The sequence below is a fragment of the Phalangium opilio genome, unplaced genomic scaffold, assembly GCF_054372755.1.
Source record: "Phalangium opilio isolate 3A_F unplaced genomic scaffold, DU_Popi_V2 ptg000521l_1, whole genome shotgun sequence".
Classification (NCBI taxonomy): domain Eukaryota; kingdom Metazoa; phylum Arthropoda; class Arachnida; order Opiliones; family Phalangiidae; genus Phalangium; species Phalangium opilio.
Genome location: NW_028324240.1, coordinates 981,959 through 1,054,047, shown reverse-complemented (window position 1 = coordinate 1,054,047; position 72,089 = coordinate 981,959). Strand labels below are relative to the sequence as shown.

At 41.3% G+C, this 72,089-nt stretch overlaps 1 protein-coding gene and 3 pseudogenes across 1 annotated transcript; 1 reads left to right on the top strand and 3 right to left on the bottom strand.

Annotated features, from left to right (window-relative positions):
• The first annotated feature begins 24,988 nt into the window (after positions 1–24,988).
• Positions 24,989–25,994, top strand: LOC149589681 (small subunit ribosomal RNA; annotated as a pseudogene).
• A 2,056-nt stretch (positions 25,995–28,050) lies between these two features.
• On the bottom strand, positions 28,051–29,319 carry LOC149589680 (large subunit ribosomal RNA; annotated as a pseudogene).
• A 2,348-nt stretch (positions 29,320–31,667) lies between these two features.
• Positions 31,668–40,937, bottom strand: LOC149589679 (large subunit ribosomal RNA; annotated as a pseudogene).
• Positions 40,938–61,288: 20,351 nt separating this feature from the next.
• Positions 61,289–62,110, bottom strand: LOC149589678 (uncharacterized). Its single transcript, XM_089861840.1, has one exon. The coding sequence runs from the start codon at positions 62,108–62,110 to the stop codon at positions 61,289–61,291; it is 822 nt and encodes a 273-aa protein (XP_089717966.1).
• Between the last annotated feature and the right edge of the window lie 9,979 nt (positions 62,111–72,089).

The following is a 72,089-nucleotide window of genomic DNA, read 5'->3' as shown; positions in this document are numbered from 1 at the left end:
TTATCGTATCGTCAATTTTCGAACTTATAAAATATCCGAAAATTTTCGACCGTTAAATAAAGGCGACGTTTGTTTAGTGTGCGGAACGTATTCGCCGGTAAATTACAGACACAGGACCGAGTGCGAAGAAAAAGGAAAACGATGCGAATTTACGTCCGAAGAAATCGCCAAAAATCGTCCGAAAAATTTCGCTCGATGTTCCGTTTGCCAGTTTTTTCATTTATGAAGCAAAGAATGCACGACGAAACAATTTTGCCGCCAATGTCGAGTTTTGTACGGCGTCAACGAACGTCACGATTGCGACCAAAAAAATAATAAAAGTATACTTATTTACTAAAAAAAGAAAAGTTTTTCGATTAAATATCCAAGGATGGCAGAAAAATATAGCTTATTTCTTGGAAGGTTCATTATAGAAAACGACATCCCGTTTTTCTCCCCTTATCTACAACGACCGAGCTCGGTCTTATTTCTCAATGTATCCGCGTAAAGGTTTTAGTTAATTTGTAATTTAAAAACAACCTCGAGGTTCTTCATTTTTTTTCCAACCTTTACTTCCTTTCGAAGCTGGTTTCGTGTACGATAAAATAGAACGACTTTATTTTTTCCCTTCAATATTCCGACTAGCTGGCGCCTTGATTTTTTTAACGTCCTTCGATTAATAACCAAGGATGGCGGAAAAAATATAACTTATATAAAAATTTAACGTTTTTTTATTTCTTGGAATTTCAATTCTGAGAGAGCGGTCGCTCTCTTAGATAAGACTTCATACTGCTCTTAATGTATATGGAGGGTTTTTTGTTTGGATGTAGTTTTTTTTGTATTGTATTAACTGTTTTGAAATAATTCCACAGAACTACAATTTGGGCCCTTAATATGTGGTTAAAATTACAAAAAGATCCATCCATTAGTTTGTGTTATAAAAAATAAAGTTGCTAAGGGTGGTTTTCATTTCCATAAAATTAATCACACCTTTTGATGAAAAACTGGAATTTTTCCCATAGAAATAACATGGGAAATTTTTCGAAAAAAAAAATTGTGTCTCGTGCCTTAGAAAAACTATACGTTGGTTAGTTTTGGGAACGGTCTTAAATTAAACTTTAAACTATATTCTAGGATTATTTTTCTTGTTATTAAGAAAAATTAATTTTAAGTATGTTTTAATTTAAAATTTTAAAAACTACCCCAATCTGCGATATTTTAGCATTTATACACTGTTTTATTAGTAGATATCAGCGCGACCAATATTGGCCTTTTTTTACGTGTAGTTGCCTCATAATAATCCGATTGTTTATTCTTAAACCTTTTGGTTGAAATGGCCTATCGATAGTGAGATAAGCCTGCTTTAATAACTCCAGGGAGGAGCTCTTTTCCCCTTTTTCACCCCGTTTGTGGCCGCCATTTTTTTAAGGGGAAAATTTTTTGAGAGTGGGTCCTTTTTCGTTGTCATTTTCATATGTTTTGAGGATTTGCTCATGGATGGATTTTGAATATAATATAAAGTAGGTTGCAAGCTTTATTATAAGCCTAATTTCATAATTTTCCACCTTTTTATTGTCCCACAATCTATTTGTAAACTTGGCACTTTTTTTAAGGCGGTGAAATTGCGCTAAGCCTTGGCTTTCCGTTAATTTTTGCCGTTTAAAAAATTGTTTATTTCTCGTTGCCCGTTACTTCGCCTTCTCGTATCGTCGTACTTTTAAAGTTTAGACTTTGAAAGTAGTGCTTTGTTTTCTTAAATATTACTTAATTGTATAAGATTTCAATATTATAATTGCGTAAAACGAGTTCAATGTTGTTTGTTGATGGGACGCGCCTTGCATTTGAATTTCGTTCCCTCGAAACTACCCCCCCCCCCCGAAGAATTTTTATTTATCACCGTCTTTCGGTCGCTTCAGCCCGAAAACAGCTGTAGTGAGAATTTAGAAATGTTATTTATTAAAAATGTATGCGCTCAGTGTGTTGTTGTGTTTGCATTTTAATGCTTCTAATCGTGGTGCGCGTCGAGGTTTACGAATCCAATGTGTGTTGCGAAATGAAAATCAAGGGTGGATACTATATGATCTATGCTTTAAAAGGAATTTGACGGCGCCATGCAGTCAAGCAAAACGGTATTAGGCCTTGCCAAAACTTGACTGAGCCTTGTCTTATTATCACCTATCAATGATATAATAAATTCAACCTCGGATATCCTGTGACGAGGAGATTGTTTTGAAGTTACTAATAACACTCGATTTTGGAGGTAGATACTGTCTTGTGACACTTGAAGTAACGATTTAATCTTATAAACAGACTAACATCTTGAGCCCATATCGTAAATTAACCGATGTTGATATTAAAGCTTAATTGAAATACCGATACCAATTTTTTTTAAATCAATGAATCTTTAATATCAACATTAACAATTATCTACTGAAAGAGATAACTACTTATATTCCATTCAAATTTCTCGCAACACTTCAAATTAACGGATAGAAATGTGCAAATGAAGTTCAAACTGATTAATTGGGAAAATTGCTATATTGTTCACCGTTACTGATCACAGATAGATTTGCGTCCTTCAGTAGTGCTTATTATGCTTGTAAAATGGTAAGTAAAATCTGTGATTAAAGTTTAAAATAGACTTGAGCAAAAAGGGCTTTATAAATATCAACTCGGTTACCGAATATCTAAAATTTGACCAAAATTAAAAAAATATTCTCTTCGTGATTAAAAATCTTGTTTGAAGCAGCAAGCGGCCATCTAATCCTTATTTACCTTATTTTGAATTTAAAAAAAAATAGGTTAATACCTCTTTCAGTAGATGATTGATTGATATTTCAGTTTCATTGAGTTTAAAAAAAATTGGTTCCGCCATTGTTTAATTTTCAATATTGACCAATCGACAATCACAAATTTTAATAACTAAATTACAAAAACCGGTTCAAAACCTTATTAGTTTTGAAACGATTAAATTCTAATTTTAAACATATATACTAGGTAATTCCTCGTAGGTAATTAGTTTATTGTCTTAGTGAAATTAATGCTGAATTTTATATACACAAAATAAATAATAAATTAACTTCTAAAATTTAAATGTAAAATGAATGCATTATTTCCCAATTAATAAAAGATATCCACCTATTTTCATTCTAATTAATTTCCCACTTAATATTAATTAGTCCTAATAAGCTTAAACTATCAAATTAAGAGGTTTCTTAATTTTACAAAATTATTATTATCTAACATGCAAAAATCCGTGGCTTAAAAACATTTTACTTTTATATTAAACGTTGCAAAAGAATTGACCAATAAACACTAACTAAAATTACCTAATGAAAGAGGATAATGAAAGAGGAAGTGACACACATTTGGTTTGGATAAAGGTTTGGCGGGAGATCCAAATGTCGATTTGGATTTGGGTTAGAGAATACGGTTTTAAGCGCCCTGTCCAAATGGAACCGATCCAAACGTTTAGATTTTTAGAGGTTTCTCATATCATCTGTTTCCGAAGTCTGCTTTGTACTATTATTTATGCTATGATTTTATGCTTTATTTATCTTGTAAACATAGGCAACAGTACCGCTAGTTAATCCAGGATCCACTTTTATCATATTATATTAATTATGGTTATTGATAAATGAAGCTTCGTTAGGTGCTAGGCAACTTTACGTAAGTTAACGAACTAACAGTCTTTCAAACTAATTACATTAGATTATTGTGAGAAAATCAAAGTGAGTTAAAAATCCTAGGTCTCTATAAATATTTCTCTTGAAAGAATTGATGGAGCAAGTTTTATTTTAGCGATAGTTTTCTGAATATTGGATCATGGGCTATTTTCTGAATATTGGATCATGGGCTATTTTCTGAATATTGGATCATGGGATATTTGAAGCCTGTCACCCATTAAAACAAACATTTCCTGCCCTGGCTCTTTCAACATTGGTTTTTGGTAACAATTAAATTTAAAATAAATCATTTGCATAATGCACATTTTAGATTTTTAATTACAGTACTAACGCTTCCCACGAAAAGAATGTATAATTGTCAGCCTTTTCCAACAGTATCATTAGGTGTTTATGAAATTAAAAATAAATAAATCTTTTTGGTTTAATTATCGATGGTTATTAAAGAGGCTTGGACTACCTTAATCTGGTCTCTGATGGAGAAAGCTCTGCGTTAGTGTAAACAATAGTTTTTAAACTTTGAATCATGGGATTCTTAAGTTATTATTTAGTGACAATTATTAGGTAACAGTTAAATTTGAAAATTTTTTGCTGTCCATAACTCCGTTTTAAAAATTATAATTTCTAATTTTGTAAAATAATTATCTCTTTACGATAAATACAGTTTATTTCCCTAACTTTCATTTCAACTTAGGCCCTCGACTATGGGAGCATCTAGTTGTGCTACCCCCAGATATTTTCTTATATCACTCTAAGAAAAATTAATTATGTTAGGAACGAAATGATTAACGCAAGTTGATGAAGAAATTCATTATTATTTAATAGATATTTTTCATAACAGTAATTACATTAATCATCCATTTATGTTAGTATAAATGATTTGTGTTAATATACAACATGTGATTTAGTGGAATAATTATAAAAATTGATGAAGCCAGAGCTAAGGAATTAAAATTGAATAGGCATAAAACAGCGATTAGAGCTCGACTTAATCTCGCCATTGTCAACATCACTTTATCTTAATCCGTAATTGAAAGTTATCCACAGATCTTGCGTGTTAAATCGTATTATATCCACAACTTTATTTATAAATAATTGGTTATCCACTGATTTGTGGATAATGGATAGAAAATGTCGAGCTCTAAATGCGATATAGCTAAAATCAATCCCACTGGCTATTTATAATACAATATAATCTTTGTCCTAAGTCTACTGTTTTGAAAAAGTACTGATATGATTTATTGTGTTAAAAAATAAAGAGTTGTAAAATCAGGATTGTTAGGCTCCACAGCTTTGTAAATCATTAAAAACACGTTTTATTTTGGAAGTAATTTTATTTGTTAAATTTAAAACATAAAATAGTAATTCAACTGTTAATAATTTTAAATAATTTTTAATTAGTAAATTTATGTGAAAAAACGTTAGTGAAATAATTATGTTTAAAAATTTTGGATGATTAATGGTTTATATTTTTAATGAATGATGAATGCTTATAATAAATTTAATTTTTGATGATAAATGATGATGGTACCTAAAAACCATAGGATTATATTATAAGTTGGAACACAAGAAAGCAGTTGACCTGTATAATATCAAAAGTTCATAGGAAAACAAAAAGTATCATTCACTGAATCTTGTTAGCATCGTGTAATATGAGAAAACCGCCATAACGCTTACAAAAGTGTGTTTTTGTTTCCCTTAACAACCGTAGCAAGTGTCATAACTTAACAACGTCAATAAAGTGGACGATGTTATAGTTTGGATCGCTAACATTGAGTACTTATAGCTTACATATATTATAAATCTTTGACCTCAAAAAATTTATTTATTGGTTGAGGTGGGTCGTTTGCTTCTCATTTCACATGGTGCTATAGACAAGGGCTGGGAACTATGATAAAAGTATACTTTTGGTTTTCAACTATAAGCCTTTGATAATACCATAAGTTAATAAGATATGCTCCATAAGTATGAGATACTTCGTAATGCTAAAGACAGCTCGAGCTACTTCGAGAACGTCAAACGAGAACTAAGTACACTCGGTCAATTTTGTAGAAATTTCATCGTCCTATTTATTAGCCTGCATTACTAAGCCTTTGAAAGCGCCTCACCAGGAGTCCAGGACTGGGATTTAGAATCTATGATCTAGGTCACTTAATGACAAGCTTTAAGTAACCAGTGACAAACTTATGGAACATACTTTATGAAATTGGGGTAATACCAATAGAGAGCCCTTCATGGTTAAATCAAAATATTCCTTGAGTCTTACTTTAAATTTTGAAATTTCACTGATTCAGAATAATTAATGTTTAAGTTAATTGAAGGTAATTTTACTTTTGCAGTGTCCCAATTCAATACAGGTTATTTTTAATAATACTTACAATTACACTGAAAGGGTGTTCATTTTCTCCACCACAACCTCTTTCAGTTGTTGTTCTTCTTCGCCGCCCTCAGGCGCGTTTCCCTTTTCGCCCTCAGGCGCTTTCTCTTTTTCGCCCTCGGGGGCTTTTTTCTCCGCTTTACGCCCTTTTGTCACAGAATTTAAGTAAGAAAGATCAATATTATTAATTTTCTCTAAAGAATTTAGTTGCTCTATCAGCTTGTAAGTTGCCTATAGCGATTCAAGTTCATCTAATTTGTTATTCAATTTCAAACATTATTCAGATATCCTATTTTATAGCATAGCGCGGCTTCAGTGGATTCCCTTCGAAGTGACTCTCTCCTAAACTGCGAGTATAGGTTAACGAAGGATAGTATGCGAGATTTATAAGTACACTGAGAAATCCCTCCCACAAATCCCTCCTGCTTTTATCAAACCAAAACTGGAGTTTGTAGGGAAAATCACCTTGTAGGGATCCACTTGAGCCGCACTCTGCTTTAAGAAAGTGAAATCTGGTGAAATTTACGATTTTTTAGTCTTGAAAAGCGCACCAGAATGGAAATTGGAAATTTTAATGGCAAATTTATAAATATGACCGTAATTATTCCATTAAATCACATGTTGTATATTAACACAAATCATTTATACTAACATAAATGGGTGATTAATGTAATTACTGTTATGAAAAATATCTATTAAATAATAATGAATTTCTTCATCAACTTGCGTTAATCATTTCGTTCCTAACATAATTAATTTTTCTTAGAGTGATATAAGAAAATATCTGGGGGTAGCACAACTAGATGCTCCCATAGTCGAGGGCCTAAGTTGAAATGAAAGTTAGGGAAATAAACTGTATTTATCGTAAAGAGATAATTATTTTACAAAATTAGAAATTATAATTTTTAAAACGGAGTTATGGACAGCAAAAAATTTTCAAATTTAACTGTTACCTAATAATTGTCACTAAATAATAACTAAAGCATCCCATGATTCAAAGTTTAAAAACTATTGTTTACACTAACGCAGAGCTTTCTCCATCAGAGACCAGATTAAGGTAGTCCAAGCCTCTTTAATAACCATCGATAATTAAACCAAAAAGATTTATTTATTTTTAATTTCATAAACACCTAATGATACTGTTGGAAAAGGCTGACAATTATACATTCTTTTCGTGGGAAGCGTTAGTACTGTAATTAAAAATCTAAAATGTGCATTATGCAAATGATTTATTTTAAATTTAATTGTTACCAAAAACCAATGTTGAAAGAGCCAGGGCAGGAAATGTTTGTTTTAATGGGTGACAGGCTTCAAATATCCCATGATCCAATATTCAGAAAATAGCCCATGATCCAATATTCAGAAAATAGCCCATGATCCAATATTCAGAAAATAGCCCATGATCCAATATTCAGAAAACTATCGCTAAAATAAAACTTGCTCCATCAATTCTTTCAAGAGAAATATTTATAGAGACCTAGGATTTTTAACTCACTTTGATTTTCTCACAATAATCTAATGTAATTAGTTTGAAAGACTGTTAGTTCGTTAACTTACGTAAAGTTGCCTAGCACCTAACGAAGCTTCATTTATCAATAACCATAATTAATATAATATGATAAAAGTGGATCCTGGATTAACTAGCGGTACTGTTGCCTATGTTTACAAGATAAATAAAGCATAAAATCATAGCATAAATAATAGTACAAAGCAGACTTCGGAAACAGATGATATGAGAAACCTCTAAAAATCTAAACGTTTGGATCGGTTCCATTTGGACAGGGCGCTTAAAACCGTATTCTCTAACCCAAATCCAAATCGACATTTGGATCTCCCGCCAAACCTTTATCCAAACCAAATGTGTGTCACTTCCTCTTTCATTATCCTCTTTCATTAGGTAATTTTAGTTAGTGTTTATTGGTCAATTCTTTTGCAACGTTTAATATAAAAGTAAAATGTTTTTAAGCCACGGATTTTTGCATGTTAGATTATAATAATTTTGTAAAATTAAGAAACCTCTTAATTTGATAGTTTAAGCTTATTAGGACTAATTAATATTAAGTGGGAAATTAATTAGAATGAAAAAAGGTGGATATCTTTCATTAATTGGGAAATAATGCATTCATTTTACATTTAAATTTTAGAAGTTAATTTATTATTTATTTTGTGTATATAAAATTCAGCATTAATTTCACTAAGACAATAAACTAATTACCTACGAGGAATTACCTAGTATATATGTTTAAAATTAGAATTTAATCGTTTCAAAACTAATAAGGTTTTGAACCGGTTTTTGTAATTTAGTTATTAAAATTTGTGATTGTCGATTGGTCAATATTGAAAATTAAACAATGACGGAACCAATTTTTTTTAAACTCAATGAAACTGAAATATCAATCAATCATCTACTGAAAGAGGTATTAACCTATTTTTTTTTAAATTCAAAATAAGGTAAATAAGGATTAGATGGCCGCTTGCTGCTTCAAACAAGATTTTTAATCACGAAGAGAATATTTTTTTAATTTTGGTCAAATTTTAGATATTCGGTAACCGAGTTGATATTTATAAAGCCCTTTTTGCTCAAGTCTATTTTAAACTTTAATCACAGATTTTACTTACCATTTTACAAGCATAATAAGCACTACTGAAGGACGCAAATCTATCTGTGATCAGTAACGGTGAACAATATAGCAATTTTCCCAATTAATCAGTTTGAACTTCATTTGCACATTTCTATCCGTTAATTTGAAGTGTTGCGAGAAATTTGAATGGAATATAAGTAGTTATCTCTTTCAGTAGATAATTGTTAATGTTGATATTAAAGATTCATTGATTTAAAAAAAATTGGTATCGGTATTTCAATTAAGCTTTAATATCAACATCGGTTAATTTACGATATGGGCTCATGATGTTAGTCTGTTTATAAGATTAAATCGTTACTTCAAGTGTCACAAGACAGTATCTACCTCCAAAATCGAGTGTTATTAGTAACTTCAAAACAATCTCCTCGTCACAGGATATCCGAGGTTGAATTTATTATATCATTGATAGGTGATAATATGACAAGGCTGAGTCAAGTTTTGGCAAGGCCTTATACCGTTTTTCTTGACTGCATGGCGCCGTCAAATTCCTTTTAAAGCATAGATCATATAGTATCCACCCTTGATTTTCATTTTGCAACACACATTGGATTCGTAAACCTCGACGCGCACCACGATTAGAAGCATTAAAATGCAAACACAACAACACACTGAGCGCATACATTTTTAATAAATAGCATTTCTAAATTCTCACTACAGCTGTTTTCGGGCTGAAGCGACCGAAAGACGGTGATAAATAAAAATTCTTCGGGGGGGGTAGTTTCGAGGGAACGAAATTCAAATGCAAGGCGCGTCCCATCAACAAACAACATTGAATTCGTTTTACGCAATTATAATATTGAAATTTTATACAATTAAGTAATATTTAAGAAAACAAAGCACTACTTTCAAAGTCTAAACTTTAAAAGTACGACGATACGAGAAGGCGAAGTAACGGGCAACGAGAAATAAACATTTTTTTAAACGGCAAAAATTAACGGAAAGCCAAGGCTTAGCGCAATTTCACCGCCTTAAAAAAAGTGCCAAGTTTACAAATAGATTGTGGGACAATAAAAAGGTGGAAAATTATGAAATTAGGCTTATATTAAAGCTTGCAACCTACTTTATATTATATTCAAAATCCATCCATGAGCAAATCCTCAAAACATATGAAAATGACAACGAAAAAGGACCCACTCTCAAAAATTTTTCCCCTTAAAAAAATGGCGGCCACAAACGGGGTGAAAAAGGGGAAAAGAGCTCCTCCCTGGAGTTATTAAAGCAGGCTTATCTCACTATCGATAGGCCATTTCAACCAAAAGGTTTAAGAATAAACAATCGGATTATTATGAGGCAACTATACGTAAAAAAAGGCCAATATTGGTCGCGCTGATATCTACTAATAAAACAGTGTATAAATGCTAAAATATCGCAGATTGGGGTAGTTTTTAAAATTTTAAATTAAAACATACTTAAAATTAATTTTTCTTAATAACAAGAAAAATAATCCTAGAATATAGTTTAAAGTTTAATTTAAGACCGTTCCCAAAACTAACCAACGTATAGTTTTTCTAAGGCACGAGACACAATTTTTTTTTTCGAAAAATTTCCCATGTTATTTCTATGGGAAAAATTCCAGTTTTTCATCAAAAGGTGTGATTAATTTTATGGAAATGAAAACCACCCTTAGCAACTTTATTTTTTATAACACAAACTAATGGATGGATCTTTTTGAAATTTTAACCACATATTAAGGGCCCAAATTGTAGTTCTGTGGAATTATTTCAAAACAGTTAATACAATACAAAAAAACTACATCCAAACAAAAAACCCTCCTTATACATTAAGAGCAGTATGAAGTCTTATCTAAGAGAGCGACCGCTCTCTCAGAATTGAAATTCCAAGAAATAAAAAAACGTTAAACTTTTATATAAGTTATATTTTTTCCGCCATCCTTGGTTATTAATCGAAGGACGTTAAAAAAATCAAGGCGCCAGCTAGTCGGAATATTGAAGGAAAAAATAAAGTCGTTCTATTTTATCGTACACGAAACCAGCTTCGAAAGGATGTAAAGGTAGAAAAAAAATGAAAGACCTCGAGGTTGTTTTTAAATTCAAAATTAATTATAATAGCGGATACATTGAGAGATAAGACCGAGCTCGGTCGTTGTGTAGATAAGGGGATCGAAAAACAGGATGTCGTTTTTTATATTGAAATTCCAAGAAATAAAAAAACGTTAAACTTTTATATAAGTTATATTTTTTCCGCCATCCTTGGTTATTAATCGAAGGACGTTAAAAAAATCAAGGCGCCAGCTAGTCGGAATATTGAAGGGAAAAATAAAGTCGTTCTATTTTATCGTACACGAAACCAGCTTCGAAAGGAAGTAAAGGTTGGAAAAAAAATGAAGAACCTCGAGGTTGTTTTTAAATTACAAATTAACTAAAACCTTTACGCGGATACATTGAGAAATAAGACCGAGCTCGGTCGTTGTAGATAAGGGGAGAAAAACGGGATGTCGTTTTCTATAATGAACCTTCCAAGAAATAAGCTATATTTTTCTGCCATCCTTGGATATTTAATCGAAAAACTTTTCTTTTTTTAGTAAATAAGTATACTTTTATTATTTTTTTGGTCGCAATCGTGACGTTCGTTGACGCCGTACAAAACTCGACATTGGCGGCAAAATTGTTTCGTCGTGCATTCTTTGCTTCATAAATGAAAAAACTGGCAAACGGAACATCGAGCGAAATTTTTCGTACGATTTTTCGCGATTTCTTCGGACGTAAATTCGCATCGTTTTCCTTTTTCTTCGCACTCGGTCCTGTGTCTGTAATTTACCGGCGAATACGTTCCGCACACTAAACAAACGTCGCCTTTATTTAACGGTCGAAAATTTTCGGATATTTTATAAGTTCGAAAATTGACGATACGATAAACGCTATAGTTTCGTAAAGGGCAGTTTTTATTACCGTTGCAATAAAAAACTTGTCCTTCGATATACGAGTAAGAGACGAGTTCGCCCTGACATTCGTAACATTTCGAGGGTAAAAGTTTAGGATCGCTTACTTTCCTAGTAGTCGAAATCATCGCGTTCTATCGCCGATTGTAAAACAAAAATAAAATAAAGATCATACGACTTTCTATTTATACCCGGAAAGTAAGAAAAGTTTTTTTATTTTTGCTAAAAAAAAGTAGTAGCCTTAACCAACGTCGAAAGCGCGGATAATCGGGGATTTTTTTTAAAAAAAATTGAAATTGGTAAAAAAAAACACCAAATCGTTGCGTTTTTATCGTAAGAAACTAGGTTTTAACATGATCTTTCTCGTCTTCGAGCGACGTCGGAAGTCGAATCGACTTTAAAAGCTAAATTTATAAAAAAAGTAAGGGAAAAACAAAAATAAGAATAAGATGTCAGTTTTCAAATTGATAAAAAAAACTTCAAAGTCGACTATTGAGAAATACGAAATGGTTCTAATGGTTGGTCATTAATAGTAGCCATATCTTTATCTTTTTTTGATTAGCGCAACTAAAAAATTAAAAGAAAAAAAAAGTGTCCGAGCCCTCGAAAAAAAAAACATTTTTTTAATTCGACAACTCGTGGAAAAAATTGAAAAGTAAACGAACCCTCGATTTTTTTTAGTATCCGACCCCTCGGAATTGTTTTTAGGTATCCGACCCTTCGGAAAAAAATTCAGGTATCCGACCCCTCGAAAAAATTTTTTCAAGTACCCGACCCATCGGGAATATTTTTTCAAGTTCCCACTTTTCGGAAAAAAATTTTCAAGTACCCGACCCCTCGGGAAAATTTTTTCAAGTTCCCACTTTTCGGAAAAAAATTTCAAGTATCCGACCCCTCGGAAATTTTTTTTCAAGTACCCGACCCCTCGGGAAAATTTTTTCAAGTTCACACATTTCGGAAAAAAAATTTCAAGTATCCGACCCCTCGGAAATTTTTTTTAAGTATCCGACCCCTCGGGAAAATTTTTTCAAGTTCCCACTTTTCGGAAAAAAAATTTCAAGTATCCGACCCCTCGGAAATTTTGTTCAAGTATCCGACCCCTCGGGAAAATCTTTTCAAGTGTCCACTTTTCGGAAAAAAAATTTCAAGTATCCGACCCCTCGGAAAATTTTTGTCAAGTATCCGACCCCTCGGGAAAATTTTTTCAAGTTCCCACTTTTCGGAAAAAAAATTTCAAGTATCCGACCCCTCGGGAAATTTTTTTCAAGTATCCGACCCCTCGGAAAATTTTTTCAAGTTCCCACTTTTCGGAAAAAAATTTCAAGTATCCGACCCCTCGGAAATTTTTTTTCAAGTACCCGACCCCTCGGGAAAATTTTTTCAAGTTCACACATTTCGGAAAAAAATTTCAAGTATCCGACCCCTCGGAAATTTTTTTTAAGTATCCGACCCCTCGGGAAAATTTTTTCAAGTTCCCACTTTTCGGAAAAAAAATTTCAAGTATCCGACCCCTCGGAAATTTTGTTCAAGTATCCGACCCCTCGGGAAAATCTTTTCAAGTGTCCACTTTTCGGAAAAAAAATTTCAAGTATCCGACCCCTCGGAAAATTTTTGTCAAGTATCCGACCCCTCGGGAAAATTTTTTCAAGTTCCCACTTTTCGGGAAAAAAATTCAAGTATCCGACCCCTCGGGAAATTTTTTTCAAGTATCCGACCCCTCGGAAAATTTTTTCAAGTTCCCACTTTTCGGAAAAATTTTTAAGTATCCGACCCCTCGTGAAAAAATTTCAAGTATCCAGCTTCCCGGGAAAATTTTTGCAAGTATCCGACCCCTCGGGGAAAAAAATCTAAAGTATCCGACCCCACGGACTTAAATACAGAAGTATCAGCCACCAAAAAATGCAAGTTCAGAAGCATCCGATACCAAAGATACAAACGTGTAAGTATCCGATACCAAAGATACAAGATCCGAAAAAAAATACGAATTTAAAAACCAAAGCAAAAAAATTTTCAAGTATCCGACCTTACGGTCAAAAAATAAACACCAATCGTTTTGCCGCCCACATCAACTCTTGAGAACGGCAAAAGTAAAAAAAAAGTCCTAACCGGGTCGAAAGAAGTAAAGGTAGAAAAAAAAAATGAAAGACCTCGAGGTTGTTTTTAAATTCAAAATTAATTATAATAGCGGATACATTGAGAGATAAGACCGAGCTCGGTCGTTGTGTAGATAAGGGGATCGAAAAACAGGATGTCGTTTTTTATATTGAAATTCCAAGAAATAAAAAAACGTTAAACTTTTATATAAGTTATATTTTTTCCGCCATCCTTGGTTATTAATCGAAGGACGTTAAAAAAATCAAGGCGCCAGCTAGTCGGAATATTGAAGGGAAAAAATAAAGTCGTTCTATTTTATCGTACACGAAACCAGCTTCGAAAGGAAGTAAAGGTTGGAAAAAAAATGAAGAACCTCGAGGTTGTTTTTAAATTACAAATTAACTAAAACCTTTACGCGGATACATTGAGAAATAAGACCGAGCTCGGTCGTTGTAGATAAGGGGAGAAAAACGGGATGTCGTTTTCTATAATGAACCTTCCAAGAAATAAGCTATATTTTTCTGCCATCCTTGGATATTTAATCGAAGGACGTTAAAAAAATCTAGGCGCCGGCTTGTCGGAATATTGATGAAAAAAATAAAGTCGTTCTCTTTTATCGTACAAGAAACCAGCTTCGAAAGGATGTAAAGGTTGGGCAAAAAAAATGAAGAATTTCGAGGTTGTTTTTAAATTAGAAATAAATTAAAACCTTTACGCGGATACATTGCGAGATAAGACCGAGCTCGGTCGGTGTAGATAAGGGGAGACAGCGGGATGTCGTTTTTATATTGAAATTCCAAGATGTAAGCTATACGTTTCTGTCATCCTTGGTTATTTAATCGAAGGGCGTTCAAAAAAATCTAGGCGCCGGCTAGTCGGAATATTGAGGAAAAAAAATAGTGTCGTTCTATATTATCGTACACTAAAGCAGCTTCGAAAGGGAGTAAAGGTTAGGAAACAAAATGAAGAATTTCGAGGTTGTTTTTAAATTACAAATTGATTAAAGACTTTTTCGCGAATACATTGAGAAATAAGACCGAGCTCGGTCGTTGAAGATAAGGGGAGACGGCGGAATGTAATTTTTTTATATTTTGAAATTCCAAGAAAAGAAATCGTTAAACTTTTATTTAAGCTATACGTTTCTGTCATCCTTGGTTATTTAATCGAAGGACGTTTAAAAACAATCTAGGCGCCGGCTAGTCGGAATATTGAGGAAAAAAATAGTGTCGATCTATTTATCGTACACGAAACCAGCTTCGAAAAGGAGTTAAAGGTTAGCAAAAAAAATGAAGAATTTCGAGGTTGTTTTTAAATTCAAAATTGATTGAAGACTTTTACGCGAATACATTGAGAAATAAGACCGAGCTCGGTCGTTCAAGATAAGGGGAGACGGCGGGATGTAATTTTTTTATATTTTGAAATTCCAAGAAAAGAAATCGTTAAACTTTAATTTAAGCAATACGTTTCTGTCATCTTTGGTTATTTAATCGAAGGACGTGCAAAAAAAACTAGGCGCCGGCTAGTCGGAATATCGAGAAACATAAAGTGAATCTGTCTTATCGTACGAAACCAGCTTCGAAAGGAAGTAAAGAAAGAAGAAAAAAACAAAGAAGCGAAGAACCTTGATGTTGTTTTTAAATTCAAAATGCATTAAAAACCTTTAGGCGGATACATTGAGAGATAAGACCGAGCTGGGTCGTTGTAGATAAGGTGGAAAAAGAAGAGAGAAAACAGGATGTCGTTTTTTTATATTGAAATTCCGTGAAAAGAAATCGTAAAACTTTTATTTAAACCATATACGTTTCTGTCATCGTTGGTTATTTAATCGAAGGGTAAAAAAAAATCTGGGCGCCTGCTAGTCGGAATATCGAGAAACGTAAAGTCAATCTGTCTTATCGTACGAAACCAGCTTCGAAATGAAGTAAAGGAAGAAGAAGAAAAAAAGTGAAGAACCTTGAGGTTGTTTTTAAATTCAAAATTAATTAAAAACTTTTACGCGGATACATTGAGAGATAAGACCGAGCTGGGTCGTTGTAGATAAGGTGGAAAAAAGAAGAGAGAAAACAGGATGTCGTTTTTTATATTGAAATTCCGAGAAATAAAATCGTGAAACTTTTGTTTAAGCTATACGTTTTTGACATCCTCGGTTATAAATCGAAGGACGAAAAACTCTAGGCGCCAGTTAGTCGGAATATCGAGAAAAAAATAAAGTCATTCTGTCTTATCACGCTAAACCAGCTTCGAAAGGAAGTAAAGGTAGGGTGGAAAAAAGTGACGAACCTTGATCTTGTTTTTAAATTCAAAATTAATTAAACACTTTTAGGCGGATATATTGAGAGATAAGACCGAGCTGGGTCGTTGTAGATAAGGGGAGAAAAAAGAAGAGAAAAAAACAGGATGTCGTTTTTTTATATTTAAAACCTACAAGAAACTACTTACCTGAAGACTTCGATCCAGCACCAGTAGAACCTGCAACTAATCACTTACCTGAAGACTCCAGCGGCGATGAAGTATTCTTACGTCTATCCTCTTCGTCCAATGAAGACATCACTCGGGAGATTGATAACCTCCTTGAAGACTCGGGGACAGACAAACTGCGGCGATTCTTCCACGACCACAGCGACGACACCGACGCACAGGCTCGTCTTATATGCCAGGGCATTATAGACGGCACCTTTACGCTGGATAGCGTGCAAAACATGTTTCCCGAAGCCCGTCAGAACGTGCGGGAACAGCCACAGCCTCCACGTCGGTTCACCGTCAATCGTCGGAAGGAAAAACGTCGGCGTTACAAATATCTACAGCGCCTCTATAAAACTAACCGCAAGCGCCTTGCTGCTGAAGTCCTCCACAATCTCGATGACGTTGCCGTTAAACCAACTCTTGAAGATATTAACGATACGTACGGTACTCTCTTCTCTCAACCATCGAAAGAAGACTCCGACCCAATCGTCCATCGACCGCGCAAGGCGGAAGTTTACTACCCCATTACGCTCGAGGAAGTCACTGATGGCCTACGCAAATGCGGGTCGCCTACTCCGGGCCCTGATGGTCTTACCCTACAGTGGCTCAAACGGGCCAGCGCTAAGATGCTGGTCTGCATCTTCAATGTATTTCTGTTGACGAAGGACTTACCTGAATATCTGAAGACCTCTCGTACGGTTTTACTTCCCAAGAAGGGGGATCTCTCCCGAGCCAGCAACTGGAGACTTATCACGATATCGTCTCTCTTGATTCGATTCTTTCACGCTATTCTTGCCAGGCGCCTTACCACAGCCATCGACCTTCATCCATCACAGCAAGCATTTCTTCCCGTCGATGGTATTAGTGCCAATACCCTACTGGTCGACCATCTCATAAGCAGAGCCAGGAAACGTCGTACGGAACTCAATATGGTCTCCATCGATATATCTAAAGCCTTCGATAGCGTGTCACACCACTCGATTGCTCGTGCCTTGAATGCCGCGGGCCTCGAATCCGAGTTCGTCTCCTACATCGTTAATTCTTACCGAGGGTGCGACACTGTCATTACCTGCGGGCAGTCGAAGACGGAGTCCATTGCTGTCACTAACGGGGTGAAACAGGGAGATCCACTATCACCACTAATCTTCAATTGCGTCATTGACGAATTAGCACGAACCCTACCTTCCCACATTGGTGTGAAGATCGACAACGCCTCCACCAACATCATTTGCTTCGCCGACGACTTGATCCTTGTGAGTTCCAGCAAGGACGGTATGCAGGCTCTGGGGTTCTATTCTAAGGCGTTCGCTCAGCTTTACGAAATAAAATTTCCGAACGCGATTCCGAACGGCCCATACCGAAAGCTGTGCTTCGGAAACTAAAGTTCGTATTCAATGGTTGTTTTTAAGAACGTTCTGTACCCCTTCGTTATAAGACGTAGGGGGATAAACGCTTCGGTATAGGGTGACGGGGTTTTTTTTCATCCTAGTTTTTTTTAGAGGTTTATGTCACGTGGCGGCTATCGCGAGTGTTCCTTAGACCAATCATTTTACGCTGCTTTATCTAGCAGACGATTTCAAGTAGATTATTGAAGTTGAGTCCACTCGGTGAGTCGGTTGTTTATTAAAAGCCACATTTGACGGTATTATATCGAGTCTCTGTATAATTTTCGTGACTTAATATTTTTTATCTTTAGTGTTTTTACAAAATCCGTTTCTCTACGTATTTGTCTCAATACATGAGGTAAATAGAACCTTAAAAGCATTAGTTTTTAGTAAGCCTTGGCCAATTTTAATTGTCAGTGTAGAAATTCACAACGCTATCTTTTCTAGGCGAAAGAATGGCTCCTCGCGGCCAAAAAACATCGCGTGACCAAAGATTGGTCATGTTGGAGTTTATGGAATTGCATCCGGAGTTAGTGTCTGGGAAATTCACGGCGGAATTCACGAAAATAACTCAAGACAGGCTGTGGGTTGAGCTAGTTGACAAGTTAAATGCCGAGGGAACAGGCGCAATGAAAGATGTGAAAAAGTGGAGGAAGGTTTGTAATTTACTGTTTAAGTCTGACTGACATATTTTTGTATTGATTAACTTTCATTAATTAGTCATGGGCTGACTGGAAGTCAGAAACCAAAGGTAAGGCAGCTGCTATAAAAAAGCCCAAAGTGGCACAGGAGGTGGAGAAAAAACCAAATTAGAACTAACCGATTTGGAAAATCGATTGTTGGCTATAATTGGTACACTTTGCTTTGAGGGAAATGCCGCAATTCCTGAAATTGGATTTCCACTTCAAAGCGTGAGTTAGCATTTTTTAAGAAAAACACAGACTAAACATTATATTTTAACCTACAATATTTACGTGTTCAGTGTTTTAATTTTGCACAAATACTAATATAATATTAAGACACAGGAAATAGAAGTGCAAGAGCCCCCCAGCCCAAATGTTAGGCATAATATTATTGAAGCCACGCCATTAGAGGAAATTAGTGTTCATGAAGACCCTAGTGGACTATTTCACTTTGAGGTAATGTCGCCAAATACCGTTGACGATGGATCTCACGAACAAGTTCCTATTAATTTAAATGTCGATGAAAATGGTGAGAGTATAAAATGTTTTTAAACAAAGAATCTTGTTGTATCATTTTGGAAAACTATTTTTAGACAAAAATGGACAAAATGAGGAGAAGCACACCGATGACAATGAAGAGGCTACAAGGACAAGACGAAACAGACGTAAATAAAATATCAATGAATAGCAAATGTATTTAACAGAAGTTTTTTTTTGTTAAAATTTAGGAAAGAATATCCGAACTTCCAATACCGAAAATTTTGAACAAGCCACTGCGGTTTTAAAGGGAATGGAGGAGGAAATGAATTTCATTTTCAATGGAATTAAAACTGCGTTAGAAGAGAGAAACGAAATTGCGAGGGCAAGAAACGAAATTGAAAGAGAGAAGATTGTAATCGAGAATGAGAAAAGTCAGTCTGTGGATAAAATAGCTGCCACGTTTTCTGAAATGGCAAAAACTATGAGGACCTTTGTGCAATGCATGCAAGCTGTGAATGTTAAAAAATAAATGTCAAGTGTATTTTTCAATTTGTTTTTGAAACAGATTTTAATTAAAGAGTACTAACTTTCGTATAGCTAAGAAATTGTAGAAATTTCATTCTTTACACGAATTGAACACTTCAAAAAGAGACAAATACTTATTTTAGCATAGTTGGTCTATTGCATCACAAATGGTGTGCAAAGACATTTCTTCTCATCATTTTTAAAACATCAAAAAGATATGTATTAATTTTGGAGTAATTGATGGTTCCTAATGCTCAACGAAATCGCCTTATGATATGACCTCTTACTCCTTGACCTCCGCGAAGCCAATTTTCATTTGGGCCAGCTTCATATTCTGGAACATCGATAACTAGAGCCCGTCGTTCTCGCCTAATTTGCCGTCTCCGTAATCGCAATTGCCTTCCCACATCTATTTCATTGTCCTCACTATCACTTGATTCGGTTTCTGTAAACAAGTCGTCTTCAGGACGATGCGCCGCGTCTCTACGCATGTTGTGCAATGTACAGCAAGCATAAAATATTAAACCAGCTGCAGTTGGATGGTAGTGGAGGGTACGGTGTAAAAGCAGGCATCGGAAAACTTGTTTCAATAACCCAATGGTGCATTCAACTATTTGGCGGGTTTGAGTGAGGGCTTTATCATATCTAAATTCAGGTGATCCAACTGCAGTGTGTGTGATTGGCGTCATAAGCCAAGGCTTTAGAGGGTATCCACTGTCACCTGGATAAAAGAAATTCATAAATTACTAAATATGTTATCAATAATGAAAGTCTATACCAATAAGCCAACAATCTTTTCTTCCTGCAATATACGCTCTTTCTAGGTGTTCTGACACCGACGACATCCGGAAAACATGAGAGTCGTGGGCTGAACCCGGGAATTTTGCATTACAGTTTATTATTCTCATTTCGTGGTCACAAACCTAATTTCAATATATTTAATAGACAAACAAGTATACCAATAAACAAGGTAAAATTTCCTACAATTTGAGCATTGATTGAATGGAATCCTTTACGATTAACATAAAGGTACTCTCGGTATTCTTCGTCATTAACTGATGGCGCCACTATGGCAATTTGAGTGCCATCAATGGCCCCAATTACACCAGGAAATCCTGCTATTCTGCTAAATCTTGGAAGGACACGTGTTTCTCAATAATTTATCAAACTTCAATTAATATGATACATACCCAATTTTATTGGCTAATGTTGCGTCAGGCGTCACAGGGAATTTTATGACCTCACGAGTAAAAACATCCAAAATCGCTTGACTCACTCTAGCAACACATCTACTTACTGTGGACTGACTAACCGAAAGAAATAAGTCTTGTCCCACTGCCATTTGATACGAGCCAACAGCGTAAAACCGCAGAGCTACTAATATCTATATGTAGATGAAGCATTGTTAAAAGCGATATAATAAAAAAAACTTTCAATTAAATCTTACCTTTATGTTTGGAGGAATTCCCAAAGCATTTTGACCGGATAAACGCTCCTCAAGTCTATCACATAATGTGAAAGCCAATGCCTTACTAATCCGAAACAGCCTCTTAAAACTATAATCATCTAGCTCAAACGCTTGTGATCGGTCTCTAAATACCCTTTGTCTTCTTAAGTCTCTAGGACCTAGTTCATCCGCGAGTATTGCAAGCCGCAAGATCTCGCGTGGAAGAAGATTTGCCGCCATTTTAAATCATTCTGAAACTTACGTTCGTAAAGAGAGCTTAAACGACACTTAAAACCCTTTCGTTATGATTCCGAATGTTTTTGATGAGGTATTCCGAAATATATTCATACCGAACGCCTCAGAATCGCTACTATTCCCCAATCCGAAGAATTTCTCTCATAACGAAAATATGTGTTCGGTATACGGCGTAACGAACGCCTTAGAATAGAACCCCTGTTGTCGAAATTGGGTGTTTTTCTTCGGAACCGGGGCCTTCGGGTCAACGTCGGAAAATGCGCAGCTCTCGTACTTACCAAGTTGGGCAAACAGAAGAAGATTATCAATACCTGTTAACATACCTGGGGATAAAATACTTACCGACCGGCAAAGCACGTCCGGACCTGCAACCATTAAAGGACGATCTCGAGAAGTTGGGGACGGCCCCAATGAAGCCCCACCAGAAGATACATTTGCTCCGGGATTCCTCTTACCACGCCACCTCCATACGTACACTCTGTCGAGGTTCTTCCAACAGGACTTACGCCGGGCTGATATAGAAGTTAAGTCCTTCTGTCGTCGCTTCCTGCGCCTTCCACACTACTCACCGGAAGGCTTCTTCTATGTTAAGGCTCGAGAAGGGGGCCTTGGTCTTCTATCATTTTCAACCAACATCCCGCTCTATTTCGTCGCTAGGGCTGAGAACCTTGCTACCTCGCCAAGTCCTATCATTAGGAACCTCTACGCTTCCCACCAGGTCAAGTCCTCGGTGCACCGTGCCCTCAATATGCTTCAAGGTGTAGGCCGTACGAAAGCTGATGTTAACCTATACTGGCAAAATCGACTGTACAATACCGTCTACGGCGCTGGACTTATACAAGCACGAGATAGCCCCACATCTAATCTTATCTTCATGGACTTTACCCGAGCGAAGTCGTCGTCGCAGTTCGTATCCTGGGTCAAGACTCGGCTGAATCTCCTCCCTTGCCGAGGGGCCCCCTCCAATCAAGGGAATAAACTGTGCCGGGCTTGCCATATCCGAGTGGAAAGTCTTTCGCATATCTCCAATGCATGTCCTCTATCGAAGGCGAAATTTGTTGCACGACATGACAAGTTCGTCCACCTAATACAGAAGTCGTCACGCCTTGCCAGTGTCCAGATTGCCATCGAGCCCAGAATTACGGATGCCAACCAAAATCTCCATAAACCCGATCTTATCATCATTGCTGAGGACCGAATCACAATATGTGACGTCGCTTTTCCTTGGGACACACCTAGAACGCTGGAAAGCTCGTATCAACAAAAGATCGATACGTATAGCAAACCTGAGGTCCTGGATGCCATATCACTCCTATGGCCCGATCGTCTCATCGATGTCTCCGCCTTCGTCGTATCCGCTCGAGGTGTCTGGTGTGACCGCAATAACGCCATATGCGACTATCTCCAACTTGGCACTGGTTTCCGGAAACTGTGCACGCAGATTGCTCTGGAACAAACTTACCAAATCCACCGCTCCTTCATGAACGCCGTCCATTTTTGAACGCTCCTGCTGAAAATAAAAAGATAATTAAATTAATTAATTAATTATTAATTTTAAACTAACTTAAAAACTATTATACTTACCTTTATAAAAAAAAAGAAAATACTTACCTTTATTGATACTTACCATATATGTTGCGCCTTTTGCGCCTGTATTTACTTGAACCCTGAGTTTTTGCAGGGATAAATAAAATAGTTTAAATAGCCAAATGCCTCGTCATCTAATTAGTGACGCGCATGAATGGATTAACGAGATTCCCACTGTCCCTATCTACTATCTAGCTAAACCACAGCCAAGGGAACGGGCTTGGCAAAAACAGCGGGGAAAGAAGACCCTGTTGAGCTGTTGACTCGTCGTTGCGATAGTAATCCTGCTCAGTACGAGAGGAACCGCAGGTTCGGACACTTGGTACATGTGCTTGGTCGAGCGGCCAGTGGTGCGAAGCTACCATCCGTGGTCTTATGACTGAACGCCTCTAAGTCAGAATCCCGTCTAGTCGCTGCAACGATCTCGTTCGTGCCTTTTGCGTTTGTTGGCTACGCTAGTCGAGACGCGCTTTACGCGTCGGTCTCGGCGAAAAAGCCTCCTTAACGAAAGTGCTACAAAGCTTGCAGAGTTCGCGGCTTTGGCTTTTAGATTCTCACCTTCGGAGAAACGTAATGGCACCAAATCGTCCGTAGACGACCTAGGTACCGGTCGGGGTGTTGTACTTAATAGAGCAGCCACCATACTGCGATTTATTGAGACTCATCCCTTGACTGGAGGGTTTGTAACCTCGTGTGGGGGTTTCCAAACAACCGTTTTCTTATTTTTTTTGTTATACACAAGTTCCTTAACTACGGTATCCTTATTTATAGATTATAACGTTTTTTTTAAATCTTTTTTATATTTTTTTGCATGTCCACAAACTACGGGAGGTTTTTTAGTTTTTATTTCTAATGAAATGATAATAATAAAAATCAGTTGTGGAGTTTCGTTAATAGGTTCGCTGGCGTCACTTTTTTCATTATTAAAGTGACATTTCTCTACCTTCAACCACCTGATACCCCCTATACCCCCCCCAATTCAAAGGTCCGCGTTTTGTCTAGGCGTCCCTATTTACTATGTGCCCAAACCATTCCTTGAAAATGACACCCTGCTTGCTACTCCTAAATCCTCCACCTTACTTATCGTCGCTCAGTATTAGGTATGATATGAAGTCGGAGGGAAAGTTCGGAAGCCTGAGAGCATTCATATAGCTATAGGTATATAATATATAGAGATGTACGTACGTACGTATCTATCTAAGTATGTATTACGTAAGTAGGTAAGTACGTATGTATGTATATATATACGTATGTATTCATTCATTCATTTATTTATTTCGTTCCTTTTAGCAGGAACCCCGTTACCTTCCTTGCTTGCTTGCTTGCTTGCTTATTTGCTTATTTGCTTGCTTGCTTATTTGCTTATTTGCTTGCTTGCTTGCTTCCTTGCTTGCTTCCTTGCTTGCTTCCTTGCTTGCTTCCTTGCTTGCTTGCTTCCTTGCTTGCTTGCTTATTTGCTTACTTATTTGCTTGCTTCCTTCCTTCCTTCCTTCCTTCCTTCCTTCCTTCCTTCCTTCCTTCCTTCCTTCCTTCCTTCCTTCCTTCCTTCCTTCCTTCCTTCCTTCCTTTTATTTATTTATTTATTTATTTATTTATATATTTAGGTAACCCAAACTTTCATTAATCAAGCTACGTGAACGCAGCCAAACTTCGGAAGCTATCATTACTATTTATTTTAGTTTTCGTCGATTAATTACCCAGGACTCGGAATTAGGGCGTAAATTAAAAATAATGCGGTTATGTGAGTAAGCCGTCATACACTTCATTTCCTCACCATAAAACACTGTCAATAAAAGTTTAACTTCATTCCGTTAATTTATATGAACCCCGCACTCCATGCGCATAGTGAAAAAAGAGTGTTAGTGAGTTCATGTTTTTAACGGGCTTCGGGAAAAATTATTGTAATGTTAAAAATTTGAAAATTCCCGAACTGGTAAGTTTTCCCTAATACTTATGTTCCACACTACTATTGTGGAGCGTGTTCGTTTTGTCTTTCAATTTAAATCATCAATTGATGCAAATTGTCTCTACAATTTCAAGCATCAATTTGTGATAATTGAAAGGCAAAGATAAACGTCACGTGTCCCGTTGCTTCTGGCGGGTACGAAAGTCTAGCCGACTTTCGGCCGTCGATCGAAGCGATAATTTTATCAGCTAGTCCCAGATCGTCCTCGTAACGGAGGTGCGACGTTGGTGGGCCAACTGGTAATAATTGCTATTCGATGGTGAGTTTGTCTCGAAAGGGGCAAAAATCCAAGTACCTCAGCGTTCACGCTCGAACACGGCGATTGAAATATATCGCCTCGGGTGAATGAATCGAGAAACAGAAGCGAAGAAAACCGTTCCCGAGAGGGTTCGGCTTCTCGTTTTTTACGTCGATAAAAAAGCAAGCGGCGGTTCTACGACGCCTTTAACCCGGCTCGTCGGTCCTTAATCGGGCCGGTCGCAGCGCGGGACTGGCGTCAACTGACGGCAACGTTATTCGTTGTTACCTGGTTGATCCTGCCAGTAGTCATATGCTTGTCTCAAAGACTAAGCCATGCATGTCTAAGTACATGTCGAAATAAGGTGAAACCGCGAATGGCTCATTAAATCAGTTATGGTTTCTTAAATCGTACTTTTTTACTTGGATAACTGTGGTAATTCTAGAGCTAATACATGCAGCAGAGCCCCGACCTTAGGGAAGGGGCGCTTTTATTAGACCAAGACCAATTGGGCTTCGGCCCGCTTACCATGGCGACTCTGGATAACTTTGGGCAAATCGCACGATCTCGTATCGGCGATGTTTCTTTCAAGTGTCTGCCTTATCAACTTTCGATGGTAGGCTACGCGCCTACCATGGTCGTAACGGGTAACGGGGAATCAGGGTTCGATTCCGGAGAGGGAGCCTGAGAAACGGCTACCACATCCAAGGAAGGCAGCAGGCGCGCAAATTACCCACTCCCGGCCCGGGGAGGTAGTGACGAAAAATAACAATACGGGACTCTTTTGAGACCCCGTAATTGGAATGAGTACACTCTAAATCCTTTAACGAGGATCCATTGGAGGGCAAGTCTGGTGCCAGCAGCCGCGGTAATTCCAGCTCCAATAGCGTATATTAAAGTTATTGCGGTTAAAGAGCTCGTAGATGAATCTCAGTTCCAGACAGGCGGTCCGCTCCGGTGGTTACTGCCTGGCCTGAACATCCTGTCGGTTTTCCTTCGGTGCTCTTCATTGAGTGTCGTAGGTGCCCGACACGTTTACTTTGAAAAAATTGGAGTGCTCAAAGCGGGCGTCCCGCCTGAATAATGGTGCATGGAATAATGAAAGAGGACTTCGAGTTCTATTGTGTTGGTTTTCGGAACACGAGGTAATGATTAAAAGGGACAGACGGGGGCAATCGTATTGCGACGCTAGAGGTGAAATTCTTGGACCGTCTCAAGACGAACTACAGCGAAAGCATTTGCCAAGAATGTTTTCATTAATCAAGAATTAATATTCTCCTATTAATTAGTTGCCACCTTATCCTAAATACTCTCCTATTAATTGGCTGCCACCTTTTCCAAAATATTCTGCTATTAATTAGCTGCCACCTTTTCCAAAATATTCTACTATTAATTAGCTGCCACCTTTTCCAAAACATTCTCCTATTAATTAGCTGCCACCTTTCCAGAACATTCTCCTATTAATTAGCAGCACCTTTTCCAAAACATTCTTATAATAATTAGCTGCCACCTTTTCCAAAACATTCTCCTACTAATTAGCTGCCATTTTTTTCAAAACATTCTCCTACTAATTAGCTGCCACCTTTTCCAAATATTTTCCAATTAATTTGCTGCCACCTTTACCAAAATATTCTCCTATTAAATATCTGACATATTTTCCAAAATATTTCTATTATTGCTAATAAGTTGTTCGTGGTAAGAGGTGGGCTTTAAATTATCTTCTTACCTCCAAACAACGTTGGGTTGGGTTAGGTCCAGAGACACATTTGTCCCGAGACCCAATTGTCCCGAGACCCAATTGTCTCGAGACCCATTTGTCCCGAGACCCAATTGTCCCGAGACCCATTTGTCCCGAGATCCAATTGTCCCGAGACCCAATAGTCCCGAGACCCAATTGTCTCGAGACCCATTTGTCCCGAGACCCAATTGTCCCGAGACCCATTTGTCCCGAGATCCAATTGTCCCGAGACCCAATTGTCCCGATCGTCCCGAGACCCAATCGTCCCGAGACCCAATCGTCCCGAGGGCCATTTGTCCCGAGACCCATTTGTGCCGAGAGCCATTTGTCCCGAGACCCATTTGTCCCGAGACCAAATCGGCGAGACCAAAACGGCGAGACCAAATCGACGAGACCAAATTGTCGCGTACCGGCGTCACTAATTAGATGACGAGGCATTTGGCTATCTTAGGAGAGTCAATAGTTGCGAGCGCCTGCCGCCAAAGGCGGTCCCGCGCTTCAAAGGAAGTAAAGGGAACCCCCCCCCCCACGACAGAGGGGTCAGACGTCGCCCTACTAGGATGTGTACGTGGTAGGGTCACCACGGGTTTAGCCGGGCCACATCCGTTCACTTTCGAACTATTGACTGGATTTTGCCACTGATAAGGCAGGGCTGACCAATTCCGGGGAATAGAACCCCGGGGACAGGTTTTACCTTACCTGCCCCGAGTGCCATACCACACGCTTGCGTGACCCCCCCCCCCAATGGAAGAATCTACGGGCCACCTCGGGCGGGCCGCCATCTAATCTGGAGAACCGCCGGCTATAGCGGCCTCACTCGGCAACTACTAAGGTCACGGCAAATATGAAAGCTAGACCGTTTCGTGTGCTAGTGGAGCTTGTACTCTGCAGCGAGCACAATTACTCTTGCGCGAGCACCTGGGTCCCAAGAACATTTCGTAGATCAAGGGCGTAAGACACTCCGCCCGCTACTCAAGAACCACACCCTAATATCACAGAAGAGTCACCCAGCGGCTATCCTCCGGGTACGGTGGAACCCTTTCACCGGCACGGGCCCCGATTAGAGCGCCAGTTCTTCCCCTTCCGGGGGAAGGCTGAGCTCACGGGACCCTATGTGGCCCCGCACCGAATCCCACCTGGCTCTGAAACAGGCAGGACCCAGCCGGACCACGCGGAGCGAACGCAGGAGGCGACACCTACCAAGGCTGCGTTTACCCGCGCTTGGTTGAATTTCTTCACTTTGACATTCAGAGCACTGGGCAGAAATCACATTGCGTCAACACCGATCAACGGCCATCGCAATGCTTTGTTTTAAATAGACAGTCGGATTCCCCTGGTCCGTGCCATTTCTGAGTTGGCTGTTAGTTGCCGACCGAAACGGTCGCGCCAGGCACGAGACCCAGCACGCCGCGCAGCTGAAATATTCCACGGGAAGGCCCCGACGCTGGTCCGGGCTCAACCAAACCGTTGCCGGTCGGTCTCGCCTAGTCCCGGTGCTGTGCCAGACCCGCTTCGGACCTCAGCCCGATCGGCCCAGCCCTCAGAGCCAATCCTTGTCCCGAAGTTACGGATCGGTTTTGCCGACTTCCCTTACCTACATTTTTCTATCGACTAGAGGCTGTTCACCTTGGAGACCTGCTGCGGATATGGGTACGGTCCGGCACGAAAATCACTACCTCTCACTCGGATTTTCAAGGGCCGACGGGAGCGCTCCGGACACAGCAAGAGGCGCGGTGCTTAACGGAAACACCATCCCTATCTCTGGGCGAGCCGATTCCAGGGAGTCGAATCCTTACAAAGAAAAGACAACTCTTCCCGGGACTCCCGTCGACGTCTCCGAGCTCGTTTGCGTTACCGCAATTTACCCCCGTAGGGGATGATCTCCGTGTCCGGGTTCGGGAATATTAACCCGATTCCCTTTCGGTCACCAGCGGGACTCGCGAATGAGAGGTCCCGCCTCGAAACGGATTTCTCCTATCCCTTAGGACCGACTGACCCATGTTAACTGCTGTTCACATGGAACCCTTCTCCACCTCAGTCCTCGAGGTTCTCACTTGAGTATTTGCTACTACCACCAAGATCTGCACCAGAGGCGGCTCCAGGCGAGCTTACGCTCCGCACCTTCGACGCGCGCCTCTGCGCCCCTCCTACCCACCGCGGCTTAAAACACCATGGTTTATTCGGCCGCGGCGGCCGGGTATGGGGTCGACGCTGGAGCGCCATCCATTTTCAGGGCTAGTTGCTTCGGCAGGTGAGTTGTTACACACTCCTTAGCGGATTACGACTTCGATGGACACCGTCCTGCTGTTTATAGCAACCAACACCTTTCATGGGATCTCATGAGCGTCTCGTATCGGGCCCCTTAACCCGGCATTTGGTTCATCCCACAGCGCCAGTTCTGCTTACCAAAAGTGGCCCACTTGGCACTCGCATCCAAGTTGCCGTCCGGGCTTCAGTCGAGCAAACCGGACTTCTCACCCATTTAAAGTTTGAGAATAGGTTGAGGTCTTTTCGACCGGATGAGACTGCATTCTCCGAGTGCCAGCTATCCTGAGGGAAACTTCGGAGGGAACCAGCTACTAGATGGTTCGATTAGTCTTTCGCCCCTATACCCAGGTCTGACGATCGATTGGCACGTCAGAATCGCTGCGGACCTCCACCAGAGTTTCCTCTGGCTTCGTCCTGCCCAGGCATAGTTCACCATCTTTCGGGTCCCAACGTGTACGCTCTTGCTCCGTCCTGTCGACGAGGCGATCGGGACGGGCCCTCGGGTTTGCCCACGACCGCGCCCACGACCGGCCGAACCGGTCTTCACTTTCATTTCGCCTTTGGGCCTATTCAAGACCCAATGACTCGCGCACATGTTAGACTCCTTGGTCCGTGTTTCAAGACGGGTCGGGTGGGTTACCGACCTACTCGCTGCTGACCACCTGAGCATCGACGAGTGCGAACGGAAACCAGCGGAGATCGCAGGGAGCCGCTCACGCAAAGGTGAAACGACAAACCAAACGACAACACCTGCCCCGCCGCTTCGTTCCCGATAAAGGGAGTGCTCGGCGTAGCCCGCACAGGGTTAAAATCGTCCCCGGTCTGGCGAACGCTCACTCGTGAAACGAGCTGGCTAAAACACCGGTAGAAACTCCGCGAGGGAGAAACCACCGGCCACCTTCCGGCGCCCGGTTTCAAAGACGGACAACTTTCAGTGACCAGACCGGTCGCAGCGTAGTTCGAACGGAAGGAAATGCGCCAAACGGCCCGCAGCAATCGCCCGCCCGGCCGACCGAGGTCCGCACCGTTAGAGACGAACGACGCACGCGGTCACATCCGACTGAATCCCTCCGACGATCACCTTCGAGGGCCCACCCGTTTACCTCTAAACGGGTTCACGCACTCTTGAGCTCTCTCTTCAATGTTCTTTTCAACTTTCCCTCACGGTACTTGTTCGCTATCGGCCAGTCGCGCACTACGACCGGCCCGATTAAGAATCGACGAGCCGGGTTAAAGGCGTCGTAGAACCGCCGCTTGAAGCGGACGGCTCAAACTTTATCGACGTAAAAAACGAGAAGCCGAACCCTCTCGGGAACGGTTTTCTTCGCTTCTGTTTCTCGATTCATTCACCCGAGGCGATATATTTCAATCGCCGTGTTCGAGCGTGAACGCTGAGGTACTTGGATTATTGCCCCTTACGAGACAAACTCACCATCGAATAGCAATTATTACCAGTTGGCCCACCAACGTCGCACCTCCGTTACGAGGACGATCTGGGACTAGCTGATAAAATTATCGCTTCGATCGACGGCCGAAAGTCGGCTACACTTTCGTACCCGCCAGAAGCAACGGGACACGTGACGTTTTTCTTTGCCTTTCAATTATCACAAATTGATGCTTGAAATTGTAGAGACAATTTGCATCAATTGATGATTTAAATTAAAAGACAAAACGAACACGCTCCACAATAGTAGTGTGGAACATAAGTATTAGGGAAAACTTACCAGTTCGGGAATTTTCAAATTTTTAACATTACAATAATTTTTCCCGAAGCCCGTTAAAAACATGAACTCACTAACACTCTTTTTTCACTATGCGAAGGGAGTGCGGGGTTCATATAAATTAACGGAATGAAGTTAAACTTTTATTGACAGTGTTTTATGGTGAGGAAATGAAGTGTAAGACGGCTTACTCACATAACCGCATTATTCTAAATTTACGCCCTAATTCCGAGTCCTGGGTAAATAATCGACAAAAACTAAAATAAATAGTAATGATAGCTTCCGAAGTTTGGCTGCGTTCACGTAGCTTGATTAATGAAAGTTTGGGTTACCAAAATACATAAATAAATAAATAAATAAGAAAATTAAAAAATAGATAAATAAATAAAAGGAAGGAAGGAAGGAAGGAAGGAAGCAAGCAAGCAAATAAATAAGCAAATAAGCAAGCAAGCAAGGAAGCAAGCAAATAAGCAAATAAGCAAGCAAGCAAATAAGCAAATAAGCAAGCAAGCAAGGAAGCAAGCAAGCAAGCAAGCAAGCAAGCAAGCAAGCAAGCAAACAAACAAATAAGCAAGCAAGCAAATAAGCAAATAAGCAAGCAAGCAAGCAAGGTAACGGGATTCCTGCTAAAAGGAACGAAATAAATAAATGAATGAATGAATACATACGTATATATATACATACATACGTACTTACCTACTTACGTACATACATACTTAGATAGTTACGTACGTACGTACATCTCTATATATATTATATACCTATAGCTATATGAATGCTCTCAGGCTTCCGAACTTCCCCTCCGACTTCATATCATACCTAATACTAAGCGACGATAAGTGAGGTGGAGGATTTAGGAGTAGCAAGCAGGGTGTCATTTTCAAGGAATGGTTTGGGCACAAAGTAAATAGGGACGCCTAGACAAAACGCGGACCTTTGAATTTGGGGGGGTATAGGGGGGTATCAGGTGGTTGAAGGTAGAGAAATGTCACTATAATAATGAAAAAAAGTGACGCCAGCGAACCTATTAACGAAACTCCACAACTGATTTTTATTATTATCATTTCATTAGAAATAAAAACTAAAAAACCTCCCGTAGTTTGTGGACATGCAAAAAAAAAATAAAAAAGATTTAAAAAAAACGTCATAATCTATAAATAAGGATACCGTAGTTAAGGAACTTGAGTATAACAAAAAAAATAAGAAAACGGTTGTTTGGAAACCCCCACACGAGGTTACAAACCCTCCAGTCAAGGGATGAGTCTCAATAAATCGCAGTATGGTGGCTGCTCTATTAAGTACAACACCCCGACCGGTACCTAGGTCGTCTACGGACGAATTGGTGCCATTACGTTTCTCCGAAGGTGAGAATCTAAAAGCCAAAGCCGCGAACTCTGCAAGCTTTGTAGCGCTTTTGTTAAGGAGGCTTTTTCGCCGAGACCGACGCGTAAAGCGCGTCTCGACTAGCGTAGCCAACAAACGCAAAAGGCACGAACGATATCGTTGCAGCGACTAGACGGGATTCTGACTTAGAGGCGTTCAGTCATAATCCCACGGATGGTAGCTTCGCACCACTGGCCGCTCGACCAAGCACATGTACCAAGTGTCCGAACCTGCGGTTCCTCTCGTACTAAGCAGGATTACTATCGCAACGACGAGTCAACAGTAGGGTAAAACTAACCTGTCTCACGACGGTCTAAACCCAGCTCACGCTCCCTATTATTGGGTGAACAATCCAACGCTTGGCGAATTCTGCTTCGCAATGATAGGAATAGCCGACATCGAAGGATCAAAAAGCGACGTCGCTATGAACGCTTGGCCGCCACAAGCCAGTTATCCCTGTGGTAACTTTTCTGACACCTCTTGCTTAAAACTCTTAAAGTCAAAAGGATCGATAGGCCCCGCTTTCGCGGTCCGTATTCATACTGAAAATCAAGATCAAGCCAGCATTTGCCCTTTTGCTCTACGCGAGGTTTCTGTCCTCGCTGAGCTCGCCTTAGGACACCTGCGTTACCTTTTGACTGATGTACCGCCCCAGTCAAACTCGCCGCCTGACACTGTCCTCGGAGCGGATCGCGCCGAGCCACGAGAGCCCGGCGCTTAGTGCTAGAAAGGTGAACCTTACGGTTCGCTCTCCGCTTCACCGAGTAAGTAAAGAAACGATGAAAGTAGTGGTATTTCACCGGCGGCCGCGAGCGACCTCCCACTTATGCTACACCTCTCATGTCTCTTCACAGAGTCAGACTAGAGTCAAGCTCAACAGGGTCTTCTTTCCCCGCTGTTTTTGCCAAGCCCGTTCCCTTGGCTGTGGTTTCGCTAGATAGTAGATAGGGACATTAGGTTTTGATTATACTCTGCACCATACGAATTGGTACACAACAGAGTTATTGTTAATTTTCGAAGAAGATGCATTATGCACATCTTCAACAGCGAGGGAGCCTAGTTATTTTTTTTGTTGTAAATAAAATAAGGTTGTAAATAAACTATAGATGATATAGACACATAAATAAAAATAAGAATAAATTAAAAATAAATAATATAATTTGGCAAGGGTGGGCAGTGAGGTTTAAATGGCATGGCGGACATTTTGGTTTGTATAGAGATTAAATCAAAATTGTTTATTATAAATTTCATTAAGTTGCGTAGTTGGCCCACGTTATTTTCGTTGATCGGAAGGTTGTGCAGATCATCGTCCAATTCGTCACTAGGTTTGAAACCCTCAGTTAGAGGACAGTGCAGCATATAATGCTCTATGTTTGCCAGAAGGGCGCCGCAAGCGCAGCACGGATTTGAGTGATGGCCGAGGTTGTAAAGGTATGCGGGAAACTTTCCATGTCCCGTGTAAACTTGCGAAAGATAGTAGTCTGAGCCCGGACCGGTGGTGGAGACCGTTGGGAAGAGCATGTGAGTGAGACGACCCTTGGAACTCGTTGTCCATTCAGTCTGCCATGAGATTAACGAAGTGCGAAGTAGATTGCTTTTAAGCCATTGAAGCGTTGGAGGAATGGTAATAGTTGGAATATCAAGTTTATGAGCCGCTTCTTTAGCGTGAGTATCAGCGATCTCATTTCCGTGCGTGCCTACGTGTGCTTTTGTCCATGATATACGGACAAGGGGCAGGCGGGAGACTAAATGGCGTATACTGTGAACCAATTGTGCGGTGTTTCTAGGGGATCGAAAAGCAGCAACTGCGGAAAGACTATCCGTAAATATAGTCACGGGATCGGAGATGTCGTTGCCTAGCAACCATTTTAGGGCCTGTTCAATGGCAACAAGTTCCGCGATATAGATGGTGCATTCAAGATTGAGGTGGAATTTGCGTGTGACGATAATATCAAGGTTGTGGAAGAACAAGATCGCGCATCCGACACCGTCGTCGAAGCGAGAGCCGTCCGTGTAGATCTCAAGGCCTATGCCGGTTGGTGGGCATTCCAAGCACGGCAGTGTGAAGCGTTTGGCAGGATGAACAAAATATGGTGGAACATCAGGAAGATAAGGTGTGATTTCGAGGTAAGTATTAACGTGTTTAGTTTTTTCTTTTAGGTGAAAATTGCGGAAGGTGCCGCTTCCTGACTGGCGGTCAGATGAAGGGGCAAGACTCCCGTGAGGACTTGGAGGGCAGCTGTTGAGGTGGTGCGGTAGGAACGAGCTATACGGAGAAGGCAAGCCCGTTGAATGGTGGTAAGACGGCGAACGATCGCCGAGTAATTGGTAGCTGGGAACCAGACGCCGCATCCATAGACTATGAGGCGTTCGATTGCTTTCTTATAAATAGCCTTTAAAGCATCACCCTGGACCCCCCAGGTTTTGCGAGCAATTGCAGAAATTTGTTGTAAAGCTGTGGAGACTTTGCGTTCAACATGTTCGAGATGTGGCAGGTAAGTGAGACCCGATCGAGAGTAACACCAAGTATGTGGAGTTCAGTTACGGTAGGAACGGCAGCAGAACCCATAACTAATCGCGGAGAGCGGGATAAGGTACAACCCGGTTTGGAAAATGTGATTGCTTTAGATTTGGCGGGGTTACGAGTGAGTTTGTTTTTGACGCACCATTGGTGAACGGAGTTGAGGAGCACATTGCCTTGCGCTTCTAGAGCTCGTCTAGAACGGGCCCATATGATGCACAGGACGTCATCGGCAAAACCTTGAAGTTCTGTTTGAGGGTCACGCACAATGTGGAAGATTGTATCAAAAACAACATTCCAAAGGGTTGGGCCTAAGCATGAACCCTGAGGCACTCCGCGAGTTATTGATTTCGACAGAGTGAAACTGGGTGTCGTGAAACATGTGGTACGGTCGGTAATTAAGCTGCAAATGAGGGAATAAAGGTTACTCGGACAATGCTTCAATTTCAGTGATCCTAATATGGAAGGGATCCAAGCGTTGTCGAATGCGCCTTCGATGTCTAAGGAGATGAGAGAAGTATGGAGACCATCGCGCCTGTTTTGGCGAATGAATAAGTCTGCTCTTGAAAGAGCGTGTATTGTGGATTTACCCTGCCGAAATCCAAACTGGCGACTGTCGAGCAGTGCGTTCGTTTCCAGAAAGTGAGTAAGGCGATTCGTCAACATTTTATCTAGGATTTTCCCGATGGTTTCAAGAAGGCAAATTGGTCTATACGATCGTGGGCTAGTTGGATCGCGGCCCGGTTTGGAGATGAGAATCAATTTGGAGGGCTTCCAAGCCTTAGGGAAGTAACCAATGGATAGGCAGCTGTTATAGAGGTTAAGTAGTATGTCAGGGCATGAGTCATGGAGTGGTAACATGACCTCCATGGGTACAGCTGTAAGGCCAGCGGCACTATTGGAGGGTATGGAGTTAATCGTATCTTTAATTTCCGCAATCGTGAAAGGTAAATCATTAGTGGTGGCTGGCGGCGTACGGACACTCTCGCGTACCTGGGAGTCATAAGGAAGATCTTGCTCAGTCTCGTCAGGCAGGAATAAGGTGTTGACGATTACGGTGGCGGTATCCTTAAGATTAGTGGTGAGAACCCCTTGGGCGTCCCTAACGGAAGAAAGAGCCAATGAGCCCATCAGTTTCCGTGTGCATAGTTTATACGGTAAAGAAAACGGGTCCGCGGCACTGACTTCTGAGCAGAAGTTGTGCCACGACTCTAATTTCGCATGTCTGATATTGGTTTTAAAACCTGCTAGTTCCTTCTTGTAGGCAAGCTGACGAGCGGCACGGAGTGCCGGATCCGTAGTGCGCTGGTAACGCCGCCGCATAGCGTTTAGTTTCTTTCGTTGATTGTGGAGGGCGTTAGACCACCATGGAACTGCTTTGTAAGTTCTTTGTGCCGGTTTCTTTTTAAAGTATCTGTCGCAGAGCTGCAGAACTTTATCAGTATAAACTTGGACGAAGTCATTAATGGATGCCTCATTTAGAGGGATCGGGACGGGAAGACTAGCGAGTTCAAAAGTAGCGACGGTTCTGAAAACGGTCCAATCGACGTTCTTAATACTGTAACCGGTGTTGTAAACATGATCGGTAGGTAGAGCTTCTACTGAGAAGCATATACAGCGGTGGTCGGACAAAGTGTCCGTAGAAAGAATTCGCCAATTAGTCACTAGGTCGATTAAGTCTAGTGACGAGATGGTAAGATCGATGTAACTACTACCCCGACCCTCAAACGTAGGGCCATAGGTTGCATCGTTGTGAACATAGTAATTACGACTGTGAATGAGATCAGTGGTGAGTAGACCCCGTTGATCCGTGATCGTGGAGCCCCATAGTGAATGTTTTGCGTTAAAGTCACCCGTTATGAGAGTGTAGGAAGCCCCGTATGAATCCAAGGAAGCGTTAAGGCGAAACAGGAACTGATCGTAGTTGCACGTTGGTGTGGCGTAGACGCATGAGGGACGCATTTGAGTGCCTCTGTGGCGTAATTCTACAATTACTTAGTCGGGCTCCGCTGATAAGAGCAGGACGTGAACGGCTTTTTTCAAAATGATAATAGCACATTTCGGGGCTGTATCAGAGGCGTATATCCTTGAAGTAACCGGGTAGCCAACGACAGAGTCGTGGAGAATGTAAGGGTCAGAAGTAAGAAGTACATCGAATTTTTGTTCTAAACTTAATTGTCGCAGAAAGGCTGTGGCCACTTGACCATGACCAATATTGAGCTGAGCAAACGTGAGAGACTTGTTAGTCATCATCGGGGATGTTTTGGATTGGTGGAAGTGCAGTGGTGGTTTTGTAGTTAGTGCGAGCGCGTGTCGAATTTATCAGTGCGAGTCGCATTGGCAGTGGTACAGTTAATGCAGCAAGATGTCGAACTAGTGCATTTTTTGTAGTCGTGTTCACCACCACACAGTGTGCAATGTTTAGTGCCCTCGCACGTCGTACTAACATGGCCAAGTTGGCCACAGTTGTAGCAGTGCGGAACGTTAATGTATTCTCGAACCATATTGTTCGTCCAACCAATTTTTAGTTTACGCAGTTTCTTGAGAGTAGAAAAGGCATCGGAGGTGCAGAATATAACCCAGTTATTAGTGCCGTCCTTCCCGTTGAGGGCTTATGCCCTCAACGGGAAGGACGGCACACGGATATCTGATGGGGGGATGTCAAGATGGTTCTGAGCAAGAATTGTATGGAACAATTCTTCCTTTTGAATGTCTTTGCTGACCCCAATGACAATTAACATAGGGTTGTTAGATACCGGAGCCGAAAGAACAAGTTGAGAGTTCAGTGAAGTCGAGCCGCTGACAAAGTCCCGTAGAACGTCGGCGTCCGCTTTTTTAGTGCAGCGAATTGCAAGGCCATTGTTACGAGAGGAGCGAATGGCGTCAATTCCAATTTTTAGCTGAGCTGGATTAATATGGCGCATTATTTTCTTTTTCAGGTCATCCGAGGACACCGACTCGTCTTTCGAGCGGACTAGTACGACCGACGCGGGATCAGAGGTAAGTGCAGGGGTGGCCTTTTTTTAGGTTGTTTGGGAGCAGTAGCAGCGGCAGCGGCAGCTTGCGGATGCAGAGGAGGAGCTTGTGGTCTCGGAGGTGGACCCTGGGATAGGCGCATGTTTGAGGGGGGCGGGGCCTCTCTAGAAGCCACCGTCGCCCATGTAGATAAGGACAGTGGGAATCTCGTTAATTCATTCATGCGCGTCACTAATTAGATGACGAGGCATTTGGCTACCATAAGGGAGTCTTTAGTTACGAGCGCCTGCCGCCGCCAGGCGGGCCCGCGCCTCAAAGAAGCGGGACTAACACCCCCAGTGAAGGAAGTGCACATGCGGTTCGCCTACTAAGGTATGTACACGGTAGGTATCACCGTGGGCCTAGCCGGGACCACACCTTTTCGTTACTGGCGTCAACTAAAGACCGGGATTTCACCCTGAGAAGGCAGGGCGCACCTTTCTGGGGCCACTCCCCGCCCCAGAGAGCAGGCTTGGCCTACACCTGCCCAGTATGCCAAAACACACGCTTGCGTAGTCTGCCCCAGTAGAAAACCGGGGACTTCATGACCACCTCGGGCGTGCCGTCACCAATCGGAGAAGAAAAACCCTTACTTAGGGTAAATCTCCGGCATGCTACTAAGACCATCGCTATTGAGAAACTAAGCCGTTTCGCATGCTAGTGGAGCAAGCAGACCCTAAATGGGCGCATTGCTTTTGCGCGGGTAACTGTTGACCAATGTCATTGATTGCGACAAGGATCGTTTGGAGACCCCTCCACTTAATCACGGGATGCGCTTACCCGCCGAAACGGATACACAGAGGCCGAAGCCACCAGGCATAGCACCACGCTTTAGGCGGAATTTACCCCAGAGCTCAAGGCATCCGTGGTCAAGTACTAGACTCCCTATCTCCGGACAGGCAGCGTTTCCCTGGCCACACGGAGTTAACGACGGCTAGCGACACCTACTAGCGCCGTTTACCCGCGCTTGGTTGAATTTCTTCACTTTGACATTCAGAGCACTGGGCAGAAATCACATTGCGTCAACACCGATCAACGGCCATCGCAATGCTTTTTTTTAATTAGACAGTCGGATTCCCCTGGTCCGTGCCAGTTCTGAGTTGGCTGTTAGTTGCCGACCGAAACGGTCGCGCCAGGCACGAGACCCAGCACGCCGCGCAGCTGAAATATTCCACGGGAAGGCCCCGACGCTGGTCCGGGCTCAACCAAACCGTTGCCGGTCGGTCTCGCCCAGTCCCGGTGCAGTGCCAGACCCGCTTCGGACCTCAGCCCGATCGGCCCAGCCCTCAGAGCCAATCCTTGTCCCGAAGTTACGGATCGGTTTTGCCGACTTCCCTTACCTACATTTTTCTATCGACTAGAGGCTGTTCACCTTGGAGACCTGCTGCGGATATGGGTACGGTCCGGCACGAAAATCACTACCTCTCACTCGGATTTTCAAGGGCCGACGGGAGCGCTCCGGACACCGCAAGAGGCGCGGTGCTTTACGGAAACACCATCCCTTTCTCCGGGCGAGCCGATTCCAGGGAGTCGAATCCTTACAAAGAAAAGACAACTCTTCCCGGGACTTCCGTCGACGTCTCCGAGCTCGTTTGCGTTACCGCAATGTACCCCCGAAGGGGACGATCTCCGTGTCCGGGTTCGGGAATATTAACCCGATTCCCTTTCGGTCACCAGCGGGACATGCGAATGAGAGGTCCCGCCTCGGAACGGATTTCTCCTATCCCTTAGGACCGACTGACCCATGATTAACTGCTGTTCACATGGAACCCTTCTCCACCTCAGTCCTCAAGGTTCTCACTTGAATATTTGCTACTACCACCAAGATCTGCACCAGAGGCGGTTCCAGGCGAGCTTACGCTCGGCACCTTCGACGCGCGCCTCTGCGCCCCTCCTACTCACCGCGGCTTAAAACACCATGGTTTATTCGGCCGCGGCGGCCGGGTATGGGGTCGACGCTGGAGCGCCATCCATCTTCTGGGCTAGTTGCTTCGGCAGGTGAGTTGTTACACACTCCTTAGCGGATTCCGACTTCCATGGCCACCGTCCTGCTGTCTATAGCAACCAACACCTTTCATGGAATCTCATGAGCGTCTCGTATCGGGTCCCTTAACCCGGCGTTTGGTTCATCCCACAGCGACAGTTCTGCTTACCAATAGTGGCCCACTTGGCACTCGCATCCAAGTTGCCGTCCGGGCTTCAGTCGAGCAAACCGGACTTCTCACCCATTTAAAGTTTGAGAATAGGTTGAGGTCTTTTCGACCCCAAGGCCTCTAAGCATTCGCTTTACCGGATGAGACTGCATTCTCCGAGTGCCAGCTATCCTGAGGGAAACTTCGGAGGGAACCAGCTACTAGATGGTTCGATTAGTCTTTCGCCCCTATACCCAGGTCTGACGATCGATTTGCACGTCAGAATCGCTGCGGACCTCCACCAGAGTTTCCTCTGGCTTCGTCCTGCCCAGGCATAGTTCACCATCTTTCGGGTCCCAACGTGTACGCTCTTGCTCCGCCCCGTCGACGAGGCGATCGGGACGGGCCCTTGGTGCGCCCACGAACGCGAGGCTCGCGGGATCCCAAGGCAACCGGCCGAACCGGTCTTCACTTTCATTTCGCCTTTGGGCCTATTCAAGACCCAATGACTCGCGCACATGTTAGACTCCTTGGTCCGTGTTTCAAGACGGGTCGGGTGGGTTACCGACCTACTCGCTGCTGACCACCTGAGCATCGACGAGTGCGAACGGAAACCAGCGGAGATCGCAGGCAGCCGCTCACGCAAAGGTGAAACGACAAACCAAACGACAATACCTGTCCCGCCGCTTCGTTCCCGATAAAAGTAGTGCTCGGCGTAGCCCGCACAGGGCTAAAATCGTCCCCGGTCTGGCGAACGCTCACTCGTGAAACGAGCTGGCTAAAACACCGGTAGAAACTCCGCGAGGGAGAAACCACCGGCCACCTTCCGGCGCCCGCTTTCAAAGACGGACAACTTTCAATGACCAGACCGGTCACAGCGTAGTTCGAACGGAAGGAAATGCGCCAAATGGCCCGCAGCAATCGCCCGCCCGGCCGACCGAGGTCCGCACCGTTAGAGACGAACGACGCACGCGGTCACGTCCGACTGAATCCCTCCGACGATCACCTTCGAGGGCCCACCCGTTTACCTCTAAACGGTTTCACGCACTCTTGAACTCTCTCTTCAAAGTTCTTTTCAACTTTCCCTCACGGTACTTGTTCGCTATCGGTTTCGTGGTCGTATTTAGCCTTAGATGGAGTTTACCACCCACTTAGGGCTGCACTCTCAAGCAACCCGACTCCAAGGAGTTTTGCTTCCGCCGGAGACCATAAGCGACTATGGGCCTTGCACCCTCTATGGGCGAGAGCCTCAGTCAGGGGGACTTGCGCTTAGGTCAACCTTCGGTCGCGCTACTCCTAAACACCAAATAGCACTCCCGCCCCATTGGGACGGGCGCTTGGGTGCTGGGCTTCTCCCTGTTCGCTCGCCGCTACTAAGGGAATCTCTGTTGATTTCTTTTCCTCCGCTTATTTATATGCTTAAATTCAGCGGGTTATCTCGTCTGATCTGAGGTCGACAGTTTTAATGAATCGAGGTGGCTAGCGTAACTTCCTATTAACCCGCCCGCAGAATCCTTCGGAAAGAACCCTAGGGCGCGCTTTCGAAAGCATCGAGACGCGTAGCCGAACGCCGTTTCTTACGAAAACAAGCGTAAAACCGACCACGTCGAACGAATTAGATCGAGGACCGAAATCGTTCGAATGGCCCGGACCATCGCGAGACGAACTTGCCGAGAAAATGTTTTTACGCATTACTCGGAAGCCGCTCTGGTCCTTATTGTTTTTAAGGCATAGCACGAATCGAACGTGCGACAACGCCACTGCGAGTCGACGAACGAGACGAAACACGAGATTTAAACAGATCTCGATTCCCGAAAGGTAAACTTTCGCGAACCAAGAAACACGGTCACCTTAGAACCGACTAATCGTCTTCGAATGATCGAGTACGAAAAGCGGTCGCAGTGGTCAGTAATCCGCCCCTCAGACAGGCGAACCAAGGGAGCGGTTAAACAAATATTATTAATCCCGAAGGACACTCCTGATTCGATGCTATACTCCTCGCGAAAATATAGAGGTCTTGGTATAGTTCGAGCTTCCTGGAAGGCATACTTACAGCACTATAACATCAGTATGAAACTGAAGGCGGTAGATGATAGTACATTAAATGCATGTAGAGGATCGCCCAAGAACGAAGGAATGTTTGGAGAAATTGTCCATTCAGGTAGACGAACAAGGAGAGGCACCGCCAGTCCAAAGGTTAAGAGACCTGTTACGTCGTCAGGCATTCGAGGAGTGGAGTAATCTCCCGGGAAAAGGCTTAGGGTGATGCAATTTGCCGAATACCCGAAAGCTAATTCATATATGGTCACAGGAAAGGGCCTATCGTCATCCCAATGGACATCAGCCATCAAAATGAATTCAAACAGTTGTGCCACCCGAGGTACTAAAAAGCGATCCGACGGAACCACCTCATGCGGATTCTGAATGAAGAAAGAAACCTTGTGTCACGTTCTACAAGATTGCCCAAGAACCAATGAGATGGTGATTTCAAGACATAATAACGTCGTAAATAAACTTGAAACTCAACTGACACTCGGGATACGAAGTCCACAAAGAAGTTCACTGTGTTGACTCCATAACCAACACCAACAATAGGGCTGACCTAGTAGTCCTAGATAGGAATAACATAACCTGGCATATGGATCTTCTATCGACGGGTAATAAACATCCCCGCGGTTTCATCTTAAACCCCACGATTCGCTTTGAAAAGCAACTAGATCAAGCATTGTCAGTAAACGCAGAAAAGAAATTGTGCATGGACTCCACCCACGATTATTTTCGAAACAAGTACCCTGACATTGTTGACTGGGAAACGATCGGGTTGTTCGTGGGCTCCTGAGGAACAATTCTCAAATTCTGGGTTGATTTCACCCGCCGGTTTCGCCTGCACGAACAAATTTTAACGGACATTGCAATATCTGTGCTAAGAGATTCAATTGCGCAGCTTAACCTCCATCTCCATTCTTCTTAATTAACTTAGCTTTGTTTAAACTAAAATAAAAAAAAATATTTTAAATACTTGGTTAACGATGTCACGCGACTGATTTGGTACACTGTGTATATGCAACCCTATAATGGTTAGGGCAGTTTTCACTCCTAAATAAAGTAATGATCATCATCATCATCTCTCTCTCTCTCATTTTTTCCCCTTATCAACAACGACAAAGCTGGGTCTTATTTCTCTGGTAACGTCTGATAAGCGAGAACGACGTAATCCTTTCTCAATATTCACCTAGCTCTCGCCGAGATTTTTGACGTCCTTCGATTAGCAACAAAGTATGGCGAAAAAAATAAGCGTCCGAGTTCCCCTTAGATAAAATATTACGATTTTTTTCTTCGAATTTCAATTTCGAAGCTGGTTTCGTATGATAATATAGAATTACTTTATGTTTCTCAATATTCCGACTAGCCGGCGCCTAGATTTTTTTCGTCCTTCGATTAAATAACCAAGGATGGCGGAAAACTGTATAGCTTAAATAAAAGTTTCACGACTTTATTTCTTGGAATTTCAATATAAAAAACGACCTTCCGTTCTCTCTCTCTCTCTCTCTCTCTCTCTCTCTCTCTCTTTTTTTTTGCCTTTATCTATAGCGACCGACCTCGGTCATATTTCTCAATGTATCCGCGTAAAGTTTTTAAATAATTTTGAATTTAAAAACATCCTCAAGGCTCTTAATTTTTTTACTTAACTTTACTTTTTTCGAAGCTGGTTTCGTATGGTAATATAGAATGACTTTATTTTTCTCAATATTCCGAATAGCCGGCGCCTAGATTTTTTCGTCCTTCGATTAATAACCAAGGATGGCGGAAAAAATATAGCTTAAATAAAAGTTTAACGTTTTATTTCTTGGAATTTCAATATTAAACCGACATTCCGTTTTCTCACCTTATCTACAACGACCGAGCTCGGTCTTATCTCTCAATGTATCCGCGTAAAGTTTTTTTATAAATTTTGAATTTAAAAACAACTTCGAGGTTCTTCATTTTTTTCCCTACCTTTACTTCCTTTCCGAAGCTGGTTTCGTATGATAATAGAGAATGACTTTATTTTTCCTCAATATTTCGACTAGCCGGCGCCTAGATTTTTTTGTCCTTCGATTATATAACCAAGGATGGCAGAAAAATAAAGCTTAATTCTTGGAATTTCAATATAAAAACAACATCCCGTTTTCTCCCCTTATCTACAACGACCGAGCTCGGTCTCATTTCTCAATGTATCCGCGTAAAGGTTTTAATTAATTGGCAATTTAAAAACAACTTCGAAGTTCTTCATTTTTTTCCCTACTTTACTTCCTTTCCGAAGCTGGGGTCCGATTGGTTTCTAAATTTGTATTTTTTTTCGGATCTTGTATCTTTGGGATCGGATACTTCCGCATTTGGATCTTTTGGTTCGGATACTTACACATTTGTATCTTTGGTATCGGATACTTCTGAACTTGCATTTTTTGTTGTCTGATACTTCTGTATTTGTGTCCGTGGGGTCGGATACTTTTGATTTTTTTACAGAAAGGTCGGATACTTGAATAATTTTTGCTGAGGGGTCGGATACTTGAAATTTTTTCCCGTGGGGTCGGATACTTGCAAAAATTTTCCCGAGCGGTCGGATACTTAAAAATTTTTCCCGAGGGCTCGGATACTTAAATTTTTCCCCGAGGGGTCGGATACTTGAAAATATTTTCCCGATAGGTTGGATACTTGAAAGAAAATTCCGAGGGGTCCGACACTTGAAATTTTTTGGCGAAGTGTGGGAACTTAAAAAAGTTTTCCCGAAGGGTCGGATACTTGAAAAAGATTTTTCGAGGGCTCCGACACTTGAAATTTTTTCCCGAAAAGTGGGAACTTAAAAAAAATTTCCCGAGGGGTCGGATACTTGAAATTTATCCCCGAGGGGTCGGATACATGAAATTTTTCCCCGAGGGGTCGGATACTTGAAAACGTTTTCCCGAGGGCTCGGATACTTAAATTTTTCCCCGAGGGGTCGGATACTTGAAAAAAAATTCCGAGGGGTCCGACACTTGAGATTTTTTGGCGAAGTGTGGGAACTTAAAAAAAATTCCCGAGGGGTCGGATACTTGAAAAAGATTTTTCGAGGGCTCCGACACTTGAAATTTTTTCCCGAAAAGTGGGAACTTAAAAAAATTTCCCATGGGGTCGGATACTTTTAAAAAAATTTTCAAAGAAGCGGATATTTTTGAATTTCTTTTCGAGGGGTCGGATACTATTGATTTTTTCCCGAGTCGTCGAATGCTTAATTTTTTTTCCGAGGGCTCGGACACTTTTTTCTTTTATTTTTTTTGTTGCGCTAATCAAAAAATATAGAGATATGGCTACTTTTAATGAGCAACCATTAGAACCATTTCGTATTTCTCAATAGCCGACTTTGAATTTTTCTTTATAATCAATTTGAAAACTGACATCTTATTTTTATTTTTGTTTTTCCTTACTTTTCTTTTAATTTATTTTTTAAGGTCGATTCCACTTCCGATGTCGATCGGGGGCGAGAAAGATTATGTAAAGCCTGGTTTCTTACGATACAAACTCAACGATTGTAACCGCTTTTTCCTGGTTTCCCTGAACTAGCGGAAAACATAAAATGCTAGGCTTCTCGTAATCTAACTGTGGGTTCAATTCAAGTCTAGGGTATGAATATAGGAGCAATAACTAGAACTGGTTTAAATGTCCAATAGAAATCAAATTTAATAGCATTCAAATACCTAACCAAGGCAGAAGGCCCTGGCTAACAAACAATAAACAGTTAATTTAAATCCCCGTACTCTATTTACAGTAACCCTCAAAATAATATTAACATGCACACTATATTTATATATATATAAAAGGAACCCCTAAATAATATTCGCATGCACACTATCCCCCAAAATAATATTAACACGTTCCGGTTCGAATTAAAATTGTTTAACGATACCCAAGCGTTGGCTCTCTCTCTGTTTAACGCGCACGAAGCGAACACGCTACTTCTTAGCCCGTACCAGGATTAGCTGACGAGAAAAGGGACTGGTCAGTGGTTCTACTTCAAACGGCCAGGTCACTCGAAAACGCCTAAGTCCCAAGGCTCTGTGGTCTTCTTAGAAACTTCTAAGTCTTGAGCCGCTCGAAAACGTCTAAGTCTTTTTCTTTCTTTGTCGCAGTCCAGGAGCAGCAAAGCCTTGCTCTCCTTCCTAGTCGAGTCCTCGTCAAAAAGTAACTCTTTACGACCACCAAGTTCAGTTCCTCAATTCTTCTTTATCGCGGGCACTTTCTCTTTAGCCAATCATGTTCAGGGATTTGGTCTAATTATTTTAGTTCTCCGAACTCCGGTAAAGGTTCAAAGGTCGAAGAGAGAGAGAGAGAGAGCAATTAATCAGTGCGGTACCAGGTACCATTTAAGTGGCACCGCGAAGACGCGAATAGTCCAACTTTCCAAAAAATAGAGATAATACAAAAATACAAAAAGATAACAGAGCCATTCGAAAATATAATTCAAATGGCCTAAACCGACAAAATGAAATTATAGATTCTTAACCCGATATATGTACAGTTTAACCCCTACCCAAAAACTTTCGCTTGGACATTTTTCGTAGATACAAAAGAAAGATAGGAGAGAATGAATGACTGTAATAAAATGGGGTTCTTTGAGAAGGCAAGTACTGAGGATACCGCCGTAGGGAAAAAGCGTAAGGAAGGATTCTCGGAACTACCCGAGAGCAGGTAACCATTTGGGAATAATTAGTAAAACTGAGAATTCATAAAGTAAAATGTATTTCTTAACAAAAGTGGGATCTAAAAATATAGCCGTGACACTCCCTTTCCCCGAAAACCGAACGTCCTCGTGAGGTCAATTTAATTATATACAAATTTATGGTAACTGGAGATTATATTTACAAGCGGACTACCCGTCCCGTGACGGCATTACGTGGTCGAAGCGAGTACCTTCGAGCGTTAGGGCTTTGCGGTCTATCAACCTCTTGGGATGACGAAATTAATTCTAATGGGGCTGAGTCTTTGGTCAAACGGGGGACAAAAGGCTTAAGATGGGATATTTTATGGGTGCTTTTCAATATCTTTTTACCATCGGGAGATGCGAGGCGATAGGTGAACGGGGATAATTTCTCATTTATGAGGTAAGGGCCGTCCAATTAGGCGCATATTTCGCTGCAAAGCGTGCGTCAGCTGATGACAAGAAATGTGTTCTCTTCCAAACCAGGTCACCTTTCTGGAATTCGAAATCCCGGTGCTTTTTGTCATAATGACACTTTTGTCTTTCTTGCGCTTTGGAAATTTTGGCCAAGGCAGTGGCGTGAGACCTCTTTACCAGGTCTCCTAAACGCAGAGCATGCACCTTCCGTGCGACTTCGGTAAGACTACCATTGACGTTGAAATCGTCTGGTATCGGGTAGTGCGGAAGCCTTAACTCTCTCCCAAAATTAAGAAACGCGGGGGTATAGCCCGTCGATTCTTGTACTGCGGTTCTAATAGCAAATGCTAACTGAGGGAGCCCAAGGTCCCAGTCCCTATGGGAATCTTTTACATAAGACGTTAGCATGGTCCCTAACGTCTGATTCATACGTTCCACTGGATTTCCTTGCGGGGAATAAATTGAAGTTAACCTATGTTTTACTCCTAACTGCACGAAAGCTGTGCGCATAATTTTGGAAACAAGGGCACTTCCGTTATCGGAAATAACACGAGAGGGAACACCGTAGCGAGTAAATACTTCGGCTACCAGTTTATTTGCAATGGCAGGGGCCGTAGCTCGTTTTAAAGGGGAAGATTTCGACCCATTTCGGTAATTGTTCCGTGACAACTAACATTTGTGTATGCCCTCTTCTACTTGGGGGGTAAGGACCTTTCAGATCCACTGAGAGTACTGACCAAGCTTCGGCCGGTGAGGCGGATTTCATCAAACCTGGTGGTTTGGTACGGGGGATTTTGTACTTTTGGCAGACCTGGCAACTTCTAATGTAACGGGTGATATCGGCATTCATACCGTCAAACGTATACATTTCCTTAACGCGCTTATTGGTCTTAAACGCTCCTAGGTGTCCCGAAGTTTTGTTATCGTGACAACAATACAATACTCTTGAGCGAAGAGTTTCGGGAACTAACACACGATAACCGCTGAATCCCTTATCCTGGTACTTGCGTACCAGTTTACATACCAGACCCTTCACCACTTCGCATTGATCAACTAATCGGTTTATGTTAGGGGGAACTGACTGAGAGGGGTCTAACAAACACTTTTTCACCAAAGAAATGCTAGGGTCTTTATCTTGCTCCGAAATCAACGTGTCAAGGTCTAATCTTACTTCCTCCGTGGGTACACTCTTGGGGTTGGAAACTATTGCTGCAGACAATATTCCTTCCTCCCTCGGAGAGGGGTCGGGGTGTTCTATTCGGGACAGTGCATCGGCGACAAGATTCGATCGCCCGGGGATATAATTGATTTGGAAGGGTTCCAACGCCTGTAAACGTAACATCCAACGAGTTAGTTTACAGGTTGGATCTCTTGCCTTGTGGAGCCATTCCAAACTCTTATGATCGCAATAAACCTCGAAACTGGAGCCCTGGACGTATGGACGAAAACATTCAACAGTTTCGACTATCGCTAAACACTCACGTTCCGAGGTGGAATACTTTCTTTCTAAGCTATTTAGAGATCGGCTAAAATACTGGATAACCCCATCTTTACCATCAATCTTTTGGCTAAGTACACCACCTATCCCTACGTTAGACGCGTCCGTCCAAAAATAAAGGGGTGGTCAAACTTAGGAGTATTAAGAACTGGAGTTGTCGACAAAGCTACTTTCAGCTGAGAGAAGGCCAGCTCCTGCTCAGCATCCCATGCCCAGTGACGAATCCGATCCTTATGTAGAAGGCGATTGAGGGAGTCCGCAATTTTTGAGAAATTGGAAACAAAACGTCGGTAGTATGACGCCATACCCAAAAATCGTCGGATGTCTTTGACCGATTTTGGGCGGGGGTAATCCTTAATACCTTTTACTTTGGTTTCATCCACTTCTATTCCACTCTCGGAGATTATGTGCTCAAAAATTCTAGTTCTTTTCTGACAAAAGCGAGCTTTCGAAGCTTTTGCCGTTAAACCGTGGGTGGCCAAAATTGTGAGCACTTCGTCTAACATAATCATATGCTCATCAAAGCTGTTGGTGGCGATAATTAGATCGTCTAGGTAAGCAATGACGCCTCTTTTTCGAAGTTTAAGAAAAAGGTTATTGATCATTCTTTGAAATGTTCGGGGGGCGTTTGTTAGACCGAACATGAGTACTTTGGGACGGAATAAACCCTTATCCGTGACAAAAGCTGCCTTGTCCCTTGAGTCAGGGTGCAATGGAATTTGCGAATAACCCGACCGCAGGTCAATCAATATTATGAATTATGGACAGGAAATGGACTCTAAAATATCGTCTATCCTGGGTAGTGGGTATTGGTCTTCTGTAGTTACGCCATTTACGCCTCGATAATCAGCTACTATTCTGTCCTCCTTCCCCTCCTGTCGAACTAGGAAAACAGGGGCGCACCATGGGCTATCACTGGGTTCTATAAAATATTTGGCTAACATGTCCTCAATTATACTATTGATCTTGTTTTGGAGCGGTGGGGCATAACGATAAGTTCGACAAGCTATAGGGGGACCTTGGGTTTCTATGTAGTGTTCCGTTTTGGTGGTTCTACCTGCTTCTTTCGTAAAAACCTGCCTATGTTTATAAACGACGTCGCAAAGACGTTCTTTTGCTCCTTATTTAAGGGGGCTTCATTCAGAGCCTAACTAAGCTCTTCGGCATCAACGGAATCGTTCTGCTCGGCAAACATATACTTATCAACTAAAAAATTATTTACACTAACATTAGGCTCTTCAAATGTGTCAACGAATCTGTGAATTTCACTAGAATAGGCCTTCCAACAATAAGTACTCTCGGAAAAATCGACGAGCATACCACTATTTGACAAAAATCTAGTCCTAATATGGCGGGAAAATTCAAATTTTCTACATAAACAGCGGACCAATCAAATAAGACGTCAGGTACTAAAATGGGTAAGGCAACACTGCCCTTCGCTTGAACAAACTTCTTATTAGGAAGTTTTAATATCGAGTCATTAGCTTTTGTCGGAAAACCTATCTTTTCTATAATATTTTTATATTGTTCGTCGATCACAGAATGAGTTGCGCCGCAGTCCACTAGAGCCTTACAGGAAACACCTCCAAATTCCACAGGAATAAACAAAAGTTTTTAACCTAAAAGCCGTGAAACGTTGTTTATTTCGGAAAACGGAAGATTCCCTTTCGTGGACGCTGCAGGGGTATTTATTGGGGGGCACGACGAGCAAACCCGGCTCCCTGTCCCGAGTTCCCGCCGTTCCTCGAGTATCCCTGATTCCTACCTTGGGGATTGTCGCTCCAGTTTCGGCGAAGCTTCGGACAATTATTTTTAAAATGGTCGCGGCTACCGCATTCATAACAGCCGGGAGGAGGTGCATAACCCCTAAAGGCTTGAGAGCGAGGGGGTCGTCCCGTATGCCAACCCGTTTGCTGAGTGGGGTTATTAGGAGGGGGGCCACTATCGTTGGGACTTTGTGCAGGGACGGAGGGCGATGGGGTACTTTTCACTGTTTCCGTGGGAAGGATACTTTCCGCGCGAGAAGCGTCGGAAATCAATTCCCTAAGGGATGTATACTTTTTGGATATAAGAAATTTTTGCAAGGAGGTACGTAGGTTACGAAAAACTAACCGAACCTTTTCTTTCGGGGATAGGGGGCTTTCTAAACGACGCATGAGGTCCTGCATAGCGTTGATGTAATCTAAGGACGATTCGTTAGGCTTATGGGTTCTGGCGTGCAATAGTTCTAAAACTCTGTCGTCCTCGTCCTCATTAGAGAATTCGTTTCTCATAGCCCATTCGAAGGCATCCCAGGTGGCAAAACTCCCTTCATTGTAACGCCACCAGTCAGACGCGGGACCTAATAAAAATGTGGGGACCCAACGCTCAAGAAAAATATCGTCGGGGATATTGCGACTATTACATAGTCTTTTAGCGTTAAGTAAAAATTCATTTAAGGTCGAATTTCTATCGTCATTACCCCAGTATTTTCGACTTTCAATTTGGGAAACCCAAGTTTGCGGGTTATAATTTTCGCCGTGATTATTCACCTGTTGACCCTCGCGGCTCCCGTTATTTTGACCACTATTTGAATTATTGGCAACTAAAGTCGTCGTCAACGTTTGGATTTGCGCTAATAGGAGGGCAATTAAATTCGTTTCGGGAAGCGCTGACTGGGGATTAATTGGCGGGTTATTCTGGGGTAAAACGGGAGGGATATTCTCAGGGATAACTTGCATATTAAGTTGTGGGGGTAAATCTTCTTGGTTATTGGCCATTGTTTTGACAAGGGTGGTATTGGGTTGTTCACGGGCTAATTCTAGCCTCTAACGGCGTTGATCACGCTCTTGATTGTGATAAACCCGAAGGCACTCTCTACAACTGTAATTAGGGCCCAAATGGGGGTGACACTCGGGGCAAAAATTCAAGCTATCGGAAATATACGTGTCACTGTCGGAGTCGGATACACTCATGAGGAGAATAAGAAATGGTAACTAACAAAAATAAATAATCCAAGCAAAATGACTACGAGAACCTAACCATAAGGATAAATGGGAAACCTTTAACAAATGAATGATCCCGGACGGGCCCCCAGTTATGTAACCGCTTTTTCCTGGTTTACCTGAACTAGCGGAAAACATAAAATACTAGGCTTCTCGTAATCTAACTGTGGGTTCAATTCAAGTCTAGGGTATGAATATAGGAGTAATAACTAGAACTGGTTTAAATGTCCAAACGAAATCAAATTTAATAGCATTCAAATACCTAACCAAGGCAGAAGGCCCCGGCTAACAAACAATAAAGAGTTAATTTAAATCCCCGTATTCTATTTACAGTAACCCCCAAAATAATATTAACATGCACACCATATGGATATAAATATAAAAGGAACCCCTAAATAATATTCGCATGCACACTATCCCCCAAAATAATATTAACACGTTCCGGTTCGAATTAAAATTGTTTATCGATACCCAAGCGTTGGCTCTCTCTCTGTTTAACGCGCACGAAGCGAACACGCACAAATTGCGGAAGGGGCTACTTCTTAGCCCGTACCAGGATTAGCTGACGAGAAACGGGACTGGTCAGTGGTTCTACTTCAAACGGCCAGGTCACTCGAAAACGCCTAAGTCCCAAGGCTCTGTGGTCTTCTTAGAAACTTAGAGTCTTGAGCCGTTCGAAAACGTCCAAGTCTTTTTCTTTCTTTGTCGCAGTCCAGGAGCAGTAAAGCCTTGCTCTCCTTCCAAGTCGAGTCCTCGTCAAAAAGTAACTCTTTACCACCACCAAGTTCAGTTCCTCAATACTTCTTTTTCGCGGGCACTTTCTCTTTAGCCAATCATGTTACGGGATTTGGTCTAATTATTCTAGTTCTCCGAACTGCGGTAAAGGTTCAAAGGTCGAAGAGAGAGAGAGAGAGAGAGAGAGAGAGAGAGAGAGTAGATTTCTCGGTACCAAATGTGTCCCGAGAGAGAGCAATTAATCAGTGCGGTACCAGGTACCATTTAAGTGGCACCGCGAAGACGCGAATAGTCCAACTTTCCAAAAAATAGAGATAATACAAAAATACAAAAAGATAACAGAGCCATTCAAAAATATAGTTCAAATGGCCTGAACCGACAAAATGAAATTATAGATTCTTAACCCGATATATGTAGTTTAACCCTTACCCAAAAACTTTCGCTTGGACATTTTTCGTAGATACAAAAGAAAGATAGGGGAGAATGAATGACTGTAATAAAATGGGGATCTTTGAGAAGCCAAGTACTGAGGATACCACCGTAGGGAAAAAGCGTAAGGAAGGATTCTCGGACCTACCCGAGAGCAGGGAACCATTTGGGAATAATTAGTAAAACTGAGAATTTATAAAATGAAATGTATTTCTTAACCGAAGTGGGATCTAAAAATATATCTAAAAATATAGCCGTGACACGATTTCGTTTTTTTTTTACAAATTTCAATTTTTAAACAAAAACTACCACGATTATCCGCGCTTTCGACGTTAGTTAAGGCTACTACTTTGTTTTTTAGAAAAATAAAAAGTCGTATGATCTTTATTTTTTTTATTACAACTGGCGAACGAACACGATGATTTCGACTACTAGGAAAGAAAGAAATCATCAACTTTTACCCTCAAAATTTTAAAAAGAGACGTGACGTATTTCGCTTTAATTTTAGAGCTTTCCGTTATTTTTTTCTATAAAAACGACTTATTTTGGCGCGCTTCGAAATAGTTACGATATCGCGCGCGAGTTTGTAGCCTAACCTTTACTATCGTAATTTCCTTTTTTTAAGAAGACGCGGGAAAAAAAGTAAATTTTCGACTTAACGCGATTCTCTCCCATTTTTTTTCGCTTTCTCTTCCAATTCTAACTTACCATTCCTTCGCTTTACATTAATTCGCGATTTCCATTTTTTCTTCGTCCCACCCCCTCCTCTAACTCTCGCCGTATTCCAAATCATGAGAAAACAACAACTTACTACCACCGCCACCACCGTCACGGGCACGAGGGTAGACGTAGTACCTTTATCGTAAACGTACGTCGTACGATAAATATATATAAATATATATAAATATATATAAATATATATAAATATATATAAATATATATAAATATATATAAATATATATAAATATATATAAATATATATAAATATATATAAATATATATAAATATATATAAATATATATAAATATATATAAATATATATAAATATATATAAATATATATAAATATATATAAATATAAATATATAAAAAAGACGACCCGAGGGAAACCGAGTTTTCGTAAGTATCCGCGTCGTAATGTGCTTATCAGGCGTACGTACACGAATTAACCTTCTTCTCCCCCTCCCCTTTCTCAAAGCGCCGCTTTTTAAAGACTGTCTACCATTGGGTCGAATCCCAATGTATCGAATGTTTTGTTCGACCGAATACCGCAATTTAAGCGGTTTTCCAATCATGAATTTTCCTTTCATTCCTATTTTTCCATTGATTTTCTTATTAAACTTCTTGATATTGCAGCAAATAATATTTATGTTCACCAATAACATTCTTCAATAAATTTTAGTAATTAATTTTCATTGTTGGAAATTGTCTAACCTAACCTAACCTAACCTTACCAAACCTTACCAAACCTTACCAAACCTAACCAAACCTAACCTAACCAATCCTAACCTTACCAAACTTAACCTTACCAAACCTAACCTTACCAAACCTAACCAAACCAAACCAAACCTAACCAAACCTAACCTTACCAAACCTTACCAAACCTTACCAAACCTCACCAAACCTTACCAAACCTTACCAAACCTTACCAAACCTAACCTAACCTAACCTAACCTTACCTAACCTAATCTAACCTAACCTAACCTAATCTAACCTAACCTAACCTTACCTAACCTAACCTAACCTTACCTAACCTAACCTAACCAAAACAAACCTAAACAAACCTAACCTAACCTAAACAAACCTAAACAAACCTAACCTAACCTAAACAAACCTTACCTAACCTAAACAAACCTTACCTAACCTAAACAAACCTTACCTAACCTAAACAAACCTTACCTAACCTAAACAAACCTTACCTAACCTAAACAAACCTTACCTAACCTAAACAAACCTTACCTAACCTAAACAAATTTTACCTAACCTAAACAAACCTTACCTAGCCTAAACAAACCTTACCTAACCTAAACAAACCTTACCTAGCCTAAACAAACCTTACCTAACCTAAACAAACCTTACCTAGCCTAAACAAACCTTACCTAACCTAAACAAACCTTACCTAACCTAAACAAACCTTACCTAACCTAAACAAACCTTACCTAGCCTAAACAAACCTTACCTAACCTAAACAAACCTTACTTAACCTAAACAAACCTAACCAGACCAGACCAGACCAAAAAATAAAATTAATATTCTTATTAAACTTCTTGATATTGAAGCAAATAATATGTTTGTTCACCAATAACGTTCTTCAATAAATTTCAATAAATACCTTTCATTTTTGAAATTGTCTAATCCTAACCTAACCTAACCTTACCTAACGGAAGAGATCTCCCTCCCAAGTACTGACGGCGCTCGATGCTGCTTAACTTCTTCGATCATCCAAATCACTTTATCCATTGCGCTACTCCAGCTCGGCAACACAAGAAAACGCTATGATTTTATATGTGTAAAACCATCCCATTCAGTCGAAAGCTCTTCCATATAAATATTCCCATTCAGCAGAAAATCGCTCCTTGGGCTATAAATTGTTTTAAATTTGGCTACAATTTTAGATATCTGAATTCGGTCCAACGGGATTCTATCCAATAAAAGTATACCCTTTTTAAACCGCTCATTAACGAATACTCCCCACCCCGTAAGTTACAATTCAAACCTACCTACCCCCCAACCTCCCCTCGGATAGCTTTATTTTATTTTTCTTTTGTTTTTTATGGTAATTGCGATATCGAAAATTGTAAACTAAACTAATTTTATTCGATGTTTATAGGCGAAATAAAATATTCGCAGTTCAAGGTACCTAAAAAAAATATATCGTTTATTTTCGAGTACATACTTTTTTATATATTTTATACATCGAGTTTGATTTTTTTAGAAGATCATTCTCCATCCGAAGAAACGCGATAATTGTCGAGTATTTTTTCCAAAATGTTTACAATAAAATCGCATCCCTCATTTATCAAACCGGCGCGAGTAGCGGATCGACGAAAATGATTTAAACATTTTCTATTTTCGTTTTCCGCGTCTTCCAATACTAATCGTAAAACTTGTTCGGCCTTATTTTGGTTTTTATTTAGGGTCCGTAATAAAGACCGAAAACTAAAGTCGTTGTTGTCGACCAACATCGCTCGACGAATTTCCCGCGGAATATTCGGCCACATTTTAACCAGCAAATCGGCGTTAGCGTCGTCTAAACGTTTGTATTGAATTTGGACTATACGGAATAAAATAAGGACGAATGAAAATATTCGTCGTTCGAAAATAGTTGTCGAAGTAATTGGTAATCCCTCTCGACATTAATCAAGTACGGCCATTTCGTCAGTACGTTCAACAAATCGTCGTACGCGAAAATCGCGACGCCTTCGTCCAGTTTTCGACAAATTTCTCGTTCAATATCCTTTAATAACGATAAAAGTTCTTCGTCGCGATCTACGAAATCCGTCAATTTGATAGCGTTTATTTTCTCCTCCCCGTTTCGCAACAGACGCCCCATAACTCCGACACTCGCGACGCCGAGGTATCGCTCGAATAGTGTTTTTCTCGTCGTCGTTCTCGCGCCGGGATCTCGCCGCGAAATTGCGGTCTCGAAACGATATCTCGTCAAAGAGTTTTTCTTCGCCCGTATCGGAACGTTTTTTAGAACGTATTTTCGTAATTGATCGTCGTCGCCGTAATAAGCGACGATTCGTAATCGATCCGCTTTGGGTACGTTTGTCGAATCGACCAGGGACAAGGCGATCGCGTCGATATTTATTCTACCGTCGGGTAACCACGACGCGCGATCGACTCATTCCCTCGGATCGACGTTCAATTTTTTTTATTTTTGCGAACAAAGATGGGAGCGAAAGGGATTATCAATTTGCGCAATTTTTGTTTAAACGGTTCCGGCGCGGGTAAACCATTTACTTTATTTTCTATCGTCGAAAATAAATCGCGAAAGAGATTCGAGTTAAAATCGATACTCGATTCGAAAGCGTCGAGCAACGAAAGAACGTTACGGCGATCCCATAATTTCGAATAATAACGCAAAGCGAGAGATATACCAACGAACGAGTTCTTTTAAGGGTGAAATCCAAGTAAATTGACATATTTTTCCATAGCCACTCGAATCGAAACCAAATAAGAAAGCGCGCGAACCGAGATCCTCTTTGGTTAAAAACGAATCGAGGAATAACGTATCTTGTAACGTACTATAAGTCTTTTTATAGGCGAATTTCGGGGCCATATCCGGGAGACGTATTACTTATAAACCAGTCTCGCCGTGTACGGGTTAAAATATAAAAACGGGAGCGATTATAAAAAAACTGGGTTTTCTATCGCGACCTCGCTAATTAAATTAGAAAATCGCGGATATCCTGTTCTTATTTTTCTCCTTACTTACTTTCGCTTCGGGCGTTTTATTAAAAACGTTTATCTTTAAAAAAGATCGATTTAAAAAGAAGTTTTTCGGAGTCCTTCAGGCTCGGGGAAACGATAAAACAGACTAGTTTCTTGTTTATTATAAGACGACCTTGTTTTATTTATTTCTCCTAAATTCAATATAAAAACTAAGAAACTGCCTCCTTTTTTTTCTTCTTACTCTTAAAGACGACCGGTTTGTAAAGAAACGCCGCCGGCGCGTAAAAAAATAAAAAAGAACTTTGTATTTGGAAGGCGAAGGAATCGTAACAAGACGTCGCGCTGGCCGAATAACGTTTCGCTTTGCCGAGGGTTCAAAAGCACTTCGTTCTTTACTTTTTTCTTATTTTTTTCTTCAAGTTTTAAACTACGTCGTTTCGTGTACGGTGCTAGAAGATACAAGCGCAATCACGTAAACCCTAAGTCTAAGTTTTGGAAATCGAAAGGTTTCGGCCATTTAAGGCTATAAGCTTTTCGACGTTTGTAATCGAGAAAGTCTCTGTTACGATTATATGTTTCTGGGCATAACTCTATTTTGAAAAGTCTACGCAAAAAAAAGTCTCGGGGAATAAGTCTATATTAAGAAACTCTCTGTTTTGTCGTAATTATCGTCTACGCGAGACGACAAAAGCAAAATTGATAAAAAAATCCTTTTTCAATAGCGATTTTGCTTATAGGTATACGTTGCGGCTCTTGAAATATATCGCATAGTTTCCCGTTTTAAGGCGCCATGGCGTGAATTTAACTTTTCTTCGATATAAAACACATCTTCAACGCTAACGTTGTTAATTTACTCGAAATAATCTAAAACTAAGGTATTTGTTTCGCGATCGGCGTATAGATCCATGTCAATACTAGTATCGAACGATTTCGAAAATTCATCCGGATTTGTAATTATTATAAACACGGCCCATTTTTTGATTAAAATTTCGGGGGTAAAGCGTTAACATTTTTTCCAATTCAGATTCGATAATACTTTTCCAATTGACCAATTGCGAGTTTCTCGCTAAGTTTAAGTTGTTTCTCGATAATATTCGCGTATTTTATACGCGATAAGTGATCAGAAACGACCCGTGGGGATGCTTACAAAAAACAATTTGGGGATTTTTTACGAACCAAGCGGAAGTCTTTTTTCTTTACCTCCTCTGCATCAACCGAGGGACTATTTTCTAAACGCCGGGTTAAGGGCCCCGATACGAGACGCTCATGAGATCCTATGAAAGGTGTTGGTTGCTATAGACAGCAGGACGGTGGCCATGGAAGTCGGAAACCGCTAAGGAGTGTGTAACAACTCACCTGCCGAAGCAACTAGCCATGAAAATGGATGGCGCTCCAGCGTCGACCCCATACCCGGACGCCGCGGCCGAATGAACCATGATGTTTTAAGCCGCGGTGAGTAGGAGGGGCGCAGAGGCGCGCGTCGAAGGTCCTCGAATGGAGCCGCCTCTGGTGCAGATCTTGGTGGTAGAAGCAAATACTCAAGTGAGAAGCTTGAGGACTGAGGTGGAGAAGGGTTCCATGTGAACAGCAGTTGAACATGGGTCAGTCGGTCCTAAGGGATAGGAGAAATCCGTTCCGAGGCGGGACCTCTCATTCGCAAGTCCCGCTGGTGACCGAAAGGGAATCGGGTTAATATTCCCGAACCCGGACACGGAGATCGTGCCCTTCGGGGGTACATTGCGGTAACGCAAACGAGCTCGGAGACGTCGACGGGAGTCCTGGGAAGAGTTGTCTTTTCTTTGTAAGGATTCGACTCCCTGGAATCGGCTCGCCCGGAGATAGGGATGGTGTTTCCGTTAAGCACCGTGCCTCTTGCGGTGTCCGGAGCGCTCCCGTCGGCCCTTGAAAATCCGAGTGAGAGGTTGTGATTTTCGTGCCGGACCGTACCCATATCCGCAGCAGGTCTCGAAGGTGAACAGCCTCTAGTCGATAGAAAAATGTAGGTAAGGGAAGTCGGCAAAACCGATCCGTAACTTCGGGACAAGGATTGGCTCTGAGGGCTGGGCCGATCGGGCTGAGGTCCGAAGCGGGTCTGGCACTGCACCGGGACTGGGCGAGACCGACCGGCAACGGTTTGGTTGAGCCCGGACCAGCGTCGGGGCCTTCCCGTGGAATATTTCAGCTGCGCGGCGTGCTGGGTCTCGTGCCTGGCGCGACCGTCTCGGTCGGCAACTAACAGCCAACTCAGAACTGGCACGGACCAGGGGAATCCGACTGTCTAATTGAAACAAAGCATTGCGATGGCCGTTGATCGGTGTTGACGCAATGTGATTTCTGCCCAGTGCTCTGAATGTCAAAGTGAAGAAATTCAACCAAGCGCGGGTAAACGGCGGGTGTAACTACGATATCGTCCTCCTCTCTAGCTCTAAGCCTGGGATGGACTTTCTCTTGGCTACCCTGAGTACCTTTCTGCAATCTCGGGGTCTAAGAGCGAATCCGGTAAAGTGTATGAGTCTTTCCGTCGTTCAACGCGGGAAGACGAAGAAAATGATCCGTGGCGCAAATGTCGTGTTTGAGTTAAACGGTGTATATATTCCTAAATTATCTAGGTCTCCAATATTCCGCAAAAGGAAAACGGACGATTAATTGTGGCAAAATCTATGGTGATGTGGAGAAATAAATGGCGGCTCCACTCAAACCACACCAACGTATTATCATGTTACGAGACTTTTTAATTCCGAAATATATACACCAACTCTCACTAGCGAAACTCTATAAGAACGATCTATGAGCGATCGATGATAAAATCAAAAGCATTGTTCGACATAGTCTGAGGCTACTCCTCTACTCTCCGGTTGGCTTCTTTTATTCTGCTGGTAGGGATGGCGGCCTAGGTCTAGTGTCTTGTGCGACAAGAGCCCCTGTATTTTCTCTTGATCGTATTGCAAGTCTGGAGCATTCATCTTCTCCCGTTTGTCAACAGTTGCTAAAAACTGAGTTTGTGGAGGATCTGAGGTCGAGACTGTTATCTCTACTCGGGCCGATCACACCGACATCCTCGGGTGTCAAAATTCACTGGTCTAACCGACTATATGAAAAAGTTTACGGCTCGGGTCTCTCTCAAGGTCATGATTGCCCCATTTCAAACGCTTTGCTCATGAACCCACTGAGAGTCGATGATGCCAGACGGTTTTGCAACTTAACCAAGACGAGGCTATACCTACTACCTAGCAGAGGGGCTCCTGCGAATGCTGGAAATAAGAGTTGCCGAACGGGGTGTGGTCGGGTAGAGACGTTATCGCATATCTCCCAGGGCTGCGGTTTGGTAAACTCCTCTCGCATCAATCGTCACAATAAGATCGTCGACCATATACACTCTGGCATTCGTAAAAATATTAAAGTGTTAAAAGAAAACTCTTTTATCGTTGAGAAGGGTGTCGAACTTAAGCCGGATCTTGTATTTGTGTCTAAAGACGAGATTGTTGTTGCGGATGTTACCTTTCCTTGGGAGAACCCCGAGAGATACGAAGCGTAATACGAAACGTTATTACTTTCGGCGCTAAACGACGCGAGTTCCGCCTCAGGTAGAAATTTTATCCACGACTCGGTGAAAGCGAAATTCTTCAAGCGGCAATCGTTAAGGTACACAACGTATAAACGCGAATTATTTTTAAAAATTTCATCGGGTAAAAAGGTAATAGGGTTTTCGTTTAAGTTTAGGTAAAATAGATGTTTCAAATTTCGAAAAGTCGATTCGTACAAAGAAGTTATTTTGTTACGTTTTAGATTGATATTATTTAAGGAGAGAAGATTGTCGAAGGCGTTAGGAGCCACGTATTCGATTCGATTACCGAAAAAAATAATATCTTTGACGAAACGCGTTCGATAAAAATTTTCCTTCTAAACGTTTGAGATAATTGTTCTGGAAATTTACCGTTATTTGTTCAATTTCCGAAAACGTAGCGTCATTGTACAAAAAAATAAAACCCTTATTCTGGCAATCTAATAGGGTATCGTCGACGTAGCACGTGCAATTACTCGTTAATTCGCTTAAGGTTGAATTGCCGCACATTTCCTCTCCCGAATTGAAGGATAAAATAAAATAAAATGTTATACTCGTTAAAAGCGACATTTTATTTTTAAATTTTGCAAAATCCCAAAAAAAAATTGGAAATTCTGTGGCGAACGAGATTCTTAACGAGAAAAATAAAATCGCGTTCCATATTTATATAATTTCTATTTCCTCCGTTTGAAAACGAGAGAGAGAGTGAGAGAGAGATAGAGAGAGAGACGAGAGAGAGATAGATAGAGAGAGACGAGAGATACGAGAGAGAGACGAAAGAGAGACGAGAGTGAGACGAGAGAGAGACGAGAGAGAGACGAGAGAGAGACGAGTGAGACGAGAGAGAGACGAGAGAGAGAGAATGAACTACTTTATTTAAAAGCATATACTGCCCTGTCTTTACAAGGTTGCCAAAAGACACAGTTTACCGATCAGTCTAAACGACATTGTCAAGAATATTTTGTATAATTTTTTAAGATTACGTAATTGATAAAAATAAAAATTCAGTTAAGATAACTAAAAAACAAATAAGAGTTATGTGTCAAATTATTATCTTATAATTAGATAGTCTAGTGTGCTGCATAAAGGTGAAAGTTAAGTTGGCTGATAGAGTCTCGCATAACCATAGTGGCTATATTTGGTAAAATCGTTGCATGTAGTCGAAAGCGGTGGACGAAATCCGCAAAAAACTTCGTTATTGTCCCTCTGGAGCCGATGTATAGACCGATAGTTTCCCATGCTGGGACATCTGGATATTTCGATTTGAAATACTCGTGGGTAGGGTCCATATATTGTTTCTTTTCTGTGTCGACTCGTTGCGCCTGGTCGGTATACTGCTCGAACCGGACTGTAGGATCTAAGATAAAGCCACGTGGTGTCTCGGATGGCTTTAACGAGAGATCCATTGGCAGGACTCGGCCCGTTCTGTCCAGAACTACTAGGTCTGCTCGTTTGTGAGTGTTGTTCGATATGTCAACACAGTGCACCTCTTTATGTACTTCGTAACCAGCGTCTTTTAAATTAGTTTCTAGCATATTCACCACATTATTGTGTCTAGAAATGACCATCTCGTTGGTTTGTGGGCAATCTTGAAGAACATGGCATAAGGTTTCTTTCTTCATGCAGTTTTGGAATCTGCATGAGGATGTTACGTCGGATCTTCCTTTTGTACCACGAGTGGCGCAGCTATTGGAATTCATTTTAATCGCCGTTGTCCATTGTGACGACGATAAGCCTTTACCCGTGACCATCCAAGAGTTGGCCTTGGGGCATTCCGCGAATTGTTTCACTCCCAGGCCTTTTCCAGGGAGCGCGCTCCATTCATCAAAAGCGTTCTTGCGTAGGAGATCACGAAGTTTTTCGACTTTAGGCATGTCTTCATGCGGGTCCATTACAATGGCCAATTTTTCTAGGCATTCAGTTTGTTCGCGGTGAAAGTCTCGGCTTGCGTTTAATATAGGGTCATTTAGTGTTTTTAGTTTCAGGCTAATATTAAAGTGCTGGAGGTATGCTTCCCATGATGCGCACACCATACCGGAGCGTAAATCATCATATCAGGGCTGTCGGTTGGTATTAATAGTATCTGTTTAATTGCTCCTCTGATAAAACTGTCGAGGTCACTGAGGAACTGTTTCGTCAGGTTTTTCAATGGAGCGCTCTGTAACGGATATATCACTGTGGGCCAAATAAATTGGTTAATGATGTTATGTTTCTGCATAGGGCGCAGGAGTGGGCTTGCTATCAAGAGGTCCAGGTCGCTAGCAACCGATTGAAGAATTGCAGCTTTGTCGAGTATTATTTCGTCTGCGAAGCTCACCCCCAAGTACTTTATTCTTTCGTTTAGACGAAGAGTGGGTATTAATTCTCCATTTAGCAACCGCATATCTTCGTCTGAGTGGTCCAATTTCCCCTTCTCAATGATGATTGCCTTGCTTTTTTTGCAATTCGCCGTTAATCCAATTGACCTTAGGCCATCCAAGACGATTTGCGTTAATACTTTTGCCGATGCTTTATTTTTCGCAATTACCGCAGTGTCATCTGCGAAGCCCAGACCTGATAGCGGTTTTTGCCCCTCAATCATTTCGAACCCATTTGTCATTGCCACAGAGTCTTCTGTAAGTTCTTTCAAGATGAAATCAATCGCAATGTTAAATAATATTGGGGAGAGGGGGGCCCCTTGCGGAACTCCACTTGCGATGGAAATTCGCCTTGTTGATTTCCCTCCGACTTCAATCTGGACCTCATTACCCGAGATAAGTTCCATTAGTAGTTTTCTTTGTTTTTGAGAGAAAGGCATAGTATTCAAAGTTTCCCGTATGTGTTGATGACTTACGTCGTCAAATGCTTTTGCCACATCGATGAACACTATTGCGCAGTCCACGTGGTGTGTTTTGGCCGATTGGAGGGCGCCGTTCACAAGTGATGAATTTATGTGCACGCCCGGAGTCGACACAAATCCTCTCTGGGCCGAACATAGATTAAACTGTTGTCTGATTCGCTTGTCTATCGCGCGCTCAATTATTCTGCGCACAAGCGGAAAAATCATTATTGACCTCCAGTTATATAGATCTTTTTCGTTTCCACCCTTGTGTATAAGAACCGCTCTAGCGGTTTTTAAGGAGGGGGGGACATGAGTCCACTAATCCATAATGGTGGCAATTAATGCTATTTCCCGCTGCCCATTGGTTTCCTTGACCGCTCGCATCAATACCCTATCCGGACCTGGAGCCGTGTCAATTGCAATCCCTTTCATTGCAAGGAGGATTTCGTCCGTGGTGAAGGGCTGGTCTACGTCCATCTCCAGCTTCACTTCTGGCTCATATTCCAGTCTTACTGATGGATTCGGATGGGAGAATAAGTTTGCGAAGTGGTCCTGGACTTCTTTGATTTCCATCCGGAACGAGGTATTGCTCTCTTTTTTCGCAATAGTTCTCCATACTTTTCTTCGAAGATTGTAATAGTCAAATTGAGCTTTCTCGTACATATATTCGTTGCGACTCTTGTCACTTCGTTGATTTCGCTCACGTTGAGGATTTGAGGAATTTCTGTATCCTTTGTCTTTTTATTTGGCTTGGTTACGCTTTCTGGCCTTAAAATACCTGCTTGCTGGGTGTTTTGGTCCCGGTAGTTTTTCGATTGCAGATGCCAAAAAATTTTGAAACTCTTTACAGAGATCGTCAAATACTGTAGTGTTTTTTTCACTCTCGACGAGTTGTTGTAAATTTCTCTCAATGTTTAAGAGTTCAGGAAAATTTATCCGAGGCAAAGCATCGTTGGTTGTCAAAGGTCCTGTATCGGGTGGCGTCATGGCCGATGCCGTAGCATTAACCGTTGTTAGATTCCCAGCGCTTGTGTCAGGCACCGTCCCGGCGTTAACACATGTTGGGTTTCCAGCCCCGGGGTCGGGAGGTTTCTTTTTCTTACTTTGATAGTTCGAGACGACCATAGCTCTTGAGATCTCTTTATGTGAGTTGGAAATGTGGACTCGAATGCCCTGATCTCCTTTGAATGACTTGCCACAATGAGGACAGGGCTTCATTATAGGTTGTGGTTTGACTACAGCTGGTAGTGATGGCTGGCGTACTGATTGGCCTGTGGAAATCCCAGGCGATTCCCTACGTCGATTGTCTATGAGCGGGTTGGACTTACGGCGAGACGAGGTCATGGTTATCGATCGACTAACCCGTTCTCCAAAGGGTAGTTGTTATAGCGTGATACCCAACTTGTTTCAATATGGCGGCTCCCATACACTGTATTATACTTGCGATATTATCGCGAAAATTCACCACGAACTAACTTTCTTGTATTATATTACGATTGTTTTGACAAGACCGGTTACGGAATGGTTTATTTTCAAAAGTATGACAACGGAATTTAGGGAACCGAGGCGTAATACTGCGAACCCGAGCGGTAGTAAACGAGCCGAGGCTTAGGAATAAAAGCACGGAGCTAAAAACAATGCGACCGACGCGATTGAAAACTAGAGAGAGAGAGACGAGAGACGAGAGAGAGACGAGAGAGACGAGAGAGAGAGAGACGAGAGACGACAGAGACGAGAGAGACCACAGAGACGAGAGAGACGAGAGAGACGAGAGAGACGAGATAGACGAGAGAGACGAGAGAGACGAGAGAGACGAGAGACGAGAGAGACGAGAGACGAGAGAGACGAGAGAGACGAGAGACGAGAGAGACGAGAGACACGTGAGACGAGAGAGACGAGAGAGAGACGAGAGAGAGAGACGAGAGAGAGAGAGAGAGACGAGAGAGAGAGAGACGAGAGAAAGAGAGAGATGAGAGAGATGAGAGAGAGAGAGATAGAGAGACGAGAGAGAGAGACGAGAGAGAGAGTGTTACGATTCAACGGAAACTAATCGTTTAAAATTACGAACGTCGACTCGTTCTTCCAAAACTACGGAATTTAAAATTTTTTTGATTTTCTTCTTTCGTTATAATTTTGGCTTGTTATTTTTATAGCTATTTTCAACTAATATGAACTCGAAAGCTTTCTTTCTGTTATTTTTTGTACAATCTATGTTTTTTTTTTAGTTATCGTGGAAATACAAAACACAACCTTTTTTCATCGATTCGTTGATTTTGGTTTATTTTTCTTTTTCTTCTTCTTCTTCTTCTTCTTCTTCTTTAGATTAATTCAAATGTTTTTTTCTACTTCTTTAATTTACGCGTGGCGTATCGCGAAGGGGCGTAACATATCGATATCGCCATGCTCGTCGCCATTAACAAACAAGATAAAGTCATATATTTAAGACTAAACGCGACGGATTCGTAACTTTCGGGTTTCGACGAATTCGTCGCGACGACGTGATAAGATTCTTTATTCGGCGACGATGATTTCGTAGGTTCGCGATCGTGACGTAGTAATTTGAAACGTTTAGGTTTCGTGATGGAAAAGTTATGCGAAGCGTTTCCGTTTTTGACGACGAAGTTTATTTTTAACGTTTTAAACTTTCTAAACCGCAACGAATGAGCCGCCGTTAAATTTACGAACGTATTATTTTCCGCGACGAAATTAATTTTTAAATTTTTATTTCGCAACGAATCTAACCACTTAATCGCGAAGTCCAAAGACGTCAATTGGCAATTGTTGGCGTAAACGCTCTCCAAATTCGAATAATTCGGTATAACTGATCGAGAATAATAGATTATTTTTAAAGAATTATCGGATATTAGTAAAACTTTTAATTTTTTCACGCTTTCGAACGTCGACATATCCAAAGACAATACGTTTTTACGAGTTAAATCAATTTCGGTTAAATTTAACATTCTGGATAAACCCGAAGCGTCGACGTTCGTTATGAAATTGTCGAATAAATTTAACAGTCGCGCGTTCGAAAACGAAAATTTCGGAACGCTCGATAAATTAGCCTTTGAAATTTTAATTACGTCAAAATAATGGCGATTGGAAAAGACGAAATCGGAAATTTCGACTAGATTTAAAGACGCTTCGTCGAAACAATTTAAAACTTTAGGAACGTCGCAATCGCAATTTGCGGGTCACTACGTTTCGTTAATTCGAACTTAAACCGAAGATATCGTTAAAATAGCGATGGTGAAAAAGCGGCTGATTTTTTCCATTTTAATATTATTTTTATCTTTTTCGATCGACGTATACTAAAAGAAATATTTTTTACCTTTTTTTTGACACCCGACAAAAATTTTATTTTTCACCTCCTATCGCCTTCGCTTACTATTTTATATTTCAAAGAAAAAAGATTCGCGGAAATGTATAGCGGGCATCGACAGCGAAATTTTATTTATTTTTTATAAAATGTCACGCGCGATTAAATACGCTCGCTCGTAACTACGTTCGCGATGGAAAACGTTGAAGAAATCGAAAACGGAAATTATCTTTAATTTTTTTGGGTTTTCGAGCAAGCGCGCGTTTAATAGAACGCTTCGCGATCGTCACTTTGATCATATTATTATCTATTTAAAAAATTTCATTTTGTAACAAATAAAAACATAAAGAAACTTACTTAATTTTAAGAACCAGAGTGATTGGGTTTTATACGCGCGTGGTTGTTTTCTTTTTCTACATTGCCAATACGATCTCAACCCGGGCTAAAAAACAAGACTTGTTTCCCCCTCTTCCTTTATATACGTATGCCAAAAGTTAAATAAAGCACAACAAGTTCGATTTAAATCAAAAAATAAATACTTTTTTACCCGTACCCAAAAAAAATACAAAATAAACGATACAAAAAACTCGTAAAGATAATGAAAAATTGACAGTTTAATTGGTTTTTTTTTAAACTTCAAACGCTAATCAGTTTCGATTATTAATATCTTTACCGGAAGTTCCCGCTCAGCGCCTCGAAAACTCGATACATTTAATTTGTATCGAGAACGCGTGGTGCAGAGCAGGATCCCCCGGTAAATTAGTAATAATCTTAGCGTATCGCCTTTTAATCGATTGGAGAAGAAAATAACTCGCGATATCGATAACGCGGCGAACCACCCTTACTCTTCCGAAAAAAAAGAAACTTTCTATTGGGCTTCTCAATATTTTGCGGGAAAAAACAACCCGTCGACGGGGCCAAAAGTTAGAGCAAGCTTTTTGTCGCGTAAAGAAAAAAATTTCCGTAAAGCTTTTAAGGAAAAAATCTCGTCCTTTACGCGACAAGAAACTCGCTCGCTTTATAACTCGTCGAAAAACTTAATCAACCCAAAAAAGCCGACGAACGCCTTAAGAAATAGTGAGGGATGCAAGGTTATTTCGACGAAAAAAAGAAGAAAATCTATAATCGCGCGAATTAAAAAAATTGTTTTCGGGTTTGTTTTTTTGCGAGAAGCGTTGTTTCGAATCGCTTATCCACCGCTCGTCGCTGGTTTTCCCGAACATAGCCCGAACGCTGCGTGAATAAAAAATCTTTACAAGAAAATCCCCCTCCGTGCCTCGAAAACTCGAAACGTTTTATCGGGCGTCGTCGTGAACGCGTGATGCAGAGCGGGATCCCCTTGTAAACACAAATTTCGGTATCCTTTTTTTTCGGAATCTGACGCGAGCGGGTTTTCTTTTTCGCACATTCTTATTATTACGAAATTAAACGTCTAATTTCTTGAAAGCGAAAAAACGTTTCTTTTTTGTCATTTTACTTTCAATCGTCTCTTTCCGTTAGTCGACGGTCTTACCGCGTACGTTTCTATTTTTTCCATCGCAAAAGCGAAGACGCGCGAAAACAGTTTTATACGATCAACGTCTCGAAAAAAACATCGGCAAAGTACGAGAAATAATTCTCGAAGAAAAAAAAGATAGAGAGAAACTCTGCAAAAAAAAAACAAAGTAACAGAGATTAGAGTGGGGAAATAAACAGTCCGATACGTTTCGAGTAAAACGGGGTTTTACGTACCGAATAACAGCCACGATTCAGGATCTTAAGCTATCGAACGGTTTTGGGTAATTTGGTTTTTTTTCCGAACAACCTTAAACGAAAAGAGAAAAAAAACCTCAGTAAATTCAAATACTTTATACGTACCGCGAATTATTTTTTTAAAGCGAGAGCCGATTCACAAAAACAAACAGAAATACAATCACCTCGACAAAAAAGTTATTGCACTACAAAATTAAATTCGACTAAGATAATTTTGTGTCGTCTCAATTTTTATCGTTAAGCGCGTAAAACTATTTTTTTACGTTATCTATAAGTGTCGCTACGGCTTACTTGATTTTTCATTATTTATACATCATATCGGCGACGCTCGCGATTGCGTTAATTACGTTTATTTATGTTATATATATATTCAATACGTTACATAAATTTCGCTAAATACCGACAATGTTAAGCTGCTTGTCCAAAGTTGAGTACGTGAGAGACGGAAAGTTTTACCGCAAAATAAAGCGTAAAGAAAAATGCGCGTCCTTATATACGCACACAAATCATCGAGAGTAAAGGGAGGGTAACAACGGGGGGAAATACTCCCACCCTTTCTCTTTTCCTTTTTTTCCGTCTCTCTCTCTCTCTCTCTCTCTCATTCTCTCTCCCCCTCTCTCTGACTCTCTTCTTTTTCTTTTTCCTCGTCTATCGCGACAAAATCCGCGATGGTCATCGAGTTAATTAACAATCCCGTCGCGAACGCGAGGCCCCAAAATTTGCGAGAAACGCGAAAATATTATACCAAATAAGAGCGCCTTGACGATCGCGGAAACCGAAACGAAATAAAACTTTACAAACATCGAAAGTTCCGAGAAAAAAAAATGTCAAGGGCGAACGCGAAGAAAGCGCTCGATCCTTTCGTTGTTTGAAAAAAAAAGCCGAACTTGATGGAATCGGTCGCGGAGATCGAGCGTTAAGTCCGCCTGAAAATAAAATAGAGACTGTTGTCAATTAGATTTAATTATACGGATGGAACCGCGAAAGAATCGTGTAAATTTATATTATTTTATTTAAACCAAAAAAGAAAAGATCGACGAGAACGATAGTATTTTATACGTAATATTTTATTTCCAATAAACATATATAAATTAAAACATTAGTTTTTTTCGTAAGATTCGATTTTAACAACTTGTTTTTTTTTTGTTCGAGTAAGGCAAATATTTGTATAGAATTTTTTTTTAATCGCGATAATATATATTAAACAATTTAATTTTTCTCTAATCGTTAGAGCTAATAACGTAATCAGTCTCGTTTTTCGTCGTTTAATATTCGCTCCATTTTGTTGATCGAACGCATCGCGGCTAAGTAGAAAGGCGTCCGTCCGAGCGAGTCTACCGCGTACGCGTTACCGCCATCTTGGGTTCGAATATTGGATAAGTCTCGAGCGAGAAATATTAACTTTTCGCGCTTAAACCGATCAGTTAAATTGCAACTTGGTACAACATACCGTGGTAGGTTACCCTGGAGAAAGGGGTTCTCGAGTAGGTACAAATACGCTTTAAATATGGTTGAAAGCCCAGATAAAATGTGATTTTCGTAGTTTAGTTTCTATATGGCGTTATTTAGAAAATATACGAGTCCAGCATGCGTAACGGACTATTTTTGAAATCTTTACTGGACTTAGCTTTTACGACACACGAAAGACATCTACCATTTCTGGGTTATAGCTGTCAATTTCTTCCATTAGTTTCTTTTTCTTCTCAGGCGTATTATTGTCGCCAATGCTTCTCCTTAGGAACCAATAATTTATCAGTGTTGGGTAACGCCAAAACCGCGACGAGATACTAAGACATCGTTCTACCAGTTTGGGCGTCTTTAACTGTGACCAACAAAGACATTTTTTAAAACTACCGCTTTTTTAGCGGCATTCATACCCTCCTCCTTACGCTCCCCCCTTTCTCGTCTCTCAATCTCTCTCTCTCTCTCTCTCTTGGTTTTTTTGTATCAATTTTCGCTTCTCCGTCTTTCGCGCGTCTTCTCCGATTCTTTCGGGTGGGGATTTTCTATCTCACTCTTTTTCTCAGTCACTCTTTCCTCTTCTCTCGCAACCTCTTTTTCCCATATCTGGAAGGATGTTTTCCCACACTCTCGCATATTTTGTCTCTCCGTCTTTCGCTCGGCTCTTACGATTCGCTTCTGGATGAAAGTTCATTTTTTTCTCTCATTCGTTTTTCTTTCTCTTTATTTTGTTCTTTTACCGTTTCTCTCGGTTTCGTGTCGGAGTCGCCGCGCGCTAGAGAGACGAAGAGATCTAAAATAAAAAGACGAGACGCAGACGGCGAAAGCGATTCTTAAAACGATACGTATAAACTCGGATTTTTTTTACCATCACCGTATATATATATATATATATATATATATATATATATACACGTCTAAGAAGAGAGGTTCGAAGTGTTCGAGAATAAAAAGAGTCGTAACGCGACGCTTTAAAAGAGAAGGAGAGCGAGCCACCGTCCAAAAACGAATCGGATGGATTTGCGAGAGACGAGAGAGACTGTCCCCCCCTCTCTCCTCTCCCTCGTTTAGAAAAGGGGGGAGGGAAAGGAATTTTACCCCTCGCGCGATGACTTGCAAATTTCGAGAGGGGCGAAAACTCGAGGAATCTAAAGACGACCAAAAACTTTTGGACGACCAAGTTTTTTAGCGGCGTTCGTACCCCCCCCCTTTACGCCCCCCCTTTTTCTCGTCTCTCTCTCTGCCTCTTCGGCTCTAGTTTTTTCTCTCCAATTCGTTTCTCTCGGGATATTTTCCGCGTTTTTCTTTTCTCTCATTTTATTTTCCATCTCCTTCTCTCTCGCGCCACTCTCAGTCTGTATTTTTCTTTTTTTCTCTCTCTCCGTTTCGTTTTTCCATCTCTCCGTCTCTCGCGCGAGCGACTTCTCCGATTCGTTTCTAACGGGAATTTTCTCTCTCACTCTTTCTCATTTTTTCCTCCGTCTCTCTTTCCTCTTCTCGCGAAACATCTTTTTATTCGTATCCGGAGGGATTGTTCTCTCTCTCTCAATTTTTTTCGTCTCAAGTCTCTCGCTCGGCTCTTCCGATTCGATTCTGGATGAAAGTTGTCCGTTTTCTCTCTATCGTTCTCTCTATCTCTCTGTCTTTTTATTTTTACCGTTTCTTTTGGTTTCGTATCGGAGTCGCCGCGCGCGCGAGACAGACGAAGAGATCTAAAATAAAAAGACGAGACGAAGACGGCGAAAGCGATTCTTGAAACGATACGTATAAACTCGGATTTTTTTATACCATCACTGTCTCATATATGAGGCTTCTCTTTTATTATTTCATCTTATTAGCTTTATTATTAGTATTATTAATATTATTATTATTATTATTATTATTATTAGTATTATTAATATTATTATTAGTATTATTATTATTAGTATTATTAATATTAGTATTTTTAATATTATTATTATTATATTATAAAATATATATATATATATATATATACACGTATACGAAGAGAGAGGTTCGAAGTGATTGAGAATAAAAAGAATCGTAACGCGACGCTTTGTAAGAGAAGGAGAACGAGCGACCGTCCAAAAACGAATCGGAAGGATTCGCGAGAGACGAGAGAGACTGTCCCCCCTCTCCTCTCCCTCGTTTAGAAAAGGGGGAAAGGAATTTTACCCCTCGCGCGATGACTTGCAAATTTCGAGAGAGGCGAAAAATCGAGGAAACTAAAGACGACCAAAAACGATTTGGACGACCGGTTTTTTAGCGGCGTTCATACTCCCCCCTTACGCTCCCCCTCTCTCGTCTCTCGGGGCAACGGGTCTCGCGAAATTAGTCGCGTCGTAACGCGCGTTTTTTGAACTCGGATCGGCGAAGCTTAGCGCGCCCTCTTAAGGATAAATTTAAAAAAAACTAGTCTTTTTAGAGAAATGAATGCGGGGAATGGGAAATCGAGTCTCGCGAAATTAGTCGCGTCGTAACGCGCTCTTAAGCATAAATAAAAAAAATTGGAGAAATTTTA

Bases quoted from the DNA above. Each gene is read 5' to 3' on its own strand.
- LOC149589678 (XM_089861840.1), bottom strand. From the start codon at position 62,110: ATGGACCCGCATGAAGACATGCCTAAAGTCGAAAAACTTCGTGATCTC.